Source organism: Globicephala melas, chromosome 5, assembly GCF_963455315.2.
Source record: "Globicephala melas chromosome 5, mGloMel1.2, whole genome shotgun sequence".
NCBI lineage: Eukaryota > Metazoa > Chordata > Mammalia > Artiodactyla > Delphinidae > Globicephala > Globicephala melas.
In genome coordinates, this window is record NC_083318.1 from 21,292,679 (window position 1) to 21,364,767 (window position 72,089).

The 72,089-nt window shown below is 38.6% G+C and overlaps 1 protein-coding gene, 1 non-coding gene and 1 pseudogene across 2 annotated transcripts in view; 2 read left to right on the forward strand and 1 right to left on the reverse strand.

The window, feature by feature from the left end:
• MAD2L1 (mitotic arrest deficient 2 like 1) overlaps positions 1-4,676 on the forward strand; it is a 4,882-nt gene extending 206 nt beyond the window's left edge. Inside the window, exons 1-5 of the mRNA XM_030863960.3 lie at positions 1-21; positions 804-950; positions 1,891-2,011; positions 3,002-3,105; positions 3,830-4,676. The exon at positions 1-21 is cut by the window's left edge and continues 206 nt beyond it. Of these exons, the coding sequence (XP_030719820.1) occupies positions 1-21; positions 804-950; positions 1,891-2,011; positions 3,002-3,105; positions 3,830-4,002 (566 nt within the window). The 3' untranslated portion in view covers positions 4,003-4,676. The remainder of the gene's footprint in view (positions 22-803; positions 951-1,890; positions 2,012-3,001; positions 3,106-3,829) is intronic.
• Positions 4,677-37,020: 32,344 nt separating this feature from the next.
• Positions 37,021-37,093, reverse strand: TRNAR-UCU (transfer RNA arginine (anticodon UCU)). The gene has a single exon. It is a non-coding gene; the product is annotated as a tRNA-Arg (tRNA).
• Positions 37,094-40,109: 3,016 nt separating this feature from the next.
• On the forward strand, positions 40,110-46,237 carry LOC115857166 (rho GTPase-activating protein 20-like; annotated as a pseudogene).
• Positions 46,238-72,089: the final 25,852 nt, after the last annotated feature.

Here is a 72,089-nt window from a genome sequence, read left to right on the forward strand (position 1 = left end):
AAATCGTCGCCGAGTTCTTCTGTAAGTCCTCGCGCAGGCCGTAGGGCGGGGAGAACGGAGCCCAGGCCGCCCGGCAGGCCCGCGGTTCGGCTTCCGAGGCGGGGGGAAGCCGGGTGGGCCGGAGCGGCCCCGAACCGAAGCCCTCTCAGCCCTGGCCTCCTGCCCGGCAGGAGGAATCTAGAAAGAGGCGGATGCAGGCGCCTCCTCCCGACGCGTTGCTAATGATGGCGGAGGACGCCTAGGTGCTGCTGAGGCCTGCTTCGCGGTACAGCCCCTTCGCCGGGAGTTTCTTTAAAGTGCAGAGCTCACCCCTCACCATCACCCCCGCGAGGTGAAACTGGTCGACGGTGATGGAAGCGCCGTCCTGGACCAGGCCAGTTGTACCTTCTGATAGAACCTGGCAGAACTTGTGATGATAGAAGGAGGAAAGAGAGAGGGGGAGAGGCTTGTCTGGGCTTTGGACTAGTCAGTCGGTTGCCTATTTTGACATCCTCTAACCACACAGTCTGAATTTGGACTTGTTTTACAATGAAATGAAATTTGCCACTGGGAGACTAATGCAGTTTGGCATTTTTCTTTTATTGCCACATAAATGCAGGTATCACTTTCTCTCTTACTTAGAAGCAAGATTTTAAGGATTTTTAATGCCACTTTGTACCTATTCTGCTTTCAGCAAAACACAGAAACACGTGTGTTTAGACTTTTACAGCTTTACACCATTAATGAAACCATAGCCACATCTAAATATGCTTTATTTCCCGAAGTTACAAAGTGACAATGACTTTAATATTTCTTGTTTTCAGCATTTGGCATCAACAGCATTTTATATCAGCGTGGCATATATCCATCCGAAACCTTTACTCGAGTGCAGAAATATGGACTCACCTTGCTTGTAACTACTGATCCTGAACTCATAAAATACCTAAATAATGTGGTGGAACAACTGAAAGGTAATTAATTGTAAAACTGAATTCAACCTGTGGGACTAAACTTAAAGAAGAAGAACTACTAAATAACAGAGCGCTCATTAGAATTTTCTTATTTTCACCTATTTCCATTTGTCTTTTTTTTTTTTAATCCTGCCTGAGTCAGTAGCCTTTTCTATCTGAACACTCATTTTTTCCTTTTCGCTCAAGAAGTTGCAGTATTGTTGGATCAATATTTGTTCTCCATCTATTGCTTTTCTTTCTTTTTCTAGAATTCCTATTAGTTTCTCTTTCATGTTTCTCTCCACTTAGGAATCCCATTTCTAATTTTTCTGTGTTGTGGGATATTTTGCCCTATCTACCCATTTGACCTTCCAAATTACTAGTCCTAAAAAATGCTACAGCTCTCATCTTTTTTTTTCCTTTTTAATTTTAAAATTCACGGATCATTTTTGTTGTTTTAAGGAACTTCATTTTTTAAATTACATCGTTGTATTTTCATTAACTTCAGGGCTAAATCACCCATCGTCATTCATAGGGCTGCACTTGGATTATTTGGTGTGGAACCTCTTAGAACTAAACTCAAATCCTCCCTGAGTCAAATTTTCCTATTTTATGCTTTCATTGTACCATATTTTGCACCTGCATAGCAGTTACAATTTTAATTTCATGTTAATTGGTGCAGTGATTAGGTTAATGTTATCTCCTACACTCTTGCCTTGGATTAGGATGGAAGTACCGAATGTTTACGATCCTGTCCTCAGCACCCAGTGCTATACCTGGTATAAATACTGAGAATTTGAAAACAGGAGCTAGGTTATTGATGGGGCAAGTTTTCTGTATAATTTGGAGGAGATCCAAAACAGCAGTGGTAGAAATTTGCTGAGGATAGGAAGTGGGACCCAAGAAAAGAGTTGCTTTGTAATGCAGTGAACCAAAAAAGATGCCTTGTTATGTGTTGCAGAATGGTTATGCAAGTGTTCAGTGCAGAAATTGGTGGTAGTCATCTCAAATATTGAAAGTGGTGAGGTCCTTGAAAGATGGCAGTTTGATATTGAGTGTGACAAGACTGCAAAAGATGACAGGTAAGTAGGAATTTAAATTATTTCCACTTTCATATGCTTGTTCTAAAACTTGTTTTCTTTACAAAATGAGTTCTAATTATATTGAACAAGTTTCATAGAAGGTATAGTTTTTTCTAGGATGTTTAATTTGATCTTCAGTCTTCTGTGGAAAAGAACTGTGCTTACTTTGGCATGTCACTGACTTGTATAGTATCGCCTTTAGTCTAAATTGGTGAATTTCAAATTGTAGTATTTATGGTGGTATATGCAAAACTCCATACAGTATACTAGGTGGCCCATTTTATGAATTGTTTAAAGGTACTTTTAAGCTTAAGGGATTATCCTAGACTCTCCCAGTTTAAGATGCAATTCTACTGTATTTCACTTAATGCCACAAGTTTCCTAAGACACTTCATAAACTCTGAAGTTTCCAGACTACCTGAATGGGAAATACCCATCATAATATGCTAATGACTAGCATTGTCCTAGGCATACTTACCCGTAAATTCAGAACCATTTCTCATAATGAAATGTAGTTTGCTTCTGAAGCCTTTGGTCTCTTTTAGGAAATGTTTAGCTTATAAAAATAATTTGACATACAATTTAATATCTTATTTGAGACAATAGGGAATTAGACACTTAGGCATTACTAAAAATGCCAAAATGATTATACCAATTAAATATTTTAGATACCACTGTTATTTTTTTTTTAAGAGGTACTGAAGTTTTCCTAACTTGAAGCACTTGGCAAATTTTCTGGTCATCTGATACAAAATGACCTGATCCTAAGACCAACCATAAAAAATGATTGGAAGGATAAATGAAATAATAAAAATACATACTATGCCTACTGTGGTATTATGGGTCCTAATGATGTACTCATTTTCTAAAAAACTCCTTTTTAATGTATTACTTATTTGATTTTGGAATCATTTAATTAGATAAATAATCTTACAGATGTTTTAAATAACTCGTTAAAACTTAAATTAATTGATTTGGTTTCTTTGGTAGTGCACCCAGAGAAAAGTCTCAGAAAGCTATCCAAGATGAAATCCGCTCAGTGATCAGACAGATCACAGCTACAGTGACATTTCTGCCACTGTTGGAAGTTTCCTGTAAGTATTATACAATGTCACATTGCCTTAAATTTGTTGGGGAAAAGACTAAGCTACTATTTTAAGAATTACCCCTTAATTAAATTTTTTCTTAATTATCAATATCATGTAATAAAAATGAGAAAGCATTATAAAGGAAAAGTAATGTTATATGCATTCTGGAAAATTTGGAAATGCTGAAAAGGAAAGGAATGAAAGTATTCCACAACACTCACTCTTGAATGTTTTGATGTAATTTCTTTCATTATCTTCATTTCTTACACACTTTTATGTATTGATATATATTTAAGACTATAGCTATAATTGTGTCTTGCTTTTCTATCTTCCTTATTCCTTCAAACATCAGATATGTCCTGAAAACCTACTATATGTCACACTCTGTCCTAGGCACTAGGATACATCAGTCACAGAACCAAGAAGTTAGCTTTACTGTAGGTTACATTCATGCTATCCCATGTGATTGATTATACACTTTCTACAAATATTTTTAACGGTTTTTTCTTTAAAGAAAAAAAAACTTGAATTTTTCATAAGATAAAGTGAAAGGAGTGCGATATTTTCTGTACTACAGTAAATTTCTATTGAAGAAAAGCAGTGAACTAGTTTTACAGACCAGGCTAAACTACATTTCTAACATTGTGTGGTTCAAAATGTGAGGGAGACAGGGCAGGTAGTTTTACTTTTGAAAAAATAATGTACCTTAATTATTTTATCCCCAATTTAGGTTCATTTGATCTCCTGATTTATACAGACAAAGATTTGGTTGTACCTGAAAAGTGGGAAGAGTCAGGACCACAGTTCATTACCAATTCTGAAGAAGTTCGTCTTCGTTCATTTACTACTACAATTCACAAAGTAAATAGCATGGTAGCCTACAAAATTCCTGTCAATGACTGAGGATGAGCTAAAGACAGTAATGTACTTGTATCCTCAAATGTGGTTTTCCTGAAACCAAATCAACTTTAGTTGATATATTTCATTGGTTAATTTTTAGATGGGGAAAACTTAACATTATACTTTACTGAATCTGTGCATAATTGTTCCATTCCTTGGTACCTGTTTCACTTTCCATAGGGCTGATGTAAGTTATTGCACACTGTTGCAAAGGGAACTAGCAGATTTCATTAGCATTGTAATGTCAGTTCCTTTGAAGGTAGTACTGTAGATGGAAAAACTTTTGCCATAAAGCTAAATGTCTTTCTAAATCAGACCTTTTGGTCAAGCAGCTTGACTCAGAATATACAGAAATATTTAAATATAAAATAGAGCAAAAGAAATATGACTATTCAGAATATTTGTTTAGATCCTGAAAGTAACTAATGGTAGTCCATAAGTAATAAAATATTGCTCTTATTAGGTCCTTTTGCCATTTATTCATTTGTATAGTTTCCATATTGAAAAATTTTCCAATTACTTGATTTTAATTTATATAACTTGAACCCATGAAGCTATGGATATTCCTACTGTTCAAATTGCTATGATACCAAACTTTTAAGAATGTCCTTTTATGTTTTATAAAATCAAGCTTTAAATGACAATGATGAAATAAAGTTAAATGTGTATGTTTTAAATTTGTCTTGCAATATTTTTATATTGGTGTGGTGTTAATACAGCTAAATAGTTATGATGCATTAAGTACAGCATATTATTTCTTGTGCCTACTATGGTTGTAGGGCCTAAGAATTCAAAGTTGAGTAAGTCTTGAGGTACTTTCAATCTAATGGACAAGCTTTTATTGTACCCCCTTCATCTCATAACAGTAGATTTAAAATAAACATTCTTTTTGTAAAATGATAAATGTCCTTTGTAATTAATGCAGTTTAGCAAATTTTGGATTGTAGAACCTTTCTATACTCTTAGCCTGTTGTTTGTCTAATTTTCCATATACAGTTGACCTTTGAACAGTGCAGGGACTGGATCATTGACCCTCCAAGCAGTTGAAAATCCCAGTATAACTTACAGCCAGCCCTCCATATCTGTGGTTACTCCATACCCCTGGATTCAGCCAGCTCCGGATCGTGTAGTACTGTACTATTTATTATAGTACTGAAGCTTGAGATCTTATGAAGGAGAGGAAAATATATGGCAAAGGACCATGAAGTAACCAAACAGGTTTACTTCATTATGTATTTGTCTTTATTATTTCACCTGGATAATCTTCTCTCTGATCCAATTGTGTGCTTGTTAAGAATCAAGGAAAATGTCTTACATCCTTTCATCTCTTAGAGCTGCTGGACAGATAGGTGCCAGTTTTTGATGATGGGTATCGTGAATGCTGTTGCAAAGGCCAATCCCTAAAGAGTTGTTGAAGCTGCCTAACTGAGGTTCACCCACAAGTCTTCCTGAATAAGAAAGTAGGTACTCAGAAATGGAAATAATGTTTATTTAGGGATGGTCAAGAGTCAACATTTGAATTCTTGAGCTGTTCATAATCTGTTTAACGTCTGAAATATGCATTGAGAAGGAAAGCAGAAATAGAGCTTGAGTAAAAATACGGAGAGAGTTGAAAATCATGGTCCTATTTTTAGGAAATATGTTTGAAAGTTTTTATAGAAAGCAATGACTGCTTCAGGAAACACTGAATGCCCCTTTGTTAAACAATGGGAATAATAAAATGTGGTTCTTGCTCCAAAAAAGCTCAACCAGCAGCAACATTATATATTGCTGATGATACATTTCTGTCATTTATGTTTCTGACAAATTAAGTGATCCTAATATTACTACTTTTGTGATTTATTGTGGTACTTACTTCTCTCTCCTTTAAGAGTTATGTCCAGAAATTAATGCTCTGGATTTGAATGTTACCTTCAATAACAGGAGCTTCTGCCATACAATCTATAGCCTGCAAGTTACTGTATAGTATCAGTTCTGCATCAACTAGGCTCTTCTTTTTTTGAAAACAGAAAAAAATTGGCTTTGAAAAAATTTAATGGAAGAATATTAGCTATGTAAAGAATCAAAGGAAAGGCTGAAAACCAGAGAACTAGGGTAGCCCCAGGGATTTTCAGTGACAAATTTGTGAACTCTGCGTATCTTTATGTAATATATGGACCACTGGTGTTACCCAGTGATCTATCCAAATGACTCAGATTGCTAGTTTAAAGAAAGTGACAATGAAAAGCTTTGTTTGCATTTTAACAAGCTGCGATGTAAGACTAAGAATTAGGGGAAACTGCATTTTTAAATACTTTGATCATTTCATCTCAGCCAACATCGTTAACATGGTTAAATTAGACTTCTTACACCATTTGCATGTTAACTGTTTACTCTTGTGAGGGTTCTGAGGAGCCAGTCTTGATCTTTCTCACCTCTTACAGATTATGTATCAATTCAGAAATACACATATTGGAGTTGAATGGGAGCCAGGCTATGAGCTTTACTGATAAAGCTAGATTGGAAAAGCTTTGGCCTAAGGTTCCAGCTGGACTTGTCCCACCCTCCTTCTACACCTTCAGCCTCACCCTGGGGGGAAGATATTTAAAGCAATAGACGAAAGAACCGTGACTGACTTCATACCATGTTAAATAGAAGCTAAGATTCCAAGAGAATCTGGTGGGCTTCTAGCCCTGCCTGGGCTCTGACTCCGTTTTGCTCACCATAGGTAGAGGAATGAAACCATGTTCCAGTTGAGCCCATCAAGGTTTGAAATAGAGCTCCAGAAGGGACTGAACCACACCTGGTCTTCAGGATCCTTCTCTCAGTACCATCAATCAGACAAATCAAGCCTCCATGGGAATTTTTACACAGAGGTATAACAATCTCATGTCTCCACTGGCTTTTGTTGTAGAGCAAACAACCATAACATAGCAACAATAAGCATTTTTTCCTCCTTCAAGTCTGCAGGTCAGCTGGGGTGTTGTCTTCATTCTCACCTAAGTCTACAGGTCATGTGTTATTCTACCACTAAAAGGGCAGTGACTAGCCAGAATTCTTGAAGCTTAGTTTCAGAACTTGCACACTGACACTCTTCCACATTCCACTGGCCAAGAACTTGCACACTGACACTTTTCCATATTCCACTGGCCAAGGCAAGTCTTATGGCTAAGCCAGACTTCAGTGGGGAAGGGAAGTATACTCCTCCCAAGGAGATGGGGGAGAGGTGTGAAAATACGGTGAAAGGATCTAATAGACCAGGGGTTGGCAAACGTTTTCTGTAAAGGGTCAGATACTAGTTTAGGCTTTGCACCCATATGGTCTCTTGCACCTACTCAAGTGATTCCGTCACAACTTGAAAGGAGCCTTAGACAACAGGTAAACGAATGAGCATGGCTGTGTTCCAATAACAAAAAACAGACGGTGGGCTATATTTGGCACACAGGTTGTAGTTGGCTGACCCTGTAATAGATCTGTTTGCTGTTTTGTTCACAAATATTCAAACCCCTCCCTGGCTCAGAGCAATTGATTTTGTGATATTCAGGGCTCACATTTAAAGCAACGTCATTTGTTTTCTCCATCCATGGTATCTCAAATGGGATGGCTCTTTATCCCATATTCTGCAAAACACAACTGGCTATTTAAGGTACTCCTCAGGACACCCCACAGTGAATTTTGATCTGAAAACTGGGAAGGGAGGTTCTTTGGCGCACGATGCGTACGAAGAGATTCAAAATAGCATAAAGGCTACACGCCTCCATTTTTAATCACTATATAAACATGCATGCTGAATAAATGTTACTATTAGAATGCATTCAAGTTTCTTAGGTTCATTAACCTCCTATATATTTTAGCATATGAACTCCAAAATCATAAGCATAATAAAGTAGGTATCCACATAGACATTTAATTTTTCTTTACCTTCTGTTTCCATTTAATTGCTTAGTCTGTAAAATTTATCTTAATTTTATTTTCTGTGAAAGATCAGAATAGCTATGATGTTACATTGTAATGCCTGTATTTTCCACCAGATGTCACTAATGTTGTAATACTTAAAGTGAATTTCTTCTGACTCTAAATTAGACTAATATTCTGCTTTTCTTATTGGAAGTTAACATTGGGATTTCTGTCTACAAAAATATGAAGGAATCAGAGGGAAAAACACAGCATCTGTCTTTTGCTAGGCACTTTACATGAACTATTTCATTTAATTCTCAGGCTTTAGTGCACAAGCGGAATCGTGGGGTCAATGGGCATGCAAATGGCACTATGTTTTTAAAGTTTAGATGGCCTCTTTTGACCTCAGCCAAGGAAGCTCATTTGACTCCACAACAAGCACATCAAAAGCAATTCTTCACCCTCTTCTTAATGGTTCTTACCTTCTACATCCTTTTAGCAATTGAGTGTCCAGAACAAATTACTTTTCCTTTACTGGGCTTTGAGTTTCATTGGTGAGTTTGTATTTACACTTTCCTCAGATGACTCTGACCAATGAATGGAAGGAACCAAAACAGAGAGGACTTTATCCTATGCTGTATCTATACTGTTTATAGAATAAATCAAGTGAATTTTCAAGCATCTGTGAAACAGGTTTCCAACTAATCAGAAGACTTGTTCATTTAACTACCTCGGTTACTCCTTGGGGAATTAATTTTTGGCTTAACTTGTAAATAACATTTTCTCATTCTTTTTTTACTCAGTGTATGAAATTATATTTCAAGTTATTTTATTCAATGTGACCATGATAAAGGTTTGTGTTGGAACAACTATGGAATAGAACCTGTCTGCTAAACTTCACATTTTACTAGTTATATTTTCTAAAAACAGATCTTTAGCAATCTTTCCATTCTTGAATATGGCTTTGAAAGTCAGCAGTATTAACCTATGCTTATTTAAAAAAAAAAAAATCTAGCTGGGAAAGCTACTTAATCTCCATTAGAGTTGACAATCCTGTTCCAATCTGGCAAAAACATTGTAGCCCTAGCAACAAAACTATTAGAAAAGGCCTAGAGAGAAAAATGTCAGAGTTGACGCTCTGATTTCACAAGTCAGTTTATGTTACCACTTCACCTATTTTTGTCTTCCTACCATTTGATCTATTTTTATACTAGAGAAACATAATACAGTTTCATTTATTTGTGTAAAGTCCATTTTCATCAACATTTATCTGCATCATTTTGCTATGTAAGCTTGTTTGCACGAAGGAGCTTACACCAGATCAAAATCTCCATTGTCTTGGAATTTTATGTGTGGAAAAGGCTTCCGAGTATAAGCAGGCCAACCATACTCCATTTCCATGCAAGGGAAAGATCTCAAACGTCTTTAAAAACTATATAGATACGGACATATTGAGTGGATGCCTAGACATGGATATGATTTCTATCTAAATGGCAGTCTCACTGTCTAAGTGCAGAAGTTAGTGGTTTTAAAGATTGAGTCAGTGATACCCAAAATATTTCATGTCTAAAATACAGTTCTTGTATCACTGTACTCAATCCTAATAGTCAATACAGCTCTTTAGAAACCAGTTCAAAGGTTCCAGATCTAAGAAAGGAAATTTATAGGCAATGATCATCTACCATGTGCCAAGTACCAGTTAGGTGCTTTACACCTGTTCAGCCCGGTTCCTTCTAGGTGCATAGAGGCTGGGGCTGGTGGGGAAGTGGGAGACTTGGGCTACAGCCTGTGGTCTTGGAAACTGGTGATGGGACATGGGGAGAGCCATGAAGCAAAGAAAATGATGAAGTCTGAGTCCCAAATGACAAGTCCTCTGGAGTAAGGAATAGCTCCAAAACCTCAATTCAGGCTGTGAGGGAAGAACAGTGTGGGAAGACAAGGACTGGATCCAAAATGAACGTTTTATAACTGCTGACGCCCAGTGAGTCCCAGAGGATAACCGTGAAGGAGCACTGCGTAGGGAGAAAGAATCCTTCATAGAGTACCTTAGGCTCAACTTGTGGGCAGGGAGGGGATTCGTCATCAAATTAGTACATTACATGCATTATCTCAATCCTCAAAACCCAATGAGAGTTACTATCCCCATTTTACACCTGTAAAAAGTGAGATTCGGGAAGGTTAAGTAATTTGCCCAGCTTCAAACATCCAGAATACATTCCCAGGCCTGACTCCAAAGCCTGTATTCTTACTGTATCTCATTGCCTCTCAGAGACTAGGGAACAAGGAAGGGTCCCCTGTTCCAGGATGCAGACTCAGCCAAGGAGACTACAATACCACCTGCATCTCACTCCAGCTGGAGAAGTGAAAACTCACAGCCACGATGTTTGAGCGTCAAGGTACATTAACTTTTTAAAAAACTCTTTTTCATAATAAGCTGTCACTAAATGTTTATTAACACAGAGCCTTCTGCTGTGTAACAGGAGCATTCATTTTCTTCCATCGACATTTTCTTCTCTCATTGCTTTCACTTGTTTTTGTAACTAAATGCTGTGTTGGAATTTGGGCTTCTGCTTTATGGGCTTTAACCAGTTTGAGAAATAGACACAGAAAACAGATTGAAATGTATGTATTATCATATGTATTACGGGGTTTCCTAGTAAAGCTGAGTAGGAGCAAGAGGCTTGCACCTAAAGCAGAAATAGGTTTGCTACTACTCCCCCATAAATGAACTGTGGAACAGTCAGACAACTTCGGTCTTCCTCACTCAAGCCCAACTCCAGCATGGGAGTAAGAAGTGCCGCTCCCTGAACGCCAAAGCCAGAGTTAGAAAGCACTGTACCTGAGCTCCAGCAAGCCTTGGAAAGAGTTCTTTGTTGCTTGGGATGGTGTGAGAGAGAAGGTGGAGAGAGGGGCCCCCAATAGTTCTCCAGTACCACTATCCATCATCAGGATCAGAGCAGAAACCTGAAGAGTGGAGTAACATGCATCCCTCCCAGTATTTGCCAGGTTTTTTTTTTAATATAAATTTATTTATTTTATTTATTTATTTTTGGCTGCGTTGGGTCTTGGTTGCTGTGCACGGGCTTTCTCTAGTTGTGGCGAGCAGAGGCTACTCTTCGTTGTGGTGCGTGGGCTTCTCATTGCAGTGGCTTCTCTTGTTGTGAAGCACAGGCTCTAGGCACGCAGGCTTCAGTAGTTGTGGCACGCGGGCTCAGTAGTTGTGGCTCACAGGCTCTAGAGCACAGGCTCAGTAGTTGTGGTGCATGGGCTTAGTTGCTCCACGGCATGTGGGATCTTCCCGGACCAGGGCTTGAACCCATGTCCCCTGCACTGGCAGGCGGATTCTTAACCACTGCGCCACCAGCGAAGCCTATTTGCCAGGTTTTTAATCTTTTAGCATATTATGATGCCAGTTGATTTTAGGTAGCAGGGTGATGGTAACAGGCATTTTTTAAAAATTTTAGTAATTATGTATTTTAATCTGTATTCAGAAAAATATATAACATATTTTAACATATCATGAGCTAAAGATTTTTAAAGTACACACCTTATTTTTTTTAATGTATCAGTATTGGGATGGGTGATGTGCAAATAAAAATCACGAAGGCAGCACATATATGAAGGAAGGCTGGGAAGTGATGTCATAAGCCATTGTACTTAAGTCAGAAGTAAGCCGGGGTGGGTTGCATGCTCAGAGTGCTGCTGTGCTCTTACCATCCTACACTCCACTTCTTTATACACAACGTTCCCCTCTGGAACTGCTGATGGGCATTTCACTTTTTGCCCACAAAAGACTCTAACAACATGAGTCAGACAGGATTCCACGCAGCACCCTAAGCTCAAAATTCACTCCCTATTCTATTCTTATCACTAATTATGTCCTGTCACAATGTCCAAAATAGATCATCAGACTTTATGAAACGAATACAAAGACTGGATCAACAACATAAAAATGTCCCAAATTTGAACAATAGGAAACTCTTATTTTTCAGCTTCCTCAGAACGAAATCCCCTTGTAAATAAAAGCCCATAGAAATTAAAGTCCAAATGCCTTCATTCCCTATTTTATACAATTGGCTCAGTCTCAGCTGGAGGGTCTTAGTTGTCTGGATTCCTGTATCTGCAGCTGTGTCCTAGGCTGTCTTTCATAGGAATATAGCTTCTTCAGCCTCTTTAAATTTAAATCTCTAGTTAGCTCTACTCTCCAAGGGGAGGGTAGCCACAAAAGAAACTGCAGCTCCACTACAGAAGTTATCACAAACAAAATTATGATCCCCAAATTAAGTGAATGGTATCATGTGGCTTGACATTGCTATTCTCAGCCAAAGAGCATGGCAGATAACTTAGTGGTACCTGCACTGGAGACAGTGAGGACCTGAGAACACCTGGTTTCAGTCCCATGGCAGGTCAGCCAGCTGCACCAGTGTCGAGTCCACAGCCTGGGAATCTGTGTTTAATGGACCAGTAACTGCCCAACAGTTGTGCTTCTACGTGTATAATATATTTGTGTATTTCTTTGTGTTTTTTCTTGTTTTCTTTTGTTTGGGTGATGCTTGTGGGGATCTCCCCATATATATTGCCTACTTTCTCTCAGAGAGTGACATTTGAGACATTATTACCTACTTAGAAAATTTAGACATTCTGGTTTCTTCATTTCCTCCTGTCTATTGTCTCATGCAAGATTGTGGTCTAGAGAAAACCTCTACTCCCAAATTCTTCCAAGTGTGTTCTCTGTAGAGGAGAAGTATACTCTTCTCTGTGAAAACATGAGGGATGGGGTAGAGACCATCACCCTACTTCTTAGCACTGTTTTAATAATATACACTGTTTTATTTATTATGATAATAGTGATTGTCATCACTCTTCCATAAATTTTTTCCTTCCTACCTAGGCAGGTTGAGTTGGACCCAGCTAGGCAGTAGGTGACTAGAGTCAAAATTAAATTAAAAAAAAACAATTAAAACACCAGGATCACAGTAAAGGCCAGTGAGTCAGGATTACTCTTGTACGTGGTCGGTGGGAATGTAAACTGGTTCAGCCACTGTGGAAAACAGTATGGAAATTCCTCAGAAAATTAAGAATAGAACTTCTAAATGATTCAGCAATTCTACTTGTGGGTATTTATCTGAAGAAAACAAAAACACTAGTTCGAAAAGATATATTCACCCCTATATTCACTGCAGCATTATTACAACAGCCAAGATATGGAAACAACCTAAATGTACAAGGATGGGTGAATGGATAAAGAAGATTTAATGTATATATATATATACACACAACAGAATACTATGTAGCCATAAGAGAAGGAAATCTTGCCATTTGCTACAACGTGGATGGACCTTGAGGGTATTATGCTAAGTGAAATAAGTCAGATGAAGAAAGACAAATACCATATAATTTCCCTTTTATGTTGAAAATAAAAAACAAAACAAACAAACAAAAGAAAAACAAACTCACAGATTGAGAGAACAGATTGGTAGGTTACCAGAAGGGAAGGGATTGGAAGAAGGGTGAAGTGAGTGAAGGGGATCAACTGTATGGTGATGGATGGTAACTAGACTTACAGTGCTGGTTACGTTGTAGTGTATACAAATAGCAATTTATAATGCTGTATACCTGAAATGTGTATAAATGTTATACACCAATTTTACCTCAATTAAAAAAAAAAAGAGGGCTTCCCTGGTGGTGCAGTGGTTGAGAGTCCGCCTGCCAATGCAGGGGACATGGCTTCGTGCCCCGGTCCGGGAAGATCCCACATGCTGCGGAGCAGCTGGGCCTGTGAGCCATGGCCGCTGAGCCTGCACGTCCGGAGCCCGTGCTCCGCAACGGGAGAGGCCACAGCAGTGAGAGGCCCGCGTACCGCAAAAAAAAAAAAGAAAAAAAGTAACAGAAGGATACCGAAGTTTAGCAAAACTTTAAGGAGATTCCAGATGTCACAGATTAAAGTACTTAAAAGTTAGTATTCCAAAAGTTGGGCCACTGAAAACATAGAACACAAGCACAAAAAATACCTAAACCTAAACTTCAGGACAGAAACTTTTCTGTTCTTACGCCTTCCTGTCTCAGTAGGATCTGACCATTAGTGTAAGGAGAGAGACTGCAGCTGTGGAGGAAAATGGTGCCAAGAACTGCAGCTGCAGAAATTTTTTTGGTTTTTTTTTTCACTTTTTAGTTTTGACATGTAAAATTAATACATACACAAGTTAAAAAAACATCAAACAGTACAGAGTGGTACTAAATGAAAAGTAAGTTCTCTACCTTACCTCATTCTCCCACTCCCCATTTCTAATCCAGCTCCCTTGGAGTATAGTTGCTTTACAACATTGTGTTAGTTTCTGCTGTACAGCAAAGTGAATCAGCCATACATATACATATATCCCCTCTTTTCTGGATTTCCTTCCCATTTAGGTCACCACAGAGCATTGAGTAGAGTTCCCTGTGCTATACAGTAGGTTCTCATTAATTATCTATTTTATACATAGTATCAATAGTGTATATGTGTCTATCCCAATCTCCCAATTCATCCCACCCCCCCCACCAGCTGCCTTTTTTTTTTTTTTTTTTTTTTGCGGTACATGGGCCTCTCACTGTTGTGGCCTCTCCTGTTTCAGAGCACAGGCTCCGGACGCGCAGGCTCAGAGGCCATGGCTCACGGGCCCAGCCGCTCCGCGGCATGCGGGATCTTCCCAGACCGGGGCACGAACCCGTTTCCCCTGCATCGGCAGGCGGACTCTCAACCACGGCGCCACCAGGGAAGCCCCCCACCTCCCTATTTTTAAACATTTTTTATTCTGCTGCTGGTTATTACCATACCTCTGAAACTTATGTTAATTCCTCCATTTCTCCTTCATCAACTTTAGATAGTATCTATTAAAAGTTGATAAATTTAGTTCATATTTCTTTATCCACTACTAAGTTTTTCCAGTTAAAGTATTTTGGTTCTTCTGGTGTTTATCCATAATTTTAAAGAATATGCTTAAACCCCATATTTTGTTACATAAATTTTAGATAGTAATCGTGATTCCTTACTAGATAAGGTAAGAAAAATCTGTGTCTGACATTACCTTCCACATCTCTCTGCTGCCTTAACAGACTTCTGTTTTTTTTTTACATTATCAATGTTAATATTAGATTCTCTTTTATCGTTAATATTGTCTTCCAAATTTTGTTTATATGTTGATTCTACAAACTGAAATAGCATTTACATTATTCCAATTATTAAATTACTCCTTACTGAAAGACTGAATAGCTCTACCTATTGAGGATAAAAAGGTAATCTATATCATCAAAATGGAAAAATGAATGTTCCAAGTGTCAAGCTCAAATGGGATTCCTTAAACCCAATCTTCAAGAATTTCTATTAAATTATTCATTTAGCCAATGATACCTTTAATTTCCAAGAAATCTTTTTTCTTTGATTATTCTTGTTACCCAGCCACCTATTCTTTGGCTTCTTGACTCTGAAGATGTTAGGGTTTGGTGAATTTTTTTAATCATTTTTTTTTTCAGTTCTCTTAATTAGCTGTTTTCTTCAGGAGTCAACTGTTACATTTGTTCCACTTGGACCTTCTCATTTTTGCTGTTGGTTTCTTCTAAATTTTCTGGTTTTGTTCTGTTTTGGTTTTTGTCCATACACATGCATGATTAAAAAGATTGATCAATACTGGTAGCATGATTTTCAACTGTGCTATTATAGACCTGTCCCTTGAATGAAAAGATGAATGGTAGGGTCTATGTACATATAAGCTAGTACAGTCAGCCCTATGCATCCATAAGTTCCACATCCACAGATTCAACCAACTTAAGATCTAAAATATTCCAAAAATATTCCAGAAAGTTCCAAAATGCAATACTTAAATTGGCTGTGCGCTGGCAACTATGTACCTAGCATTTACATTGTATTAGGTATTATAAGTAATCTATAGATGATGTAAAGCATACAGAAGGATGTGCATAGGTTATATGCAAATACTGTGCCATTTTATATAACGGACTCGAACATCTGTGGATTGTGGTATCCACAGGGCATCCTGGAACTGATCGCCCACAGATACTGAGGGATGACTGTATTCTTTAAGGGTACGTTTAGATATTTTGTTAACCATGTATTTTTTTTTGAAATTTGAAATAAATTTTTAATGTATTTTTTTGAAATTTGACTTTTAAAAAAATAAATGAAAGTATCATTTATTTTATTTACTTGGTTTTTTGTGTGCCAGAATTCACTCACTCACTCTCTATTAGGAATACGCCTTGGACCGAGGGCCTAAAGGTTAAACATAATTTCCAGGTATGGCCAGCAGAGGGTAGCAGAGGGTAGTGGAACCAGTGCTCACTGCCCAGGCCTGGGCATCCCTCTCTTTTACATTTTTGTGGAGGTAAAAATCAATTAGCAGGCAGTAGAAGGTCCAGAGTGCCAAAATCAGGAGAGAAATTACTCACAGGGACAGTGACCTAGAATGGGGATTAGGCTGAGGAGGCAGTGGAAAGGTTTAGCCACAATTCACAGCCTGGTATCTGTCACAGAGATGTGGACAGCTAGACATCAGGAGGTGAATCATCAATTAGAGCACTTTCACAGTTCTGACTGCTACTCCCAGCCAGTCTAAAACCCAAGGTCTGGCTCCTTAAAGTAACAGGAGTTGACTCTCCACCTTGGGAACTGATACAAACTTCCTGTCTGAGCGTTGGTCCGTGCTGCCAACACTGGCTAAGGACTCCACAGCCAGCCATTTTGAGGAGGAGAGAGTGGGGTATGGGCACCAAATGCAAATGCTGACAGTTAATGTAAACACTCAGATACATTCCAATTAAATAATTTGGGAGTCAACCTAAACATGATGTGGCTTAAATATCTTTTCTTCCCTCCTCCAGAGGGGAAACGTTGTTTAGTTGTGGAAACACTATATGACTTTGAAATTAGACAAATGTGACTCTATGAATTGTTATGTATATGGCTCTCAGTTACTTAACTCTACTGAGCCTCAGTTTCTCCATCTGTAAAACTATAAATAATGGTTCTTACCTCACAAATCTGCTGCAAAGAAATGAGATGATGTACATAAACTGCGTGGCAAGGAGCTTGGCAACTTGTAGTCAGTCAACATTGGTACCTGTTCTGTCTCCCTGTCTTTATCTTGGAAGAAGATCCATGATACTACTTGCTATCTTTGAATACAAAGTCTCGCTGTCTCCTAAGAGCATACTAACATTAATTGAGGGATTACTGTGTTAGGTACCATAGTAAGTTTTCTGAAGTGCTACCTCACTTAATTTTCATAACCAGCCTATAAGGAATGTACTTTTATCATCATCTCCATTTTACAAATGAGGACATTGTAAACTGGTTTTCCTAGTCTTCTCATGTAGGGAGTAAAGAACAAGGAGGGATTCAAAACAGGTAATTGGATTCCAGAGCTCATGCTCTTGACAATACACAATCTGTTTTCCAATACAGACATTTGATCAAAGATTTAAAAATCTAAGGGAAAAAATAGAATTAAGAAAATAGTCTTGTCTTTGCAGTACGTTTAAATGTTGGTTCTATTGGCATAGGATCACCTCTTCTGTTTGACATTTAGGGCAAAAGTTCAGTGTTCAATGAAATAAATGAAAACACTTCGTTGCAGACTTAGAGAACGGACATGTGGACACAGCGGGGGAAGGGGAGGGTGGGATGAATTGGGAGATTAGGATTGACATATACACTACCATGTGTAAAATAGAGAGCTAGTGGGAACCTGCTGTACAGCACAGGGAGCTCAGCTCGGTGCTCTGTGATGACCTAGATGGGTGGGATGGGGGGGTGGGAGGGAGGTCCAGGAGGGAGGAGATACGTGTATACATATAGCTGATTCACTTCACTGTATAGCAGAAACTAACACAACATTGTAAATTAATTATACTCCAATAAAAAAATACATGAATTTTTTTTTAAAAAGAAAAGACACCTTGTCACTGTTATTCCATTTAGAGTTCTTTCATAAAATTAAAAGAACTAACAACAGTATTTGGAAGACATTCAGCTTTAGCTATTACATTTAAAGATAATTATTACATGACTAAGGAAAGCTTCCTTGATCTTTCTGAGAAAAGGTTTTCTCTCTTTTGCTTCACTACAAGGGGAAGATGGTACAAAAACACTTCTTTCTCAATGGATGCCTAAAAAACAATCACAATCCTGGTTACATGTAAGAATCATGCAAAACGCTTTGTATAAATACAGGTTTTCTGGGTCTGGTGACTCAAAACCTCTGGGAGAGTACAGCCTAAAAAGCTCCTCAAAGCAATTCTGATGCATATCAGCACTGATTACCAGTGACTAGATTCTAGAAGGGGAGAAGTCTTCCTGGCCTCTAACCTCTCCCAAAGGGATAGGCAGAGAATGGAGATAATTTGGGAATTGGGGAAGGTGCAGAGATACGTCTGCCTACATTTCTTGCCTTCCATAGATTCTGCCAAATGCTTGATGAGAGGCCAAAAAGTGTCGCCCAATGAGCCTCCATGGTTCTAAATACAGTCAGCCATGTCCAGACTAGCACTGTCCCTTTAAAAGTGGTGAGCAGTCTCTGGAGGCCACTGTCTATATGCCGCATCTGTGCTAGTTTGGTTTTAAGAGGAGAGGCCTTAACAAGGTCACAGAGGACTAAAAAGACCTGTGCTTCTGGCTTCCACCCACCGTTTCAGACTTACTTCACCTTCCTGAACCTTCTGTTAGTGTCTCCAATCTAGCAAACTCTTTCATGTCTCTGAAATTTCATATACTCAAATTCTGTCCCTTCAGCATGAAATATGAAACATCCTCTCTCGGACTTCCCTGGTGGCACAGTGGTTAAGAATACACATGCCAATGCTAGGGGACATGGGTTCGATCTCTGGTCCAGGAAGTTCCCACATGCCGCGGCGTGACTAAGCCCGTGTGCCACAACTACTGAGCCTGTGCTCTAGAGCCCACGAGCCACAACTACTGAGCCCACGTGCCTAGAGCCCATGCTCCACAACAAGAGAAGCCACCACAATGAGAAGCCCGCGTACCACAACGAAGAGTAGCCCCTGCTTGCTGCAGCTGGAGAAAGCCCAGGCACAGCAACGAGGACCCAACGCAGCAAGCAAGCAAGAAATAAATAAATGTATTTATTTATTTAAAAAAAGAAACATCCTCTCCCAACACATATTCTTTTCTCTTCTCCTCTTCTTCTCTTTCCCTTTCTCTCTCTCTCCCCGTCTTTCCCCCTCCTTCCCTCCATACCTCTTTCCCTCTCTCCCTTCCTCCCCTCCCCCCCCCCCCAGTTAATTCCAAATTATCTTTTAAAGCTCATTTCAAAGGAGCTTTTCAAAGAAGCCTTCCTTGCCTGCCCTCTCCACAATCAAAAGTCAGGTGTCCGGTCCCTCTTGTAATTGCTCATCTCACTCTAATTTTTCTTTGTAGTACCTACCAGAGTCTGGCATTAAGAGTTATTGGTGAGACCCTGTTTAATTTCTGTCTCCCCAATTTAAATCTAGGATTTGTGAGAGAGCTGGGCCGAAGTCCCTTTTGCTCCCTGCTGCCCAGACCTAACCAAGTGCCTTTCTTTCAGTACAGGTTCAAACACTCTGTTCAATGAATGAAGTAAAAGAAAGAGAGACTCTTTTAGATTATTCCTTTCTTCCTTCATCCACAGCAGAAAATTATTTCATAAAATGTTTTGAATTCCTCCAAGGTGCCAATGCCTGTGAGAATTAAATGATAAATCAAAACTAGACTCATTCCTTGAGATTCTTAGAGTCTAGTGGGGAATAAAAGATATGTATTCAGATAACTATTACAAGAGCCTTACAAGAGAAACCACAAACTTCATTATATGATCAAATTTCAGTCCTCCACTGTTGTCAAAGGAAAGAGACCGTCCCTATGAGAAGAGGTTAGGGGGCCTCACTGATCAGAGGCTGGGAGTCAGCTGGATTTGAAACCTTTAGTTGCACTGTGGCTGCTTGGTTTCCCAGTACCTAAACTGTCTGTGCACCAGCCTCCTCAACTGTACAGTGGTCAGTTTTCAAGTGGAAAGAGAAAGGTGTCTTTACATAAAATGTTTGTAGCAGATTACTGTAGGTTCCCTAACACTGAAGAAGATATACAGATGGCAAATAAGCACATGAAAAGATGTTCAGCATCATTAACTATTAGGGAAATGCAAATTAAATCCACAGTGAGATGGCACTACACAGCTATCAGAATGCCTAAGATAAAAAAATGACACCACCAAGTGCTTGTGTGGACTTGGAGAAACAATCATTCATACAGTGCTGGTGAGAATGTGAAATGGTACAGCCACTCTGGAAAACAATCTGACAGTTTCTTAAAAAACAAAAGATACAACTATCATACCACCAGACATTTGCACTCCTGGGCATTTAGCCTAGAGAAATGGATACTTATGTTGACACAAAAATGTGTACACAAATGTTTGTTGCAGCTTTATCTGTAACAGCCCAACACTGAAGACAACCTGGGCCTTCCTTAACAGTCGGTTAAGCAAACTGTGACACATCATGGACTACTACCAAGAGTTACAAAGAAATGAACTATGAATACCTGCAACAATCCGGATGCATCTCCCATTATGCTGAGTGGAAAAGAGCGAATCCCGAAGTGTTACATACTGTATGATCCCGTTGATATAACATTCGTGAAAATGGCAGAATTAAAGAAATGGAGAAAGATTAATGGTTGCCAGGGATTAAAGAGGTGGTAGAAGCGGGAGGGAAGTCTGTGTGGCTGTAAACTGGTAACATAAAGCCTCCCTGAGGTGATGGAAATGTGCCGTATCTTGACTGTTTCGATGTTAATATACTAGTTATGGTATTGTACTATAGTTTAGAGAGATATTACCATTGGGGGAACCTGGGTAAAAGGCTATAGACTCTCTCTGTATTATTTCTTACAGCTCCATGGGAATCTACAGTTATTTCAAAATAAAAAATTAATTAAAAGAACGAAAAGATGGAGGCAAAGTCAGGGAAACAAGTATGGCCGTTTGTCAGTTACGGCACGGCCTCAGAATTGACATCATGATGGCCAGTGATCGGACTACTACAGAATCCTCAGCCTTCGTGGATTTGTTCACGTACTCCGCCAAGTGCTGCAGACATCCTCAAGTTTCAGTGCCAAGAACTGGAGGAAAAAGGATGTTTATGTCAATCAAAGAGCACTTGGAGCTTTCTGGTGGTCATTCAAGGCTTCACCGCATCACGTAGCCTTTTAATATACTATTTTTGACCATCCAAACAGACTGGTGGTCACAGGAGGTGTTTTGTTTTATTTCCTCAAAGACATGTGAACTAATTTTTAACTTCAGCATTGGTTTCCTGAAAAGCTGCTGGTGTTCATAAGATTCAGTGCAGCTGAACACAGGTGAGCAGCTTTACATTCTCGGGGTAGAGGGGGTGTGGGGGGAACACTTTTGGCTCCACAGGGGAGAATTTTCTGTAGAACTATGAAAACTTCTGCTCTATCTATGAGTCTTTATGTTCTGTTCAGTTTAGTTGTTTTACCTATTATGACCAGAGTTCTGTTAGAGCTTAGTCACAGCTCAACCAAATAACAGCTAAGCACTGCTTTGTATTTAGAAACTTTTTGATGTTTCCAGTATTATTTGCCGATCTTTGAGAATTTTCCCCAAACTCTGAATATGGATTTAGATAAGATTGGGGTCAATTTTCCAGAATCCTCCATTATCTAAATTTTTATGTTAACATGACACCAAATTGTAGTTACGTCTTTGCGAATCTCCATATCATTGTATTTTATCTATATTAGGCCACAAATTGTCCTATTTTGGGTGGCTGTTGGTTTTTACCATCTTGTAATGCTCTCTACCTTTGGCCTCTTGGTTCTCCTCTTCCTAACGGTTCGTGACCAGCTTTGCCGCTTTCCCCTTTTCCCCACCTCTAAGAGTCCACATGCGCCAGGGCTTTGTTCCTGAAACTGTTCTCTGTCCATACCAACTCCCTAAGTAGCCTAATTTCTTTCAATAACTTTCAATAACTTACTGACTCCTGAATTTGAGCTGTGAAGCCCTATTTGGGAGATGGAGCCTAATTTTCAGAGTTGTATGAACCTTGATATTTAACATAAACTCCATCATATACCTGACCAGAGACTAGCTGTTCTGTGGTGTTTGATGTTTTGCAGGAGAAGCCCTTCCGTTGAGGTGGCCACCCACAGTGAAAACACTACATCAACTGAGGGAGCCAATCATACCCTGCTGATCCAGAGCCCCGTAGAACTCAAAAGAGGCTGGAGAAGGCAGAAGTGGCACCTCTTCTTATTCAGTGATTTGATACCTATGTCTAATACCAAGTGCATATATATACATTACATGCTCTCCCACTTATCATACAGTTCCACGTTTGCTAACCCTTACTGTAAGAAAATATGACAGGCAGTGTCTGTCTTGCCTGGGGCTTACAAGACAGGTGATAAAAATAAGAGGGGGGAAATTACAGATTTTGATTAGTGCTTCTGATACAAAGTAGCTAGGGTACCATGTAGAAGATGGGACCGTATTACAGAGGGGTTGTCCAGGAGGACCTCTCAAGGTGGCAGCCTCTAAGCTGGACCTGTGGGCTGAGAAGCAGCCACCATTTCTAGCCACGGTGGCTGGGCCTTCTAGGCTGAGGGAGCAGCAGGCATAAGTGGGTGCAGCTTAGCCCCCTGGAGGGAGGAGTTCAGGGAAAGCCAGTGTGACTGGAGCCTAAAGTGGGGGGCACGATAATTGGATATGATACTGGAGTCAGGGGTCCAGCCACACAGGGTCTCCACAGGCCTTAGTAAGGGGCTGAAATACTATGCTGAAGGGTGTTTAACTAGGACAGTAACCATATCTGGTTTATATTTTTAGCAAAATTTTCTGACTCTTGGTAGATGATGGATTTTTGAGTAAGCAAGAGTGGAAGCAGGGTGACTAGTTAGGGGAGGCAACAGTCCCAATGAATAGTAACAAGGGCTCTATTTGGGGGTTGGCAGTGAAAATGAAAGATTCAGCCAGACAGATTTGGAATATATGTTGGAGACAGAATCAACTGGGTGCACTTTCCTCTCAACCCTGAATACAAATGCAACCAATACCATAGACTTGGTGGCTTAAACAACAGAAATGTATTTCCTTATAGTTCTGGAGGCTGGAAATCCGAGATCAGGTACCAGTATGGTGAGGTTCTAGTGAGAGCTCTCTTCCTGGCTTGCAGATGGCTGTCTTCTCACTGTATGTTCACGTGGCATTTCCTAACTGTGTGAATGTGGGGAGAGAGAAAGAAATCTCTCTCCCTCCTCAAACAAGCCCACCAATCCTACTGGATTAGAATATTACCCTTATGACCTCATAAGCCTTAATTACATCCTAAAAGCTCTATCTCCAAATACAGTCGTATTGGCAGTGAGGGCTTCGGTGTATGAAGGTGTCAGCAGGGAGAGGGGGAGACACAGTTCTTCCACTGCAATGACTAGCAGTACTGAGTGCTGACACCTTGTATGAGTTTTCACCACAATTTTTAGAAAACCACCTACAAGATCATTCCCATAATAACATTTAGGTATATTCAAGATCATTATTAACAGGAAAAATTTGTTTTTTCTTTTTCCAGCCTCCTGTGACATCTCTTCTGTGTCATGCCTCATCCTTGACGGAGGATTGTGTTATGCCCTGAATCAGTCTGTGCAAATTCATCATCTGAGCTTAGCACCGAGTTTTTCCACTTAGCCATAAAAAGGGGCGGGGGGACTGAAGTCCCCTTTTACCTCAGTTCATCTTCAGACTTCAGTTGAAAACTCCTCTTTAGGTTGATGCTATAGAAATCAACACAAATGGAATAAATAGTTGACTAACTGCTACCTATGTATTTGGTCAGAATAAGTAAAGTTTAGCTTGTATGTAATAATAAGCGTAAATGTTTATTTCTTGCCAAAGAAATTATACTCCTCCAGTTGTGTGGGATGTTAACATTCAGTGAAAATTATTGAGATTTTGGTCATTTTCTTTTGTACTACATACATTAGAAACTTCTGTTCTCAAGAATTAAACTCAGATGAAACCTTCATTATCATTTTTGATATTCATTAGAATGCTTATTAGTAAGTTATTTTTCAAGTAAAATTATTACTTTTTTTTAGAACAGGATCTGCTTTATAAATATTAAGATATTAATACTAGTAGAGGCCCATGAAGAATTTACAAATGGGAAGGGACTGTACCTAGTCCACTGTCTTTAGACATCACTATCCTCATATTCAGTTATTGAAGAATACAGAAACAGTGAAAAATGAATTTTATTTAGATAAAAGATGACGATTACTATTAACTTATCCGTGAGATGACACTTATAGAATATACCACAACCCCTCCTCCTAAGCATCTAAGGCAACACCCCTGTGTTAGAATAGGAGAAATCTCCCTAGAATCCTATAAATTTCACAAACCATGGGGGCTTACCTCCTAGTATAAGGCTGAGGTAAAGGAAAGGAGAGGGGGATCCATAGTAAGGGATACACAATGGAAATGAAAACTGCAGCCCTCCTCTCCCTTCTCCTCAAGTCAGTTTACATTAGGTTCATTCTTTCTAACTAACTTCCACTGAGAAAATCTCACTCAGTTGTGACTGAGTGTGAAGAAACACAATGAGACCCTAGGAGAATCCACTGTAGTATAAAGCTTTGTTGTGATACAGCTTGAACATTTCCAAGCTAGCATCTAGCTTTGTTGGTGTAATATCATGAGATTTATCATCTCACTCCACAAATAAAAGAATAATCCCTTCAGAAAGCCTGGTGACTCTGGGGGAAGAGATGAAGCTCAGGATAGGAAAGAGGAGGAGGGTTCTTCAGGGAGCCACAGGTCAACACCCATGGAGGCCAAGTGGTTACGAGCACAGGCTCATGAGCTAGGTTGTCTGAGTTCAAACCCTGTTTCTGTTGCTTTTGGCAACAGAAAACTCTGTGAGTTTCCTCATCTGTAAAATGGGGCTAATAAAGACTACCTGATGTAGTTTACAGTTAAATGAAATAATGTTTATAAAATATTTAGAACAGTGCTTGGCATATGGTAAGTGCTCAGTGTTACTGGAGAGTCAAAACTATGCTCTGGACTTTTGGATAACTCCTTGGTTTGGTTTCAAGGGAGTGGATAATCTTGGCTCTGTATTTCACTAAGAAGAGAATTATTCAAATGACTTTTTCCAGGTCAGTGTATTTGGAAGTTTCCGCACAGTACCTTGGGTGTCAATAAACATAGATCTCTACATCAGAAAAAAAAAAAAATCTATAAAATCCAGCAGATATGTGTCTATCTTTCTCATTGGCCATATAGTTTTAGCTTGATAATGCCTTTAGAATTACTATGTAGAAAAATAATTTTATCTGATAATTGTGTTTCAAAGAAATCTTCAAATACACAGACATAGGGGAAAATGTTGAAATTAACTGACTACATAATTGCAAAGAAATAAAGCCATACTATAAAAACACAACTCAGAAGTCTCCCAAGGGGGACCTTGAAGATGGCGGAAGAGTAAGACGCGGAGATCACCTTCCTCCCCACAGATACACCAGAAATACATCTACACGTGGAACAACTCCTACAGAACACCTACTGAACGCTTGCAGAAGACCTCAGACCTCCCAAAAGGCAAGAAACTCCCCACGTACCTGGGTAGGGCAAAAGAAAAAACAGAGACAAAAGAATAGGGACGGCACCTGCACCAGTGGGAGGGAGCTGTGAAGGAGGAAAAGTTTCCACACACTAGGAAGCCCCTTCGCGGGCGGAGACTGCAGGGGGCGGAGGGGGGAGCTTCGGGGACGCGGAGGAGTGCACAGCAACGGGTGCGGAGGGCAAAGTGGGGAGATTCCCGCACAGAGGATCGGTGCCGACCGGCACTCACCAGCCCGAGAGGCTTGTCTGCTCACCCGCCGGGGCGGGCGGGGCTGCGAGCTGAGGCCGGAGCGCAGGGAGAGGACTGGGGCTGGCGGCTTGAACATAGCCTGTAGGGGTTAGTGCACCACGGCTAGCTGGGAGGGAGTCCGGGGAAAAGTCTGCACCTGCCGAAGAGGCAAGAGACTTTTTCTTCCCTCTTTGTTTCCTGGTGCGTGAGGAGAGGGGTTTAAGAGCGCTGCTTAAAGGAGCTCCACAGACAGGCGCGAGCCGTGGCTAAAAGCGCGAACCCCAGAGACGGGCGCGAGCCGTGGCTGAAAGCGCGGACCCCAGAGACGGGCGGGAGACGATAAGGCTGCTGCTGCCGCCACCAAGGGGCCTGTGTGCGAGCACAGGTCACTCTCCACACCCCTCTTCCGCGGAGCCTGTGCAGCCCGCCACTGCCAGGTTCCCGGGATCCAGGGACAACTTCCCCGGGAGAACGCACAGCGGGCCTCAGGCTGGTGCAAAGTCACGCCGGCCTTTGCCGCCGCAGGCCCGCCGCGCACGCCGTGCCCCTCCCGCCCCGCCGGCCTGAGTGCGCCAGAGCCCCCGAATCAGCGGCTCTTTTAACCCCGCCCTGTCTGAGCAAAAAACAGACGCCCTCCAGCGACCTACACGCAGAGGCAGGGCCAAATCCAAAGCTGAGCCCCTGGAAGCTGTGAGAACAAAGAAGAGAAAGGGAAATCTCTCCCAGCAGCCTCAGAAGCAGCGGATTAAAGCTCCACAATCAACTTGATATACCCTGCATCTGTGGAATACCTGAATAGACAACCAATCATCCCAAATTAAGGAGGTGGACTTTGGGAGCAAGATCTATGATTTTTTCCCCTATTCCTCTTTTTGTGAATGTGTATGTGTATGCTTCTGTGTGAGATCTTGTCTGTATAGTCTTGCTTCCACCATTTGTCCTAGGATTCTATCCGTCCATGGTTTTTTTAAAAAATTTTTTTTCTTAATAATCAATTTTAATAACATTATTATACTTTACCTTCGTTCTTTCTTTCTTTCTTTCCTTCCTTCCTTCCTTCCCTCCTTTAGACAACGAATCATCCCAAATTGAAGAGGTGGTGTCTGACAGCAAGATTTATGATTTTTCCCCCTTTACCTCTTTTAGTGAGGGTGTATGTGTATGCTTCTGTGTAAGATTTTGTGTGTATAGCTTTGCTTCCAACATTTGTCCTAAGGTTCTATCCGTCCCTTTTTTTTTTCCTAAATAAGAATTTTTTAATTCAATAATTTTATTATACTTTATTTTATTTTTACTGTATCTTCTTTCTTTTTTCCTTCTTTCCCTCCTTCCTTCCTTCCTCCCTCCTTTCTTTCCTTCTTTCCTTCTTTGCTTCTTTCTTTCTTCCTTCCTTCCTTCCCTCCTTTCCTTCTTTCTTTCCTCATACTTCTACTAATTCCCTCTACTTTTTCTCCCTTTTATTCTGAGCCGTGTGGATGAAAGGCTCTTGGTGCTCCAGCCAGGAGTCAGGGCTCTGCCTCTGAGGTAGGAGTGGCAACTTCAGGACACTGGTCAACAAGAGACCTCCCAGCTCCACATAATATCAAACGGTGAAAATCTCCCAGAGACCTCCATCTTAACACCAGCACCCAGCTTCACTCAACGACCAGCAAGCCACAGTGCTGGACAACCTATGCCAAACAACTAGCAAGACAGGAACACAACCCCACCCATTAGCAGAGAGGCTGCCTAAAATCATAATAAGGCCACAGACACCCCAAACACACCACCAGACGTGAACCTGCCCACTAGAGAGACAAGATCCAGCCTCATCCACCACAACACAGGCACTAGTCCCCTCCACCAGGAAACCTACACAACCCACTGAACCAACCTTAGCCACTGGGGACAGACATCAAAAACAGCAGGAACTACGAACCTGCAGCCTGCAAAAAGGAGACCCCAAACACAGTAAGATAAGCAAAATGAGAGGACAGAAAAACACACAGCAGATAAAGGAGCAAGATAAAAATGCACCAGACCTAACAAATGAAGAGGAAATAGGCAGCTTACCTGAAAAAGAATTCAGAATAATGATAGTAAGGATGATCCGAAATCTTGGAGATAGAATGGACAATAGAATGGACAAAATGCAAGAATCAGTTAACAAGGACCTAGAAGAACTAAAGATGAAACAAGCAACGATGAACAACACAATAAATGAAATTAAAAGTACTCTAGATGGGATCAATAGCAGAATAACTGAGGCAGAAGAACGGATAAGTGACCTAGAAGATAAAATAGTGGAAATAACTACTGCAGAGCAGAATAAAGAAAAAAGAATGAAAAGAACTGAGGACAGTCTCAGAGACCTCTGGGACAAAATTAAACGCACCAACATTCGAATTATAGGGGTTCCAGAAGAAGAAGAGAAAAAGAAAGGGACTGAGAAGATATTTGAGGAGATTATAGTTGAAAACTTCCCTAATATGGGAAAGGAAATAGTTAATCAAGTCCAGGAAGCACAGAGAGTCCCATACAGGATAAATACAAGGAGAAATATGCCAAGACACATATTAATCAAACTGTCAAAAATTAAATACAAAGAAAGCATATTAAAAGCAGCAAGGGAAAAACAACAAATAACACACAAGGGAATCCCCATAAGGTTAACAGCTGATCTCTCAGCAGAAACCCTACAAGCCAGAAGGGACTGGCAGGACATACTGAAAGTGATGAAGGAGAAAAACCTGCAGCCAAGACTACTCTACCCAGCAAGGATCTCATTCAGATTTGATGGAGAAATTAAAACCTTTACAGACAAGCAAAAGCTGAGAGAGTTCAGCACCACCAAACCAGCTTTACAACAAATGCTAAAGGAACTTCTCTAGGCAAGAAACACAAGAGAAGGAAAAGACCTATAATAACAAACCCAAAACAATTAAGAAAATGGGAATAGGAACATACATATCGATAATTACCTTAAATGTAAATGGATTACCTGCTTGCACCAAAAAACACAGATTAGCTGAAAGGATACAAAAACAAGACCCATATATATGCTGTCTACAAGAGACCCACTTCAGACCTAGAGACACATACAGACTGAAAGTGAGGGGATGGAAAAAGATATTCCATGCAAATGGAAACCAAAAGAAAGCTGGAGTAGCAATTCTCATATCAGACAAAATAGACTTTAAAATAAGGACTATTAAAAGAGACAAAGAAGGACACTACATAATGATCAAGGGATCGATCCAAGAAGAAGATATAACAATTGTAAATATTTATGCACCCAACATAGGAGCAACTCAATACATAAGGCAAATACTAACAGCCATAAAAGGGGAAATCGACAGTAACACATTCATAGTAGGGGACTTTAACACCCCACTTTCACCCATGGACAGATCATCCAAAATGAAAATAAATAAGGAAACACAAGCTTTAAATGATACATTAAACAAGATGGACTTAATTGATATTTATAGGACACTCCATCCAAAAACAACAGAATACACATTTTTCTCAAGTGCTCATGGAACATTCTCCAGGATAGATCATATCTTGGGTCACAAATCAAGCCTTGGTAAATTTAGGAAAATTGAAATTGTATCAAGTATCTTTTCCAACCAAAACGCCATGAGACTAGATATCAATTACAGGAAAAGATCTGTAAAAAATACAAACACATGGAGGCTAAACAATACACTACTTAATAATGAAGTGATCACTGAAGAAATCAAAGAGGAAATCAAAAAATACCTAGAAACAAATGACAATGGAGACACAACGACCCAAAACTTGTGCGATGCAGCAAAAGCAGTTATAAGGGGGAAGTTTATAGCAATACAAGCCCACCTTAAGAAGCAGGAAACATCTCGAATAAACAACCTAACCTTGCACCTCAAGCAATTAGAGAAAGAAGAACAAAAAAACCCCAAAGCTAGCAGAAGGAAAGAAATCATAAAAATCAGATCAGAAATAAATGAAAAAGAAATGAAGGAAAGAATAGCAAAGATCAATAAAACTAAAAGCTGGTTCTTGGAGAAGATAAACAAAATAGATAAACCACTAGCCAGACTCATCAAGAAAAAAGGGGAGAAGACTCAAATCAATAGAATTAGAAATGAAAAAGGAGAAGTAACAACTGACACTGCAGAAATAAAAAAGATCATGAGAGATTACTACAAGCAACTCTATGCCAATAAAATGGACAATCTGGAAGAAATGGACAAATTCTTAGAAATGCACAACCTGCCAAGACTGAATCAGGAAGAAATAGAAAATATGAACAGACCAATCACAAGCACTGAAATTGAAACTATGATTAAAAATCTTCCAACAAACAAAAGCCCAGGACCAGATGGCTTCACAGGCGAATTCTATCAAACATTTAGAGAAGAGCTAACACCTATCCTTCTCAAACTCTTCCAAAATATAGCAGAGGGAGGAACACTCCCAAACTCCTTCTACGAGGCCACCATCACCTTGATACCAAAACCAGACAAGGATGTCACAAAGAAAGAAAACTACAGGCCAATATCACTGATGAACATAGATGCAAAAATCCTCAACAAAATACTAGCAAACAGAATCCAACAGCACATTAAAAGGATCTTACACCATGATCAAGTGGGGTTTATTCCAGGAATGCAAGGATTCTTCAATATAAGCAAATCTATCAATGTGATAAACCATATTAACAAATTGAAGAAGAAAAACCACATGATCATCTCAATAGATGCAGAGAAAGCTTTTGACAAAATTCAACACCCATTTATGATAAAAACCCTGCAGAAAGTAGGCATAGAGGGAACTTTCCTCAACATAATAAAGGCCATATATGACAAGCCCATAGCAAACATCATCCTCAATGGTGAAAAACTGAAAGCATTTCCACTAAGATCAGGAACAAGACAAGGTTGCCCACTCTCACCACTCTAATTCAAGATAGTTTTGGAAGTTTTAGCCACAGCAATCAGAGAAGAAAAGGAAATAAAAGGAATCCAAATCGGAAAAGAAGAAGTAAAGCTGTCACTGTTTGCAGATGACATGATCCTATACATAGAGAATCCTAAAGATGCTAACAGAAAACTACTAGAGCTAATCAATGAATTTGGTAAAGTGGCAGGATACAAAATTAATGCACAGAAATCTCTGGCATTCCTATATACTAATGATGAAAAATCTGAAACTGAAATCAAGAAAACACTCCCATTTACCATTGCAACAAAAAGAATAAAATATCTAGGAATAAACCTACCTAAGGAGACAAAAGACCTGTATGCAGAAAATTATAAGACACTGATGAAAGAAATTAAAGATGATACAAATAGATGGAGAGATATACCATGCTCTTGGATTGGAAGAATCAACATTGTGAAAATGACTCTACTACCCAAAGCAATCTACAGATTCAATGCAATCCCTATCAAACTACAACTGGCATTTTTCACAGAACTAGAACAAAAAATTTTGCAATTTGTATGGAAACACAAAAGACCCCGAATAGCCAAAGCAATCTTGAGAACGAAAAAAGGAACTGGAGGAATCAGGCTCCCTGACTTCAGACTATACTACAAAGCTACAGTTATCAAGACGGTATGGTACTGGCACAAAAACAGAAAGATAGATCAATGGAACAGGATAGAAAGCCCAGAGATAAACCCATGCACATATGGACACCTTATCTTTGATAAAGGTGGCAGGAATGTACAGTGGAGAAAGGACAGCCTCTTCAATAAGTGGTGCTGGGAAAACTGGACAGGTACATGTAAAACTATGAGATTAGATCACTTCCTAACACCATACACAAAAATAAGCTCAAAATGGATTAAAGACCTAAATATAAGGCCAGAAACTATCAAACTCTTAGAGGAAAACATAGGCAGAACACTCTATGACATAAATCACAGCAAGATCCTTTCTGACCCACCTCCTAGAGTAATGGAAATAAAAACAAAAATAAACAAATGGGACCTAATGAAACTTCAAAGCTTTTGCACAGCAAAGGAAACCATAAACAAGACCAAAAGACAACCCTCAGAATGGGAGAAAATATTTGCAAATGAAGTAACCGACAAAGGATTAATCTCCAAAATTTACAAGCAGCTCATGCAGCTCAATAACAAAAAAACAAACAACCCAATCCAAAAATGGGCAGAAGACCTAAATAGACATTTCTCCAAAGAAGATATACAGACTGCCAACAAACACATGAAAGAATGCTCAACATCATTAATCATTAGAGAAATGCAAATCAAAACTACAATGAGATATCATCTCACACCAGTCAGAATGGCCATCATCAAAAAGTCTAGAAACAATAAATGCTGGAGAGGGTGTGGAGAAAAGGGAACACTCTTGCACTGCTGGTGGGAATGTGAATTGGTTCAGCCACTATGGAGAACAGTATGGAGGTTCCTTAAAAAGTTTAGCCTGAGGTGACCTAGCACTGGAGCCCACAGGCTCTCTGGTGGCACTAATGGCAGACACCTGGAGGGCTCACACCAAGGAGTACCTCCCAGCACTTCTGTTGACAGTGTCCTTCCCCGGTGAGCCACAGCCACCCCCCGCCTCTTCAGGAGTCCCTCCAACACTAGGAGACCAGATCTGTGAATAAGAAGGCTCTTGGATAAGTTTTCAGGATGGCTGAGCAGGTCTGCTGCCTCTCCAGTGAATGAAGGGCCAGAGTCCGGGACTTCGCACAAAACTTTGATGGGATTTGGAAGATTTCCTTGTGGAGGTGACAAGCACTCGAGTTGTCTTTATAGCCCCAGTAATAAGATGATGGCATCATCCATGTTCCCTCTACCAATGACTCTTCCATGGCAACGTAGCTGAGACTGAGGCTAAAGGGCCAAAAAGGATCACCTCCCAAATAAACTACCTGAACCCAAGTATTTATCTTAGGCTCTGCTTTTTGGGAAATCTAAACTTAGTTAGCTGATACCAGGAGTGACCTCAGAGTGAACACCCTCAGGATAGATTCTGGAACTGACTCACTGATCAGATGGCAACAAGGACTCTGCTGTTGATGATAAGTTGAGCAGTGATAACCCCTGATATGCTGTGCAGTCACAACGACTAAACTCTTCACCTGTGGAAGACTGGAAGTACAAGTGGAAGGAATACACCAGATTATGTAGTAGCTCTAGCACAGGGATTCTCAGCCATTTAAAAAAATATTGTCCCCCTAGGGAGAAAAATTAAATTAATTTAAAGTATTCTGGGTGGGAGGTGGGCAAAAGAGGTGAAGGTGATCAAAAGGTACAACCTTCCAGTTATAAATAAGTCTGGGAAATGTAATGTACAGTATGGTAACTATAGTTAAACATACTGTTTTGCATATTTGAAAGTTGCTAAGAGTATGTCTTAAAAATTCTCATCACAAGAAACAAAAATTGTAACTGTATATGGTGATGGATGTTAACTGAACTTATGGTGGCAATCATTTCATAATATATACATGTATTAAATCATTATGTTGTACACCTAAAAAAAAAAAAAAAAAAAAAAAAGCTACAAATAGAACTACCATATGACCCAGCAATCCCACTACTGGGCATATACCCTGAGAAAACCGAAATTCAAAAAGAGTCATGTACCAAAATGTTCATTGCAGCTCTATTTACAATAGCCCAGAGATGGAAACAACCTAAGTGCCCATCATCGGATGAATGGATAAAGAAGATGTGGCACATATATACAATGGAATATTACTCAGCCATAAAAAGAAACGAAATTGAGCTATTTGTAATGAGGTGGATAGACCTAGAGTCTGTCATACAGAGTGAAGTAAGTCAGAAAGAGAAAGACAAATACCGTATGCTAACACATATATATGGAATTTAAGAAAAAAAAAATGTCATGAAGAACCTAGGGGTAAGGCAGGAATAAAGACGCAGACCTCCTAGAGAACGGACTTGAGGTTATGGGGAGGGGGAAGGGTGAGCTGTGACAGGGCGAGAGAGAGTCATGGACATATACACACTAACAAACGTAGTAAGGTAGATAGCTAGTTGGACGCAGCCGCATGGCACAGGGATATTGGCTTGGTGCTTTGTGACAGCTGGAGGGGTCGGATAGGGAGGGTGGGAGGGAGGGAGACGCAAGAGGGAAGAGATATGGGAACATATGTATACGTATAACTGATTCACTTTGTTATAAAGCAGAAACTAACACACCATTGTAAAGCAATTATACCCCAATAAAGATGTTAAAAAAAATTAAAAAAAAAAAAAAAAAAAAAACACAACTCAGGAAGAGAGAACAGAGTCCAGCTCCTTTTTAAACTATCCCTCCTCCATTATGGAAAAAGCGCTAAGGTGCTGATGACCAGCCCATTTGCCTTCTCAGAATTCTCAGTCTATCTCTTTCTTGCTTGAGCTGTTTTATATATATATATATATACATATATATATATATATATAAAATTTTTTTTTGGGGGGCTGCGTTGGGTCTTCGTTGCCGCGCCTGGGATTTCTCTAGTTGCAGCGCTACTCTTTGCTGTGGTGCACAGGCTTATCATTGTGGTGGCTTCTCTTGTTGCAGAGCACGGGGCCTAGGCACACGGGCTTCAGTAGTTGTGGCACGCAGCTCAGTAGTTGTGGCACACAGGCTCAGTAGTTGTGGCACACGGGCTTAGTTGCTACGTGGCATGTGGGATCTTCCCAGACCAGGGCTCGAACCTGTGTCCCTTGCATTGGCAGGCGGATTTTTAACCACTGCACCACCAGGGAAGTCCCAAGCTGTTATATTTTGTGTGCCAACAAATCCTTTCTGTTTTACTGAAATGCTTTCTACTAACTTCATGTTATATAAAGGAATGGAAAACTATAATTAGGGGTTTGTGTTCTACATGTGCTTTACTTTGTCATTACCTGAATACAAGCTTTGCCTTTAGAATATGGATAATAATTTAACAATAATTACTTACTCACCTGTTTAAATTTTTTTAATTTATAGCAATTTTTCTTGCTTCTTTTTTGCAGTCTGTAACTATAACAGTAACAAATTCAGACACAGTGAATGATGTTATCAACATGTCACTTTCAAAGCTAGGAATAACTGTAAGTTACCTGCAAGTTATTTTTAGTTAAAAACCAACTTTGATTTTTGAGATTCGTGTGTTTGTGTGTGTGTGTATGATGTACCTACCATCATAAGACAGCTAATTATTACAGATATGTAAATCATATTTGGTGCCCCTAAGTTCAGAAGTTGAAGGCAGCAAAGCTATGTTATTAGCCTATACATGAGTGTTGTATTTCCATTTTAAATTCTGTGTGAATTGTAAGTCATAGCATAATGAACTCGGGCTATAATTTTAGAGTGCTATGAAAACATGCACTTTACTGTATACATTATATACCTAGACAATAAGATTCTAAATATTTCCTCCTCTATTGGACCTTGCTTTCTGTATCTTCTTTCCTGATTCCTCCCATCCCATCCCCATTTACCCTGATTGCCATCTGAGGACTCAATCTCAGCATGAGAAATCCTAAATGTATCTTTTGTTGTAAATTTGACATAAAGACCACCTGGCTAGAAGCTACATCCCCTTGTTGCAGGTCCTGAGAATGAGATAGCTAATGCTTCTTGTGAACTGGTAAAGAAGACAAGTTCTGAATAAAACCATGGATCTGGGGGCATTTGTGTACACATCACTTTCATCTTGTTTTGCTTTCAAGTGTCTGTTCTCCTTTATGTTTTGATAGGACTGTTATGGCTTGTTGAAAATTTTTTGGTGAAAGACATGGCTATGTTTGGGGATGAGGGTGCATAAGGGAAAAGAGAGGGCAAGGGGCATTCAGATGGACAGAACTGAAGAAAGCACTTGTAAAGCATGGCTCCCTATATAAAATTATATATAAATATATAAAATTTATATATATAAGTAGATATATATGTGAATATATTTATAAATGTGAAAATGTCTTGATATTGTGATATGACATAATGACAATATTTGTATTTAAGTTTTGTCTGACTCAATGGTATAATAAAGCCCCTTAAAGACTCAGGTCAGCCAGAATTTGGTATAAGAAATCAATGATTTCTGTAAAAATTGAATTTAATAATACATTTTAAATAAAACTGAATTTATATGCACTGAGTAAAGCACCCCTCTGCGTTGACTTCTAACGTATTTGATATATATGTCCTGAATAAGAATTAAATCTTAGAAGAGAGTGGTTTTAGGGATAAGGTTGGTGAGATTAATGTTAGAGCTCATTTTATTTCATTTTGTAATTTTCCTTTGCTTAAAGTGATCAATCTCACCAGACAAGAAAAAATTTCTATTTTAATGAAATTGGGGTTATATGCCTATACACGTATTCCTGATTTAAGGGATTCCAACATAGTTTTTCCAATCTTTACCGTAAAAGAAAAGATTTTGGGCTTCCCTGGTGGCGCAGTGGTTGAGAGTCCGCCTGCCGATGCAGGGGACACGAGTTCGTGCCCCGGTCTGGGAAGATCCCACATGCCGTGGAGTGGCTGGGCCCGTGAGCCATGGCCGCTGAGCCTGCGCGTCGGGAGCCTGTGCTCCGCAACGGGAGAGGCCACAACAGTGAGAGGCCCGCGTACCGCAAGAAAAAAAAAAAAAAAAAAGATTTTTATTAGCTCTCACTTCTTATTTGCAATACAATTTTGAGCAGATTTAGCCGTGTGTGTGTGTGTCTGTGAGTGAGACTGCTTCCATACCAGGACCCTGCCTCCTTTCACAGCAAGGCCATGATTTTTAATCAGGAGTCAAGGGCAAGCATACATAGTACCTATCACCAACAACTCTATTTCAAACATTTCCTCTCCTCTTTAATTCAGCAGTCTTTATAATTTAGACTTGTTTCAAATGGGATATCCAGTATTCCTAGGCAGTGATTCTGCTGGGAGTTAATTGTCTTCTGCATCTGACTTAATCTCTAGGTTAGAGCCCTTGTCCCTTCTTTCCCTTGAGTGGCGCTTGTCTACATCAAAGCAAGTGGGCTGAATTTACTCTGCCATCTACTCAAGGCCTCTTGGGTATTTGTCTCCTTTTGCTCATGGTTGCTGAGCTAATGATGCCTTTCTTTTTTTTTTTAATATTTATTTATTGATTTGCCTGCACTGGGTCTTAGTTACGGCACATGGGATCTTCGGTGCAGCATGAGGGATCTTTAGTTGCAGCACGTGGGATCTTTTCAGTTGCGGCATGTGGGAATCTTACTTGCAGCATGCAGGCTATTAGTTGCAGCATGTGGGATCCAGTTCCCTGTCCAGGGATCGAACCTGGGCCCCCTGCATTAGAAGCACAGAGTGCTAACCACTGGACCACCAGGGAAGTCCCTAATGATGCCTTTCAAGTTTTAATTTGCTCAGAAATAGTCATGGCAGAGTATGTGACTCTCTGGACAACATGCTTGCCTGAGCAGGGACATTTGAAGGCAAAAGCCAACAGTCTCCAAGGAGTCTGCTGAAGAATTTTAGCAGCAGAGACAGCAGAAAGCAGGACTCCTCCAGCGTGAAGGAGCATTACCATGATTTTTTTATGCCATGGGCCGCCCACAAAGTGAGGGGCTGATTGCATGTGGTTCCATAGATTCCCACCCTTTATCAAAAAGGACAAGAATCTCAGACGGTCCATTGGAGGCTGCGAGAGGGACAGGGGTTACTGAAATCAGCACTATTAACTCAAAAAATTGTAGCCACCCCTATGGACCAAATAGCATTTATACTAGCCCAAATTCTTTTTTTTGGAAGTACAGAAATGCTAAGGAAATGTGTTTTCAAGTACCTACTGGGAAGATTTGCTGTGACACATAGTTCCTTTTGTCTCCAAGGGCTCTGAGAAAGATTACCAGCTGTGGGTCAGTTCTGGCAAGAAAGAGGCCTCATACCTACTCACTGGTTAAGTGTCAGGGAAAACCTAAGATGGGGATGATTGGGTTCAAAATTGTGACCCTAAAGTCTCAAAGTAATGGTTGATCAGTCTTAAGCTTAAATACCCTTAAAAGTGAAAATACCATGCAATATTTATTCATGGATTTATTAAATAATTCCAAGCACTTACTCTATCCCAAGCACTGATAACATCTTTTCATTCAGCAATTTGCGGTCTAGTTGGGGAGAGAAATGTGAATTTTTCTTCATTGCTTTCTTCACTTGACAAACAGAGTTATCTTGAAGATATTTATTTACTTACTCTTTACTTACTTAGGTATGAAAGCAACACAAAACTGGAATTTCTTTTTCTCATACATTATTTTTCATATTCCAGTCTTGAAGTCCTCTGTTCCATCCTAACTACTAAATAGTCTCCATTTTGTGAGAATCTTCTAAAATCCAGCCATGCCTCTGAACCCAAGTACATTTATTTAATACCTGCTCTGTGCCCACAACTTTCCTCAGCATCATAAAGAAAATGAGACAATCACACTCAGACTCTTCAAGTCTTCACTGACTAAACCACCTGTACTTTGCTATTTCTCAAGCTGAGTTTACCAGCATTGCTCTTGAGGTTTTTGATAAACAGATTACACCTTTCCTAAAATAGTTACTGTAGCAAGTTAGCTAGAAATAATAATACATACTCTTGGATTAGCAAATATGTTCAGTGTAGTCAGTGAAAAAAGAGGGATTAAAACAAGGGAAAGGGGCTTCCCTAGTGGCGCAGTGGTTGAGGGTCCGCCTGCCGGTGCAGGGGACATGGGTTCGTGCCCCGGTCTGGGAAGATCCCACATGCCGTGGAGTGGCTGGGCCCGTGAGCCATGGCCGCTGAGCCTGCGTGTCCGGAGCCTGGTGCTCCGCAACGGGAGAGGCCACAACAGTGAGAGGCCCGTGTACTGGGGGAAAAAAAAAACTGGGCCTTTTGGCGGAGCTCCAGCACTCGTGAGGACAACCAGTGCCCAGTTCCACCACCCACAAAGCCAAATCAGCTCTTCGGAGCTTCTCTCGAGGACGTGTGAGATAATGACCACCCGCCCACCCCAATTCTGCTAGGTCTCATCTTGGTCTTCTGTAGCCCTCCTGAGGAGGGGAGCTCTGAGAGCGCAAGTGTTCTCATCCAACTCTATCCTCAAGCGGAGAAGTCATTAGACAGCCCCTGGCTTTGACTGAGTTTTGTTAGTATTACTTCAAAGAATAAGATCTGATTTAGGTACTGCAGAGTCATGAGGCAAATACAACAGGAAAAGATACTCTTGTCCATTCCACTGGTTTCAGCAAAGACCCACCTGCACCTGCTCAGATCAGTGAAAATGGGCTCTGTGGAATCTGAGAGTCCACCTCATCCTCAGATTCTCTCATCTCCTTCCTTGAACTCCACACTCAGTCTCAAGTCTCCTTCAGCTGAGTTTACTCAATCTTATGACTCAAAATATCTCACATAGATTTCATTTGTAATTCAAGTGCTTAAGCATAAAGACTCATCCCCTGGCAAGTATGAGTCATTTAATCCTGACAGACTGCGTCAGATGCAAGTCAGAGTTTGACCTGTGTTCTATCAAATTAGCATACTGAATTGTCAGCGCTCTCCAAGCACTATACCACATGCAGGGAATCTTATGCTATATGTGAAGAAATTTATCACACTTTTGATAGTTACATGCTAGCTACTACCCCAGTCCTTGCACTTTTCACAGCAAATTTAGGGGGTAACTATGATTATCATCTTCCCCACTTCATAAGTGAAAAACAAAAAAGCCTCAGTAAAGTATGTGCTGTGCCCGAAGTCATATAGCAGATGAGTAGCGTAACAGATTCCAGATTCCTTGGATTACCTGACTCCAATATCTGTTACCTCTCTACTCTGTAAGCAGAGGACATGAAGACACAACAAAAGGAAATGAAAGACAGATGAGAAGGGAGTATGATCAGAGAAGGAGGAGAGGGGTTTTGAGGCTGTCTTAAAAGAGGGGAGGAAATACAGGGAGTAGAAATGGGGTATACGGTCACTGAAAGGAGAATAAACAAATGGGAAATTAGTATGGCAAAAAGATTTCTACACTTAGTAAAGAGCATCTATACTAGGGAATAATGAGAAAGGAACAGTGAAGGAGGAGAGGGGGATTCTACAAAGGCCTCAAAGCAGAGAAGTTTGATTTAACAGTGTAAATTTACTAAAAAGGAAAATCTGATTAAACAAGTGTTTAAAATGTTTCAGTGTATGAATGTAAAATGGATTGTTGGGTAGAAAATATATTTGGAAACACTGAAGAAAAATTTCAAATGGACTTCAGTCCTTCCAGCTCTAGCACTGTACCCTCATACACCCCAGCTCTGTCAAAAAGGGGGCAAGCTTGTGCTCAGGGCTTGCAGATAGGAAATGCCACATAGTTTTCTTTTCTTCCCTAGAGCATATGCTTTCCTTTATCAATCAAAAAGGGCCTCTCACAGAAGGCATCTTCAGAAAATCAGCCAGTATAAAATCATGCAAAGCCCTAAAGGAGAAACTAAACTCGGGACAAAGTGAACTTGGATGATGAATCCGTTCTTATGGTAGCATCCATCTTAAAGGTAGGGAACGTTCTAGCATTATCCACACACAGAGTAACTCTGAAGCTATATGACTGGTCCTTCATCATGACTGCCCAAGAACCGTAATAGGCATAATATAAAAACACTTGACAAAGTCAAAACTGAAGGAAGCTACTTTGGGTGTTAAAAGCCCCACAATGTTAGATATACTTTCCTTTTTCATCACACAACACCCTCCCCATCTTCATTCCTGAACACTCCATGCAAAAGAATAAAAATAATCAATTTCAAAACACACACTTACACATACAGAGTGTTTACCAAAACAAGCTTCCTGCTTTTGATGACTTCCTCGCCACCTTCCTAATGAAGGCAAAGTTCATATTAAAGAAAATTCATATTAAGCTTTTGGAAATAGTTACACAAGTTTACCACAGTAAGTAAACATTTGCCTTACAATGAATCAAAAAATGCTCAGTGAGGACACCTGATCCCTTCATCATCCTTCCTTCCCCTGTCTCTTAATGCCTTTTACTTTAAAATTAGTGTAGGGATGACTCCACGCTTTGTTCCTCCTTTTTCCTCCTTTTACCACCTTTGGCATCCTTTGTTGATATTGGTAGTTTAACCCACCACCCGTGGTTATAGTTACATGGTAACCAGCTCCTACCACATGCCTCTTTATAAATCTGACTTTTAAAGTGGGTGCAGCAGTCAAAATCAGTTTGGAATTCTGAAAATTCAATAGATTTATACAAAAATAGATTGAGTTTGAAATGATACAGCTAAATCACAAGTGTCTAGTTACATTTCTACCAGGGGAATAACAGAACAGAAAAATTTAATCAATCCATGTTGGTACTTGTTAGCAGCTCTGAACAAAAATATGTTAATGTAGTAATGACTGTAAACAGTTTATTAAAATTATCTTAGAAACTCAGTAACATTTGGTCTTTCCTTGTCCCCTGTTAATGTTTGATTGTAATCTGACTATATGATAAATAGCAACAGTTCAGAAATGACTTAGAGTTGGCCCCTACTACACTAGCACCATAATAACGCACACTAGGTATGCAAATAGCAAGATGAGTATTGCCCTCCGTAGGGTGCACACACGGAACTGACGTGATTTTCTAGCAAAAGTTAGTAGGCTCTTGCCTATTTCCATGTTATAAGCACAGACTAGCAAGAGGGTAGCTACTCACGGCTACAGTTCTTAGACATTCACAACGTTTCCTCTTCCTAAAGTTGACTGATCTTGGTGGGGAATCAAACTTTGCAACCTTGGCTTTGTATAATACCATGTGTCACACTAACCAGAGAGTTGGTCTAAATCAGAAATGAATATATCATCAGTACCACATTGAGTTTGCCATTAAACTATCTATAAACAGAGATCCAACAGCAGATACCCCTGGCATATTCTGCACATGTCATGTTCTGGCTTAACCACACTCAGCCTCACCAATGGACTCTACAGAACGGGGTCCAGGAAAGAGAGGAGACACACACTCCAAATGCATGTAATTTGGTACCCATGAGGCAAAGGCCCTGCTGCACCCTCCCAGACTCCCAGAACCAGCCAAAGCTGGAGTGCTTCCTCTCTCCACGTATATTGGGGCCACTCCTTAGGAAACAGTGAAAAACCTAATGATCGTGAGTGGGTATTGTATACCAATAACACAGTAAAGGTACGAGAGGACAAAGACTTTGTCTATTGTCTCCACTGCTCTGTTCCCAGGACTCAAAAGAGTGCCTGGCACAAACAGCAGCTCAATAAAAGTAACACTTGCTGGATTATAATCATGACAGTTGCCTAGAAGCATCTCCTGAGCAAGCTACTATTAAGAGAAGTCGGGCTACATATTAAGACCAGTGGAAGCAAGGTGTGCTTTTGAAACTAGCAAGGCAATGCACTAATTTCCCCTCAGTCTTACACAGAAGATTATGACTTCATAAATTTTAATAGGCCCAATTCTATGATATTAAGACTTGTTCATCAGCCCTCTAAAGTTATGAATTTTCCAGGCCTCCACTTAGGAAGCTTACATTTGCATATCTCTAGCCCTGATACTCAGAAGTTGCAATATATCCAAATTTTCAATTTCCTTTTTTGGGAGGACGTGTTCCATTCAAGGAGTTGTAAGGGGTAACATGTAGTTCCCACTGGGGATTTTGATATATTTCTAACACCTACTGCTTAAAAGTCTGCAGAACTGAACTTTTATATAGTTAAAAAAAGGAAGACTGAAGCTATTATTAGTTTTTTTTCCCAAGGAGCATACATACATACCTCAAGTCAGAAAGCCCAGTTCTCTCTTAATATGTGTGCAAGAGCATGTTGGAGGTGTGTTTTTTGGTTATTTTTTTGTTTCAGAACTTTTTTTGCTGAATTAAGAGCAAACATTGTGTCTAAAGTACAAGCAAAATGGGTATGTCCACTTCTTTTCAAGAAACTAATAGGATTTAGGATTTAGGAGGAGTCACCAGACCTTGTCAGTTTGTACTAGCGTGCTAACATGAGTAGGTTCCAGGTGATGGAAGGGGCTTTAGCGTCATTCTCACTACAGCCCAGAGTCTACTTTTATGCTTCTAATTTTACGCTTCTAATTTTAGTTAGAGAAAATCCAAGCAATGCTTCTGGATGTGCAAGTCAGTGGATAACCAGAGCCAAGCTCTGTGTGGATCACAGTTTGTGTAGTTGAGAAGGAAGTGGGGACTGGACTGAATTTTCCAACTAAATGTTTTCTCTGTAATTTCTCCAATGTATTTATCATAAAAATAATATATATTTTTTATCTGTGTAAGGATTTTCTTCAAAATATCCACGGAGGTGTATTTTCAGCCAGTCTCTATGATAAATGGCTTGGTGTTATTGATCAAGGGAATGAGGAGGAGAAAATAACTGCAACCCAGAGGTAATGATGCAATACTCTTAGGAAAATATTAGCTTATAATTTACAGCTTTGTCCACTAAAATAATGACCAATGTCAGAGGGTTTCACTTGATCATACCCAGGAAGCCAGTTTAAAAATAGATGCATGCCTTACTGTTGATATTGAATTCGTGTTTTTCTCCTCATCTTATTAATATGGAATCCTTGACCATTTTACACCTTCTGAATACATGGAATTGCTGGAGATGAAATCCATTGGTCTAAAAAGAGATGCTAAAGGATCGATCTGCCAGTGGTATGATCTTAACTTTGTCAAACACATAACTAACCAGAGAAGTTCTTACCTGGTTCAGGAATTAAGTTCAATGAAACATTTTTGTATGCATTCATTCCTGGAACTCTGAGAGTGGACTGTGTACATGGTATACAAAGAAGTACTCCGTTCTCTTTGTCTTTCCACTTCCTAAGCAAAATGACTTGCTTCATTTAGAAGTACATTTTTCTGTCTTTAGTCTTTTAGACCAGCTGCCAAAAGCAATGTAGTTCTCTTGTGATACCTTTTTGGAGTGTTACGCAACATTCCTCATCCAATCAGATGACAGTTTACACTTTATCAGTGTGTACAGCCCCAAGCATTCTTTGCCCGTCTAATTCTGGCAGCTCAGAATTAGAAAACAACTTCACAAAAAAGGTAATGAGATCTCTCATGTTTATGCCTTGTGGGGCAGAGTCCCCACATTGAACCTGAAGTTTGCGGTATTAACTCTGATGGACCAGTTTTTTAAAGTGCGCGTTTTAATTGCATTCCCCTGAAGTGGCAGAGTCCTACTCTGGTGGGGTATGGGAAGGTGGGTTGTTAAGCTGGAAATTAAGAGCAGCTGAGTCACTTCTCCTTTCTCATCCAGGAGACTAAAGAATAGAGAGATGAGAGTAGGATGATATGATAGAAAAGAACCTTGGGCTTTGGAGTCTGAGAGCCAAGGTTCAACTCTCAGCCTAATCACTAAGGGATGTGTAAACTTGGGCAAGGTTCCCAAGCCACGGTTTCATCACTGCACAGTGATGACAACACCTAGCTGCTCTGGTCACTGCTGGCACATCCTAGGTGGCTTGGGCAATATGAGCACCCATGGCTCCACACATACTGGCCTCGCTCTGCCAGTTGTGGCTCATTCAGAAAATTACTTGGCCACTATTTTGCCTCCACTGCAGGATGAAGAAACTAGTAAAAGATTTCAGAACATCCTAATAGAGCCACAACATGCCTAATAAGAACACAGCTCTTCCCCAAGCTTACCCAGAGCAAGCATGAGGCAAGGCAACACAGTCAGAAAAACACATCACATGTTTTCTCTCCAGCTGCTTCCTTCCACAGAAATCACTGCTTCCCACATTTCAGATATTTCTTAAGTGAATTTCACAAGTTTTTGTGTATTGGATACTTTATAAATTTTAATAAGATGTTATAATAAATTATATCTCAATAAAACTGGAAAAGTTCTTAAATAAAAATAAATAAATAAAATTTAATAAGAGAATATACATCTTTGCCCCAAATATCCTATGTGGGTTACTTGAAAATTATCCTAGTTTTAAAGATGTAACCATCATTACAAAAATGTTAGCTACTTAAATTAGGCCACAAATTATAATTTTAGCCCACTGATTAAAAGAATTTTAAAATCTGTGCCCAAAGTACTCTTGAAAGTATCAGTTATTTCGTAGAGAAAACTAGTGTGTGTGTGTGTGTATGTGTGTGTGTGTATATATATATATATATATACTTATTTATTTATTTTAATCAAGTCTGAATTTTTCTCAGAATTATTCTGCATTTTTGTTAGAGCCAAGATTCACATATGAAATGTGATTTATAACTATGCCATAAAATAACACCCTGTTTTTTGCCCTTTTGTGTTACAGATTTCTTTTGTACACTTTCTCACTGAAAACTGCCTCAAGATATTTGGAGAAGATATCACTTCCCTCTTTGAAGAGAGCTCAATGAGTTGTAATAACAGTGATATCACTGGTAACAGTGAGAAGGCTGCAGGTACTGTGAATACTTAATTGGCTTTGATGACAAAGACAGCAAGGCTACCAGGGGGTCATGGGAGGTCCTTAGACTGTGCTGTCCTGGAGCCCAAAGCACATCCCAAGGGCAATGATTTCCATCTGCTCCAGGTCAGCGGAGGTTTCACACTGTTGTGAAACCAAAGAAAGGATAAGACAGGTCTGACTTCAAGAAGTTGCTAGTACGGCATTAGGAGACATCACGGTATAATACAGCATTTGAGAATTTTTTCAAACAAAACTTTAAATGGGATTCATATATATCAGATGTGCTCTGGCTGAAACTAGAGTGAGGGGCCCAGAGCACTGCCTGGTTTATTCCCTTCTCTCTCCTTTTTCTGGTCAGTGGTCCCTGAGGCACCACACGTTCCCAGTGCCTTTGAAACAGGTTGAAAAGAACCAGCATCATTGAGAAAACGAGGACTTGACTTAATGTCAAACAGCCTTTCCAGACTATAACCTCATGTGCCTCTATTTACCAACTGCATTAAGTTCGGCCAGTTATTCTAGCTCAGTTTCAGTTTCTTGATCTCTAAAATGTGAGTAAAAATAATGTCTAAATCTAAGGATTGTTGTAAAGATTAAATAAGATAATGGATGTAAAATAAATTTGTAAAAAAGCAATTAATAGGGCTAGTAGAAGTTCCCAAGAGATTAGAGCGAGTACTGTTTGAGCCTATCTAATCAAGCTAACTGGTAGCAGTCCATTTTATAAGGCAGCATTTAGATTCAGAACCTGAGGACATGTATCGTGAGTCCCTTCATATTTTTAACATTTCTTGGTTTTATGACATTTACCTCATTGCTTTGAGGAAATCTTTAGGAAAATCCATTTAATGAGGAATTTAGATGAGCCTAATATCTGAGAATATGCTTATACTAAGACAACTTTGTTTTTTTTTTCATCGGTGACAACAAAACAACCTCTTGAATCCAAGCCAGTGAGAGTGATAGTGATTTACAAAAAGGCACAACGGCAGGATGATGCCAAGGCCCCATCTAGCACGGGTCCACCCAGCTACCTGTCTACAATTTTCTAAGTCACTGAAGATTAGAATCTCCACAGTCACACCTGACCCTTCTTTTTTCTTTATTTCCTATAATATCTCACTTGAGAACTCTTTTTACCCAACATTTGCATGATTTTGTTGAGTCTGGATTCAATCCTCAGATCTTACCGAGAAATAAATTAATTTCCTGGCAGAAGAATGAACATGAGGCACCTTAAACCAAGAAAACCACTTTAGATCACTGAATGAAAAATAAGACCTTCCAAGGTTCCAGCTCATCCCATTTGACTTTTTCTTTTTCTTGATTCCATATATGCCTGTTTGAGAAAATCTACCCACAATGTATCTCTTCTATCTTCTATTTCTACCATATTATACTATATTTTTTGTATTGTATTGTACATTTTTATATTGATACAATAAAAATGGTTCGACAACCATTTTATTTGCTTATGATTCATATTAACACTTTGGGGGAGGCTCATCTGGCAGTTTGGGTGTCCACTAAGATCACTTACGCACCGGCAGTCAGTTGGCAGCTCACCTGGAGCTAACTTACGTGTCTGCTGGTTGCTGTTGGCTCTGGGTTGATCCCCATGTCTTCAACAAGCTGGCCAGTCTTCTTCATATGGTGGAAGAAGGGCTCCCAATAGCACGAGAGGATTTTCAAGAGGCAACGTAGGAGAGTACTCCACAAAAGACTACAAAGACAATGAGTTATTCATTATTTACTGAGGGCTATTACTGTAATCTACCACACATGAAAATCATGACTCAGGACAGCATTACTACCACACACATCATTTTATTCATCAGCTTTTAACCGTCCATTCTTTATACCAGCACTTCCCAAGGGGTATCAGGAAGTGGGGTAGAAAATATCTTTGAAATAATAATTGATTTTTTCCTCAGATATTTCTTGCCTTTACCCTTCTCCCTGTCTTAAGCTGTCTCAGGAGACAGATCATTTCCTCAGGGAACAGAAGTTACAGAAGAATTTGAGGAAAAGAGAGCTCTTTGTTGCTTATCAGTTTTGAAAATTTAGTTTCCTAGGAAACAAAAACAATTCATGGCACAGTAAAAATTTAGGTGGAAACCTCATGCGAAAAGCCCAAAACCATCAGGTGTACGGAACACGTGCCGCATTTCCTGAGTAGAAACCAAGAGGAATCAGGAAGCCCTCACAGAACTAAATGACATATCTAAGAAAAATGGGGCATTGTACATTCACACGAAATTTCTAGTACCTCAACACAGAACAGATCAGGGAAGTTATTCCCATCAATCTGCGAATGGTATGGAAGGAACAAAGAGAGCCACTGGATTTGAATGACATGTCTCAGCAACAGTTGTACAGACCAATTCCCTGGGACCAGATAGCAATTAGGACATCTCAGCAGATGCCCAGCATACACAGATGACACAGAGGATCAGTTAAGTGTCATCCCCCCACTCCATAACCACCTAACTCCTTGGCACTAGAAGACTCCAAAACATGGCCACACTCATGGAGAAAATGGAGAGATCCTGAATTTCTGCCAATCTGGGAACAAAGGATTAAACTAGAAACCAAATGAATTATTTAAAAATATAGAACAGTACATATCTTACATATATCCATTTGTAGACGGAAATTGGTACCAATACATATAGAATACTTGACCCATGCATTTTTTTTTTCTAGAAAGGCTTCCATGGTCAAATAGGTTTGGGAAATGCTGTATTTTCATTTTGGAAATCAAAATGCCCATTAACATGTTAATGTCTTAGAGAAGACCCACAGTAAAGAAAACCAGTATTTTCCACATTTATTTCACCTGGGAGATCCTTTTGAAGGAACCCTGTTAATGAATGATCCTAGGAACATATATTAATAAACACTGCTCTAAATTTATCTTCTTAGGTCATAGAAGATCCTCCACAATGCAACCTGCTCCAGTAATCAGTTTTCTCTTCACTACTTCCCAGTGCAGATCCTTTTCTTTAGATAGGTCAGACACTTCACTGTTTCCTGAACAAGATACACTCATGTTTCTAAGTAATTATCAACTCCCCTTGGTCTCTATATATCCAAAAACTAGATAGCCACTTGGGTTCTACTTGGGTTCTCCCAGAAATTTCACAAAGCCATCCTTGACCATTCCAGCTCAAATTAATTGTTCTTTTATAATGCACGAGCATTTGACCCCATTAGACATTGGTTCATATGCTGCTTTGCACCATGAGGAATTAAGCTGGTATGTTTATGCATTGCTCAACAAATCCAAATTCCTGTGGTAAATGATTATATCTTGTGTTAGTTTTATATCACTTTTAATGCCTGGCTAAATGTCTACTAAAATATATGAATGAATTTATGAACTTTTCTAAGAGTATAGAAATTTTACATAGATTGGTAACGCTTGCAAATTTTAAAACTGAGAAGGTAGAATACAAATGGAATTTCAGTGGGTGGCAATGACATCAGCTTGACTAAAGTTTTTTAGATATGACTTCACAGCCTTTACTATTCACAAGTTTTGGGATATACTATTTTTATTTATCTTGCAAAAAATGGGATATTGGTATGATATATTTGGGGATAATTGCATGCTTTTGTGAATTTTCTTTTAAATAGCAACAATTTCATAATAAAAAGGGGTAAAAAACCGTTGGGCAGTGCATCTGTGAGTTTTTGAGCCAAGAAAGATGTACAAAAGTCCCTCAAATTTGAAAAAGAGAAATAATAGGAGGTAAAGAAAAGCTGAAAACAACGAATTTGTCAATTGTAACTCACAGAGGAAATTCTTGCCATGTGGAAATGGTCAATAATGTTAGTTTTTCCCTCAGGATACTCAAGCATAATGTATCATTGAGAAAGTCAATTTATTAATTTTTAGAAAATATCCTAGGAACTGATAAACTATAAAAGGATCCAATTGTCTAATGCAGAATGAACAAAAGGCAATTGGACTCTCTGATTTTGGTCTTTACCATTGCTGGTAAGATTTGTGTAATCATCAATCAACCTGCACTTAGCATGTAATTAAGGTTAAACATTTTCAAAAGTAAAGCAAAACGGGACTTCCCTGGTGGTCCAGCGGGTAAGGCTCCGTCCCAGTGCAGTGGGCCCAGGTTCAATCCCTGATGGGGGAACTAGATCCCGCATGCATGCCACAACTAAGAGTCCACATGCCTCAACTAAGAAGTCCACATGCTGCAACTAAGAAGTCCGCATGCTGCAACAAAGAGCCTGTGTGCCACAACTAAGACCTGGTGCAGCCAAAATAAAGAAATAAACAATAAATTAATTAATTTTTTAAAAAAAGTAAAGCAAAGATGCTGAGGATGAAAATCTTATTTTATTCCAGAAAGAAAGCTATTCATAGGCTACCTTTATGAGAAAACTAAATCTCTTCATGGTGATTAATTACTATGATATATTGAATGGAATATATGTATATACACACACACACATATATATATATATATTCAATTCTTTATTCCACAAAAGCAACATGTAAGAATTTGGGGGGATGGAGTATATATTTGTATAAAAAAAATCCTTTTTCAAAAAGCATTGGGCGATACCTTTCATATTTCTCTATAATTCTTTCCATGCTAGTCAAATGAGCTAGTAAGTACTCTAAAGATCTGTAGTGAATGCTGACTCTATTTTCCATTTTTATGCTTTACATGTCCACAGCATAACTGGTGCTAGGAAGAAACTGATTTCTTTTTGGCCTTGGGTCTAAATGCCAGTATCCATTTGGTCGGCTACGTCTTTCCAGGGAATGAAATCATTCCTTCGTCATGCAAAAGAAACTACTAGAAAACAAAATTGTCGAAGGAGAGTTATAGTTCCCTAAAATGGAAAAAGAGAAACTACTTTGTGAGAGTGGGAGTTTTTCCAAAATGTAGAGGTATAAAACTAGTTGGAAATGTAAAATAAAACAAAACAATACTGACTTCAGGATAATGGATACTTCTGTAGATGGAAGGAAGGGAATGGGATAGAGGAAAACTGAAAAAGAAACTTCAAGCATATGTATATTATTTTATTAAAGATTTTTAAATGCTAACATTCTGCCATAATGCTTCAATTTTTTTAAGAAATAAAATGTTAACAGGTAATTTTATTACATAAATACCCACAACATACTCATGCATACACACACATATATACACATGTTTTTATATATAAACATATAAAACATTATTCAATGAATAAATAAGACTACAGAAATTTTTATCATTCAGCACCTTATTCTTTTCCTTAACATATGTTTTTGTGATTTCTGTAAACTGATACATGTAGGCCAAATTCACTCAGTCTAGTTGCTGTATAGTAGTATTCCATTATATGAATAATTCATTAATCAAGTATATATATATGTTTACCTTGATCAAACTTTCTAGAGGCTTGCCTAGTTACTAGCTTTCAAAAGATCCAATTTTTAAAAGTATCTCATTAGTGTTTTTCCTAGGTTATTAATTTGTATGTTGTTTTTATAATTTCATTGCTTCAACTTTCTTACTGTTCTTTTGATTTCTTCATCTAGCTTCTTGGATTACATGCTAGCTCATTTATTTGTAATAAATATATTTAAGACTATTCATAACTTGTAGGTACTGCTTTAGCTACATCTCATAAATTTTCTTAATTTTTATTAGTATTTTAGTTTTTCAATCATCATTCAGTTAATAAATTTTATAATTTTCTTTGTGAATTATTCTTTAATCCGTTCATTGTTGAGGCTTTTTATTCTTCCAGGTTTTCCAACCTGTAGGATTTTCATTACTATTTGTAATACTTAATTTCTAATTTAGTTGCAGAGTGACCAGATAATATGTGAATAATTGTGATTCTTTATGACTGAAAGTATATAGTAAATTTTAAACATTTAAAATGTTGAATGCATGTTTTAGAAGAATGCATATTCTCTGTTGGGTTCTCTTTTGGGTACAGAGATATATATATTTAAAATCATGCTATATGTGTTACTCAAATCCTCTCTGTATATTCTCCAATAAGTAGTTTCTAAGAGATGTGCTAAATTCTGCCATTATTATAATAACTTTGTCAATTTTATTTTGCAGTTCTAAGTTTTTGTAGTTTTTTGTGTTTTGGGTGTTTTACAGTTTAAGTCTGTATTTAGTATACACAAATCTGTAATTTTTATACTCTTTTCAAATATTCTTTATACATGTTAATGCTTTTGCAAATTCTAGTTTGAGTGATATTGTTATACCAGCTCTTTTTTGCTCCATATATGCCTGGCACATCTCTTTTTCTTTTTTTCTTTTCAAATTTTGTTTTAGGGTGGGTGTGCACGGGTGTGGCAGTGAATGTGTGTGTTTGTGTCAGTGTCTACTATAAAGAGCATATAACTGATTTTTTTATATCCAAGCTAATAATTTGATTTTTAATTTAATCAGAATCATGTAATCCATTTACATTTATTGTCACTATAATGTATTTGGAGTTACACTGACCATTTTATTTCATGGTTTGGTTTCATCAGCGATTTCTCATGGCTTCATTTCTCCTCCTTTCCTAACTTTTCTTGGATTGGTAAAGTGTACATTAGGCTTTTCCCTATTGATTTTTACGTATACATATTAAAATTTCTCAGCCATTACTTCTTTGAATATGCTGCTAAAACATTCCTCTTTATCTTTTGCTAGAATCCCATTAAAATTCCATTAAACAAGGATTCTTGAGGAACACTGTATCTCAACAACTTTTTCAATTTTTTTCTTTATGCTGCATCCTGGGCACAATTCTTAGTTCTCTCTTCCAGTTTATTAAGTCTTTAACTTTATTCATTCCAGAGTTTATACTTTCAGTTTTATGACTTTTTTAATGCTGATATATTTTCTAGGGTTACTAATTGGATCTTTTTCCTGTTCATATGATTTTATATATTTTTTTTAAATTTTATTTATTTATTTATTTATTTTTGGCTGCATTGGGTCTTTGTTGCTGTGTGCAGGCTTTCCCTGGTCGCGGCGAGCAGGGGCTGTTCTTCGTTGTGGTGCGTGGGCTTCTCATTGCAGTGGCTTCTCTTGTTGTAGAGCACAGGCTCTAGGTGCGCAGGCTTCAGTAGTTGTGGCACATGGACTCAGTAGTTGTGGCTCACGGGCTCTAGAGCACAGGCTCAGTAGTTGTGGGGCATGGGCTTAATTGCTCTGTGGCATGTGGGATCTTCCTGGACCAGGGCTCGAACCCGTGTCCCCTGCATTGGCAGGCGGATTCTTAACCACTGTGCCACCAGGGAAGCCCTGATTTTATATTTTTTTAATAGAGATTATTCCTTCCTTTTCCTCTTTGATACTGGTACCAAGAAATAGGATGCTTCTGGGGGTGGGATGAATTGGGAGATTGGGATTAACATACATACACTACTGATACTATGTATAAAAGAGAAAACTAATGAGAATCCACTGTATAGCACAGAGAACTCTACTCAGTGCTCTGTGGTGACCTAAATGGGAAGGAAATCCAAAAAAGCGGGGATATATGTGTACGTATAGCTGATTTACTTTGCTGTATAGTAGAAACTAACAACATCGTAAAGCAACTATACTCCAATAAAAATTAAAAAAAAAAAAAAAGAAGTAGGATGCTTCTGTAACTAATACCTAAAAATGTGGAAGGAGCTTTGCAACTGGGTAGTGAGTAGAGACTGGAGGAGTTTTTGAGATGCATGCTAGGAAAAGCCTGGATTGCTGTGAAGGCAATATTGGTAGAACTACAGACATTAGAGGTGATTCTAGTAAGGGTTCAAAAAGTAAAGAAGAGACCTTGAGAGACAGTCTGTATCTTCTTAGAGAATACATAAATAACCATGAATAGAATGTTAGTAGAAATATGGATATTAAAGGTCATTCTGGTGAGGTCTCAGATGGAAATGAAGAACATGTTATAGAAAACTGTAAGAAAAAATAACCATGTTATAAAGGGCAAAGAACTTGGCTGATCTGGTGTTCTGGTGTTTTGTGGAAGACAGAACTTGCAAGCAGTAAGATTGAGTATTTAGTTCAGTGGCAGTGATTTCCACTACTAGGTCTTCTGGCTCACTGATCCATGCCTCTGTATCATTTAGTCTACTGTTGATTCCTTCTAGTATATTTTTCATTTCAGCTATTGTATTCTTCACCTCTGTTTGGTTGTTCTTTATATTTTCTCTTTGTTAAAAACGTCTAACTTCTCGCTCTGTGCATCCATTCATACTGTGGAAAACAGTATGGCGGTTTCTCAAAAAACTAAAAATAGAACTACCGTATGACCCAGTAATTTCACTCCTGGGTATATATCTGAAAAAAAACAAAAACACTAACTTGAAAAGTACATGCACCTCAATGTTCATAGCAGCATTAATTACAATTGCCAAGACATGGAAGCAACCTATGTGTCCATCGACAGATGAATGGAATGTACATACATACAATGGAATACTACTCAGCCATAAAAAAGAATGAAATTTTGCCATTTGCAGCAACATGGATGGACCTGGGGGGCATTGTACTAAGTGAAGTAAGTCAGACAAAGAAATACTGCATGATATCACTTACACGTGGAATCTAAAAAATACAACAGACTAGTGAATAAAACAAAAAAGCAGCAGACTCACAGACATCGAGAACAAACTAGTGGTTACAAGTGGGGGGGGGAGGGGCGTGATAGGGATAGGGAATTAATAGGTACAAGCTATTAGGTATAAAATAAGCTACAAGAATATATTGTACAACATGGGAAATATAGCAAATATTTTATAATAACTATAAATGGAATATAACCGTTACAAATTGTGAATCACTATTATTATACACCTGTAACTTATATAATATTATATAGCAACTATACTTCAATTAAAAAATGAAATTTAAAAAAAAATGGGTCTTTAGCTGAGGAGATTGCTGAGCAAAACTGTTAAAGGAGCAGCGTGGTTTCTCCTGACTGCTTATAGTAAAATGAAAGAAGAGGGAGATGAACTGAAGAAGGAATTGTTAAGCAAAAACGAACCAGAACTTGAAGACTTAGAATATTCTCAGTCTACCCGTTTTACAAAATATGAGAAGGCTTGTTCTGAAGAAAACACTGAGGGTATGGCTAAACAACCATTTGAAAGGAAGATTAGCAGGGATTAGAATCACAAATTTATTCGGCTAACTCAGCAAAAACCAGGAATAGAGATGGGATTTTACTAGCAGAAACACTGCCAGTTAAGGAGACTGAGACAGGATGAAATGAAAGAAGGCTGTCAAACTTCTTAGATTCTACAAGGTGGGGCCATAGAGCTATTTGGTTGCAAATGTATACTATTCTTTAAGAAAAGGGAAGACTGACTCCAAAGGCCATTCAGAGATCATCAGGGCTGCCTCTACAGCTTCAAAGAGTGGCAGCATCACCTTGGTTTCAACAGGCCATACAGCCTCCAACTGAAGCCTTGGAGATGAGACCCCTACCTGGCAGAGCCAAAGGACTGCCACCCCAGTGGGTCCAGAAGCTGGGACAAGGAGCCAAAGAGGATTATTCCCAAGCCTTAAAACCTAATGGAATTTGCCTTGCTAGGTTTTGGATTTGCTTGGGACCTGTCACTCCATCCTTCTTTCTTCTTTCTTTTTTTTGGAGTGGGAATGTCTATGCCTTCCCACCACTGTATTTCAAAAGCACATAAATTGTCTGGTATCACAGTTTCACAGCTGGAGAGGAATTTTTGTTTCAGGATGAACTGTACCTTGAGTCTCATCCATATCTGATTTAGATGATATTTAGATTAGACTTTGTACTTAAGACTTAGAGTTGATGCTAGAATGAGATAATAAGGCTTTGGGGGCTGTTGGGACAAAATGAATGTATTTTGCACATGATAAAGACATGAATTTGGAGCAGCTAGAGGCATATTGCTTTGAACTGAACTGTGTCCCCTCTCCAATTTTATATGTTGAAACACTAATCCCCCATGTGACTGTATTGGAGATAGAGCCTTTAAGAAGATGATTAAGGTTAAATGAAGTCAGAAGGGTGGTAATCTGATATATTGGAACTGGTGTCCCTATAAAGGAGGAAGAGACATCAGATTCTCTCTCTCTCTCTCTGACATGTGAGGACAAAGTGAGAAGGTAGCCCTCTGCAAGCTAGGGAGAGAGCCCTCACCTGCCAGGACCTTGATCTTGGACTTCCCAGCCTCCAGAACTGTGAGAAAATAAATTTCTGTTGTTTAAGCCATCCAGTCTATGGTATTACATTATGGCAGCCTGAGCAGACTAAGACAGGATTTTAAACAGACTTAAAAGTCATTTTGAGGCTGCTTTTTTCATTTTTATCTGGAATGAATTCATCTTCTACTGGTTATTTTTTTACTGTCTTCATATCTCTCATATATTTTATTTTAGTTTGATGGCTCACCTTGAATAAAATTTTTTAAAGCTCTTTCTCTGCCCTTGCCATTCTCATTTAATGTTCTTCAGCTGCCCACTATCTAGCCTCCTGAAGCTACAAGCCTAAAGAAAGATTTTTTTATATCAGTAGCACAGAGCTTCATCAGCATGAATATTGGGAATATCAGAGTCAGTCCCATTGCTTCAAGGCTAAGTCTACTTCCTGTCTTATAAATGGTTCCCTAGGCAGTTTTTCGGTGTTTTTTTGCCTACTTTATTTATAACAACTTAGGATTTTCTGGTCTCTAGTTAGTAGATCAGAGCTATATACTAGGTAGTCACAGCTCCTGGACTGCACACTTGCATCATTATATGATTGTATTAATCATGTCTTATTTTTTGTATTCTGACGCTTTGACATCTGAGATTTTGCTAGCTTGAAAGAACTGCCCTTCCCAGTGTTAGCCAATTCTTAGAGATAATAAACAACTCTCCCTTGTGTGTACCTTTCAAATGTAAACCAAACAATCCAGAACCCATATCCCCAACCACCTCCTTTTTTGGTCTCTTACACTCCAGGCCAATATCCCCTTGTCCCAATCACTCCAATGGTTACGTACTAGACAATGAAGGCCTGTGCCCCCAGAGACTGCTGAAATTATTCAAACTAGCCAATCCTAAACCTGCTTACGCTGCCTCACCTTCCCATGGAAACCACAGTAAAGGCTCTTCCCCATGACTGCCCCCACGCCTCCAGCCTCCTGACCAACTGTGGTGCTTCCCCGTGTGGCCCCCCCACAGGGTGTACTGTGCCTCCTGTTTCTAGGGATCTGTGAGAGTTCTCGCTTCATAAAACACTCATTTCCAAGTTTGCGAGTCTTACCATACTTGATTAAAATAAATCCCAAGTATCATCAAAACTATGATGTACTACTTGAATGACAGAAAAATTAAGTAACTAGTGGTAGTGGAAAACATGTGTCTCTGTACTTGGTTAACTCTAGTCCACTGAACACCATAATTGTAAAGTTTTGGAGGTTTGGTAATGTGTGCTTTTATAACATTGTGAACCCAGTAGTTCAAATCAATATTGGATTATTACTTTAAAAATGTAATTGCATTAATAATACATAGATTAAATATGAGGCCTAGAGGAGAAAATAGCACAAAGTACTTTTCTAATTGAAAAAAAAAATTTGCTCTCCCATTACCTCCTGAATCAAATAAAGCTTCCTTATTTTACACTTAATTTTAAACACTCAAAATGTGTTGGGGAAAGTTCTAATGCTGAATGTTCAAAGATGATCCAGAACTTCAGGTGCCCTGCCTACAATAATGCTTCTCAATCTATCCAAATTTATTTCAACTACTCATTACACAGGCTCTTCATTTCACACTGGTCAGTCTCCCACTATCAATTTCAGTCATTCCTGCTCCAGCACTTGTCCTCACGCCGTCACCACTCCTAGATGGTTCCCTTCTTGTCCTCTTCCCTAGTCCAAATTCAACATATCCAGTGTTGGCTTCTCAGTGAAGGCTGTCTTGATTTGTTCAGTCACACTGTCATTTACTCTTCCGATTTTCTATAGCCCTATAATCGTTTTCACATAATTTTTGTGAAATGTAGTCTTTAAGGCAAGCACTTTTTTTTTAATTTAAAAATTTCTGAAATTGAAATACTTCTCTATGTATATAGGTGTTTTTGTTTTTTTTTCCCCAGTGATTCTCTATCCCCAACCAAATATGTTTAAATGAATAACACATATAATCCATGGGTTCTAGAAATTGAGAAAACAGGAAATACTGACTTCTTAGTGGTTCTCAGGTGGTCCTCCACAGCACCTCCTGGAGCCACCAGAAGCAGGGCTGAAGCAGTGGGAAATTGAGGCAAACCAATGGAGCCCTGCTCTGGTCTTTCCTACAACCTTGAACGAGCACCTCAACTTATTTTTTTTTTTTTTTGGTAATATTTGCTTTATTATTTTACTTATGCATCTGAACACAAAGTTTTGTGAACCTGAAAATATTTATGGAAATGCTTAGTATTTTTAGCTTTGTCTCTCTCATGAGAGTCCAGGCTTCTGCACCCAAAGGGCCTGGCACAGTTATGGCTAGATAATTGGGTCAGCTTGTTCCTGACTGGTTCGTGTGCAACACGCAGACTGCATCCACAGTGATCATTTCTCTTCATCTTTTCAAACAACTCTATGCCAGTCTCCTAAATGTTAGTTCCTTTCTGTGTTCTATCATTTTCTTAAAAAATGGTGCCTTGGGCCTCCCAGAATGAACATGAATTATAGCTCTATTATGTCTTTATAGATAGAAAGCTTATCTTTCTTGCCAAAGCACACAAATGGATTTTAAAGAGATCTGTTAATGGCTATAATTTAAGATCAGGGGGTATTATCCTTGAGATAAGATTAGAATTTGGCAGGAAAAAAACACAACTTTTATTTAGAAACTTGGCATCTTGAACATAGAATTTTAGTGCGGCAGAATTTCAAGTTAGACACTTGCTTGGGATGCAAGAAGTAAAAGTTGGAAAACTAGGAGTAGATGAAATTTTAAAAGACTAGGTAGTGAGTGAATTTACACCTTCAACTGTTGTCTACTTTTCCCCCTTTATTTTGTTGTACTGAAATTTGTTTATTTATTTGTTTATTTCAGGCAAAGAGAGAGAGAAAGCGTACACAGGCATTTTATTGTAAGAAACTAGCTTACACATTCATGAGGGCTGGAAAGTCTGAAATCTGTAGGGCAAGCTGACAGCCTAGAAATTCATGTAAGAGTTAATGTCACAGTCTTGAGTCCGAATTCTGAAAAATGGTCAGGCAAGTGGGAAACTCAGGCAGGGTTTCTACATTGGAGTCTTGAGTCTGAATTCCTTCTTCTTTGGAAACTAGACTAATTGACCAAACTACTGTTCACCATAGCCTAGTCAAGTTGACATACAAATTTAACCATCACAGTGTCTTGTTACCTGTTGGGCTCTGTTTTCTGAAATCTTTTCCTCAGTCTGCTCTACTCTGTTCCACCTGACTCTACAAAGTAAAATGCAACTTAATTTTAGCCTTTTAAGGGTCTCCAATTTGCTACAGACCTGAAATCCCTGAACTAATCTGGATTTCAGAGAGCTTCTGGATGATACAGCTACACAGACCAAATCCCCAGGAGCACTGTGTGTCAGAGGCTTTCCTGGCTGGTAGGTTTGGTGGAAGAGAAAATGGAGAGAGAAATGGATTATGTGAGGCAGGCTGACCCCCAAATTTTAATACAGACTTGTCACTGAATCAGTATTATTATGGATGGTATATCATTTATGTCATTATTGCTATAAGTAAATTTTCATGAAGACTTTGAAGCAGTCCATTGGCGAGGTACATACGTCAAGAATGTGGGTAAGGGTGGATCTGAACTGCTCTTTCATCCTTTGTTTGGAATCTCAGTGGTCATCTCCATGGATTTGTTTAGAGCAGAACTGAGCTCCCAAAATGACATAATTCAAGCTCCCAAAATGACATCTGTCCAAATGAACACAAGCGGCTGCATAAAATGAGCACTAAAAAATGAGGTTAACCATTGTAGTAACGCTTTATGAGCTCTCGCATGCTGCTTAAGTTTTTCTTCCAGTGCCATGGTAACAATAAAACTTACTTGTAGAGTTCATGTCTGTTTAAAAAGCAGCACGTATGCATTTCCACATTTGATTCTCCTTCCAGATAACACTATGGACAAAATGCTGCTGTTCTATAGATATGTAACTGGAGATTCAGAATTCAGATTTCACTTGCTGAAGGACAAATAGTAAATACTGGTGTCAGAACTAGATCACAGCTTTTTCCACTACATCATCTAGTCTGTTAAACATTCATAATTCCTGTCCTGGGAAATAAAAATCATTATGCTTCTAAAGTAAGTTATGGACAAGCAGCACTGAGCTACTTGTTTTAGAGGTAGGAGTTCTGACAAATTAAAACACAAACAAACAAAAAAACCTGTGGCACTACTTTGAAAGTCTCTTATTGTGAATTGCCAGAGAAAAAATAAAATTTCCATGAATCTCACTGATTTAAAATGTAACATTAAAAAAAAATGGAAGAAAGGAATGATGTTTTTCAGTTAGGATAATAAAGGAAGCAATTTTCTTTTGTGCCTGGTAATTACATTGAAAACACAACTGCAAGTCAAATTTAGCTGGACCTTTGACGAAGTAGAGCATGTAAGAGACTCATTGATGGATTCTGAGGATCAGCTTGATCTTTCCTCCTTTCACAGATATCAAAAGAGTTCTTGTTACTTGAGAAGGAAAAGCTGGATTCAACAATGGCTGAAATGAAAGGCACCAGGAGCAGAGTAGCTGCCTCTTCAATATTTCCTAATTGGGTGTCCTGTCTCCAACTAGATACTCTTCTAATTGATTCTTCAAAATCTTAATTCCAATAATTAAGCCAGTCAGACACTAGAAAGATGTTAACAGAGTCCACAGCAATACAACTCAAAGCCATTGTAAATGACAAAAGTGGAAAAGTGATAAAGGAATTGGAAGAGAAAAAGTTTTTTTTCTTAGCCCTCCAAAGTTAATCTGCAATGCCTCAAATTTATCTTTCACAGGACAAATAATATGTATTTGAAATCCCAGAACTTGTTTCTCTTTATCTGTATAAATCCATCCTGTGTTTTACATACAAAATCTAATTATTCCATCTTCGTTTTACATTCTGTCATTGTTAGCACCCTGATGTAGAGCACTGTGCCACTCAGGGAATCTGCTGATTGCTGAATTCAGCAGTAAACTCCCACTTCTGGATAGTCTATAAAATGTAAGGCCAGACACTATCAAATTCTTAGAGGAAAACACAGGCAGAACACTCTATGACATAAATCACAGCAAGATCCTTTTTGACCACCTCCTAGAGAAATGGAAATAAAAACAAAAATAAACAAATGGGACCTAATGAAACTTCAAAGCTTTTGCACAGCAAAGGAAACCATAAACAAGACCAAAAGACAACCCTCAGAATGGGAGAAAATATTTGCAAATGAAGCAACTGACAAAGGATTAATCTCCAAAATTTACAAGCAGCTCATGTAACTCAATCACAAAAAAACAAATAACCCAATCCAAAAATGGGCAGAAGACTTAAACAGACATCTCTCCAAAGAAGATATACAGATTGCCAACAAACACATGAAAGAATGCTCAACATCACTAATCATTAGAGAAATGCAAATCAAAACTACAATGAGATATCACCTCACACCAGTCAGAATGGCCATCATCAAAAAATCTACAAACAATAAATGCTGGAGAGGGTGTGGAGCAAAGGGAACCCTCTTGCACTGTTGGTGGGAATGTAAATTGATACAGCCACTATGGAGAACAGTATGGAGGTTCCTTAAAAAACTAAAAATAGAACTACCATACAACCCAGCAATCCCACTACTGGGCATATACCCTGAGAAAACCATAACTCAAAAAGAGTCATGTACCAAAATGTTCATTGCAGCTCTATTTACAATAGCCAGGACATGGAAGCAACCTACATGTCCATCAACAGATGAATGGATAAAGAAGATGTGGCACATATATACGATGGAATATTACTCAGCCATAAAAAGAAACGAAATTCAGTTATTTGTAGTGAGGTGGATGGACCTAGAGTCTGTCATACAGAGTGAAGTAAGTCAGAAAAAGAAGAACAAATACCGTATGCTAACACATATATATGGAATTTGAAAAAAAAAAAGGTCATAAAGAACCTAGGGGCAAGACGGCAATAAAGACACAGACCTACTAGAGAATGGATTTGAGGATACGGGGGAGGGGGAAGGGTAAGCTGTGACAAAGTGAGAGAGTGGCATGGACATATGTACACTACCAAACGTAAAATAGATAGCTGGTGGGAAGCAGTCGCATAGCACAGGGAGATAAGCTCCGTGCTTTGTGACCACCTAGAGAGGAGGGATAGGAAGGGTGGGAGGGAGGGAGACACAAGAGGGAAGACATATGGGGACATACGTATGTGTATAACTGATTCACTTTGTTATAAAGCAGAAACTAACACACCATTGTAAAGCAATTATATTCCAATAAAGATGTTTAAAACAAACAAACAAAAAAAACCCCATTAAAAATAAATAAATAAAAGGTTCATTTAGTTCAGTTTAAGATGGTGGTTCACTATTTTTTATATTATAAAAAAAATACGAAATTTTTCCAAAAAATATGTCTCTTGAGAAATTACCTAGTGAAATTAATCTATGTAGGAATATAACATGGATAATTCGAACAAAAATCCCTAAAATTTTCCCCAAAGTATATTAAGGGTCTTGAATTATGTGAAAAATGTTCTTAACTTTCTTGAAACCAATCAAACCCATGAAGCATAATAAAATAAGTTCTGGAGTGTTTTTTTTTTTAGCACAATCATGACAAAGGTAGGTGATAAAGCCCCAAATGCATTTAATTTGCATAACATGATCAATTAAGTGTCCCCTGTTTCTAAAAGAAGATCATGTGTTCTATAAAAAGTAACTTAAAACAGATCTTAGAGCAGTACAGAAACTTAAAATTTGGCCCATGTATTTAATTATGTTTTAAACTGCAATTGTTACTTATTCTGTTGACAGGCAAATTCTCAAATTCTCACCTTTTTCCACATATATTAAATACCAACCATACAAAGGTGAGAGTCAGGAAGGAAAGTAGCATTCATGTTGCCTTGTTTTATTTGCTTCAGAGCTTTAGTCACTGCCTGAAATGACCTTGAGTTGTTCGTGGTTGATTTTCCCTTACTAGAATTAACTTCCATGAAAGCAGACTCTTCTCTGCCATGTGCTCTTTCAGGTCCTGAAGCACCAAAGGAGCGTGCTTGGCACATAGTAGGTGTTCACGGTTTTTTCAATAAATTCCAGGCACAAGACTAGACACACTGTGAATATTACATCATATATTCTCAGAGTGATCTTGAAATGCAAATATTATTATCCCTCTTTTACAGTAAGAAATCAAGCTTTAAACGAATTAAGTAACTTGTCAAAAATCAAGCGATTAAAGAGAGGGGATTTGAACTTAGGGCTGATGCACATTCTGTTTGTGGGCCATGTTATAAGGCATGTTTCCCAAAGTGGACCATACTGGAAACAAGATGATTACGGGTACTTTAAAAAGTGACATTAAGTAACATAGCATTAGATCATAAGAAAGTTATTCCTTTAAAAACTTCCTTCTGATTAACTTTATTACATCAAAGATAAAGTCTCATATTAGTGCCAGTGTGCATTTAATGCTTCTCTAATAATTGCTACTCTCTCTCTCCTTATTTCAGTTAAGGATAGGTAAGAAAATAAAGCCAAAGTTTTGTTTCCAGTGTATCGTTTTTATCTATATAATTATCATATAGATGATTATATTTATAAACTATATAAATATGATCTATTTATAAAGGAACTATGTGACAAGTGCAAAATGGAAACCAGAATCACTTGCCTTATTCTGGTTTTCCATTTGCAATAGTTATATAGTTCCATCATAACTAAATTTTAGGTACAAGTTTTGAATTTATTTAAAGAAAATATTAATTAGCTAACAGTACAGATGACATATTTGGGCAAAACTGTGGAGGTGCTACACAACGTCTAGTTTCGCAACCCTACTGTGAAGCCATTTATAGGCCCTGGAATAGAAACAAGCAATAGAAGGCACTGCTGTGATAGGGAAACTCAGACGTGGAAAGTAATTATCCCCAAACTACTGTAAAAGTGGCGTACTTGAGGTACAAAAGTTAAAGACTACTAACTGTCAGCCTGACTGGGGAAAAATGCCACTGTGATACAAATGCTGAGACTACAGTTAAGTTATAGTTCCTGGCTAATTGTGCCTAAAATATAGTGGGGGAGATATTCCATCATCAGAATACAAGTTAGGAAACAAAAAGTGCCCAAAGGAAAAAAAAAAAAATACATGTGATGTGAGGATTCATAGTTCTACAAAGTATTAATTACACCCGTTATCATTAAATTTGTTAACTGTGAGGCATCCTTTTCTATAATTGCAAGAAAAGCCTCGATGGGTTTGGCAAAGAAGACCTGCTCAACTGCCAGCCATTTAAAAACAATCAAATTCATAAACCCAGTAAAGCTTACACATCTTTAATATGGCACAAAGTTAGTGCTTCACTAAGGTCGGGTACTGCCTGAGAAACTGTCATCACTTAGTATACTTTAGGGTAAACTCTTAACAGTGAAGGGACTGGTTTTCCTCTTAAATTCTTTATGCTGACATCTGTTTATAGGGAGTACCAGAATAAATTCACATGGTCCAAAAGCTTGGGCTTTCTGTGAGGCCACTTCAGTAAACTGGAGTATAGTGCTTATCTTAAGTTATTTTGAATAAGTGAAATAAAGGCAAGAGAATGTGAGATATCTGGCACATAGTAAGCCCTCAGTTACCATTAGCAACTATTAGCCTGCGTCATAAAGCACAATTTTCTCTCCTCTGGGCTTTTCCAGAGACCTCCAGTAACATGATCCTTTTAACCTTTCTTGGACTGGTACCTACTCTAGTGCTTCAGGCCAGCTCGCCCTAGGCACGAACCTCACTCTGTGACTCAAGTCCATTTCCCTCTGCTAGTACCACCAAATAGAAAGGCTGCCTTAACACTCAAACAGGGACTTTCTGATTTCTCCAAACTGTGAGCTGTGACTTTTCATCATATCCGTTGTAGTCTGGAACATCCCTCTTTTTTGTCATTTTCTTCTTCAGCTAGATCTACTGGCTAAGGGTAACATTTAATACAATGCTTCCAATCTTTTTATAGCCACTAAGTGTAGCTCTCTGGAAACTTTTGCCTCTGACAAACACTATGTCAGACATTTTCCCAAACAGAATATAAAGAAAATGCTGAACTCAGCCTGTTCTATTTCTGCATACCTTTTCCTTTATAGCCAAGTGCTAGGATAAAGAGGAGGCAGAAGTTCAGTGAGATTAAAAAAAAGGTATCCCCTTAGACTCATTCACCTGTGTATAAAACAAAATGTTTTAATTCTTTGGAACTTCTATTTGGAAGAAGGATCATTCCCGAATTTTATGTTTTCACCCATGTATACTGATTGTGAAGTAAGCCCCTACTGCTCTGTTCTGTACCCTCCCAGGATGACCACAGCTGACTAATTCAACAGTCAATTGGATTCCTGAGAGCCAAATGGAGCTAAGACACCACAGAACTCTTACTTCTGACATCCCTGGAGTTACCCTGGGTTTTACTCTTCCTAAGGCTTGATTGTTCAAATCTCCTTGCTTTCTCAACATATCTGAATATCCTCATTGTAAATTTCCTTTCAACTTAAGCAAGCAGAAATGGATATCTGGTGCATATAACCTAAAGAATCCTAGTTTATGATTTAAATTTAAAAAGTTAAAGATATTAAGCTTGTCAGTATACAGGATGAGAAAGATAGTACATTTTTCTTTCACTATAAAACTTGTTGCTACTTGTTTCAACAGGCAGAGTTAACTAGCTATAAAAATACCAGTAAAGAGAAACACTCTGATTCAGTGAACTTCTCAAAGTAACAGGGTATACTTTTAAATGCACATAGCATTTCAGATTTCTTCATTTTACTCTCATCAAAATTATCTTCTTATTAAAATGACCTAAATCTTTTAAATTAAAATGATAGGAGTTTCTTGTGATATTCAAGCAGTTAGTAGTATATGTTAACCATAAAATTTAAAGTAGTGATATGATGTACTTCTGCAAATAGGTATCATTTCTTATAGCAACAGATTTTAAGCAATTTGACGTACTAAGAAGTCACAGTAACTATCTTGCTTCTTTTCATAACGTATATGCTATGAAATTTGGCCCCACTATACTTTCTCGGTTTCTTCTTTGACTACTACACATACCCTTCCAACATAGTTTCTTATCTCTGAATCTTTAATGTTGTTGATGCTATCTAAAATTCTATCTCCATGAAAGAAATTAAAGATGATACAAACAGATGGAGAGATATACCATGTTCTTGGATTGGAAGAATCAACATTGTGAAAATGACTATACTACCCAAAGCAATCTACAGATTCAATGCAATACCTATCAAACTAACACTGGCATTTTTCACAGAACTAGAACAAAAAATTTGACGGTTTGTATGGAAACACAAAAGACCCTGAATAGCCAAAGCAGTCTTGAGAAAGAAAAACGGACCTGGAGGAATCAGGCTCCCTGACTTCAGACTATACTACAAAGCTACAGTAATCAAGACAGCATGGTACTGGCACAAAAACAGAAATATAGATCAATGGAACAGGATAGAAAGCCCAGAGATAAACCCACCCACATGTGGTCACCCTATTTTTGATAAAGGAGGCAAGAATATACAATGGAGAAAAAACAGCCCCTTCAATAAGTGGTGCTGGGAAAACTGGACAGCTACATGTAAAAGAATGAAATTAGAACACTCCCTAACACCATACACAAAAATAAACTCCAAATGGATTAAAGACCTAAATGTAAGGCCAGATAGTATAAAACTCTTAGAAGAAAACATAGGCAGAACACTCTATGACATAAATCACAGCAAGATCCTTTCTGACCCACCTCCTAGAGAAATGGAAATAAAAACAAAAATAAACAAATGGAACCTAATGAAACTTAAAAGCTTTTGCACAACAAAGGAAACCATAAACAGACCAAAAGACAATCCTTAGAATGGGAGAAAATATTTGCAAATGAAGCAACTGACAAGGATTAATCTCCAAAATTTACAAGCAGCTCATGCAGCTCAATCTTAAAAAAACAAACAACCCAATCCAAAAATGGGCAGAAGACCTACACAGACATTTCTCCAAAGAAGATATACAGATTGATAACAAACACATGAAAGAATGAACATCACTAATCATTAGAGAAATGCAAATCAAAACTACAATGAGGTATCACCTCACACCAGTCAGAATGGCCATGATCAAAAAATCTACAAACAATAAATGCTGGAGAGGGTGTGTAGAAAAGGGAACCCTCTTGCACTGTTGGTGGGAATGTAAATTGACACAGCCACTATGGAGAACAGTATGGAGGTTCCTTAAAAAACTAAAAATAGAACTACCATATGACCCAGCAATCCCACTACTGGGCATATACCCTGAGAAAACCATAAGTCAAAAAGAGTCATGTACCAAAATGTTCATTGCCGCTCTATTTACAATAGCCAGGACGTGGAAGCAACTTAAGACAGATGAATGGATAAAGAAGATGTGGCACATATATACAACAGAATATTACTCAGCCATAAAAAGAAATGAAATTGAGTTATTTATAGTGAGGTGGATGGACCTAGAGACTGTCATACAGAGTGAAGTAAGTCAGAAAGAGAAAAACAAATACTGTATGCTAACACATATATATGGCTCTAAAAAAAAAAAAAAAAAGAAAGAAAGAAAATGGTCAGAAGAACCTAGGGTCAAGACATAAAGATGCAGACCTACTAGAGAATAGACCTGAGGATACGGGGAGGGGGAAGGGTAAGCTGGGACAAAGTGAGACAGTGGCACAGACATATATACACTACCAAACGTAAAATAGATAGTTAGTTGGAAGCAGCTGCATAGTAGAGGGAGATCAGCTCGGTGCTTTGTGACCACCTAGAGGGGTGAGATAGGGAGGGTGGGAGGGAGAGAGATGCAAGAGGGAAGAGATATGGGGACATATGTATATGTATAACTGATTCACTTTGTTATAAAGCAGAAACTGACAGACCATTTATACTCTAATAAGATGTTAAAAAAAAAAGAACAACAAGAAAAAACAAATAAAAATAAAAACCAAGCTCATAGATACAGAAAACAGATTGGTGCTTGGCAAAGAGTGGGGTGAGGGGGGGTGTGTGTGAGAAATGGGTGAAGTCTGTGAAAAGGTAAAAAAATAAAGAATGAAAGGAAGGAAGGAAGTAAATAAGAAAACATCTGGGAGCTTGATGTTGTTAAGCCTCTAAGTTAACCAAACTCTAGATTTTTTTCATGTGAGCTAATCAATGTCCCTACATTTAAGCCACTTTGGCTGGAGTTTTTGTTATGTGCAGCTGAAAGCACTGTAACTAACAACCTACCAATAAAAATGTCAATTGAAATAGAAATATATCAGTAAGTATTTGCCAAAGTTTTACTCTAGTTTGTGCACAATACAAAATGGTTTTGTCCCTCAAACTTAGTTTAATTCAATGTGTCTCAAAAAGAAACTTGAATTAGTATCGTGGCAGTGGGGAAGGGAAAGAAGTTGTTAAAATACATATTCCTTGGCTTTACCATAGACCTACTAAACCAAACCTTGGGTGTGGTGGGGAAAACAAAAATAGGTATTTTAAGTAAGCACTTAAGTGTTCCTAATGTATTCTAAAGACTAAATATCACTGACTTATTTAAGACTGGTCCTGTCAATCAGTGAATAATATAAGGCAGGATATATGATAAAGTGCTGAAGTGTGAAATGTGGAACACGAGCTCTCAGGTTCCACAGACATTCAGAAGTAGCTTGGCAAGTTGGAAGGCAAGATCAATTGAGGGTAAAATACAGCTGCGGCCACTGACGAGCTGAGTGTTTCAGTTAGTTCATCTTTAGACAGGTCTAACAGGGTTTACGTCTCCTGTGTGGTTGTATGTTCTGAGATAACATCTGAGAAGCATGTGGGAGGTGGCCATGAAACCAGTGCAAAAAAAAAAAATTGTGTCCAACTAAGCTGACATATAATTCTGACAGACTTCTTTTGTCAACAGTAATTGTACTCAGTGGCATGTCCGCTTAGACATAAGTTCCAAGTTTTTTAGTTAACTTTAGAACCCTGTGGGGTAGGGGGGAGGGAGGTCCAGGAGGGAGGGGATACAGGTATGCATAGAACTGATTCACTCACTGTACAGCAGAAACTCACACACCATTGTAAAGCAATTATACGCCAACAAAAATAAAACAAAACCCTGTAATAATATTACGTTGGATTAATTTATAAATAATCTTTGAATACTTGGGTAATTTCTCTATAAAACAGAGTACCTGAAATATTGGTCACCAGTATTTGCTTAATATGTACATATTTACATTTTTTATTATTTACATATTATTTCATATTTACATATGCAAATATGTAAATTTACTTTTTTTTTACTGACCATGTTTATTTTTGTCACTTTATGAAGGTGTAAAAATGGTGCCTGTAGTTACAGGTAGTTGTTTTATGTATGCTCATGAAATTTGTTGGTATGCTAACAAGACTGTATGAAACAGTTATTACTTATCTTTCAATTTTCTATGTGAAAATTAAATTGAATATTTTGGTTAAAAATGAGGGTTGAATCTATCCTGGAAACAATGATTAAAAGATTAAATGTGTAGACAAAGTAATGGGATGTATTTTTATTTATCAATGGGAAAAGAGAGTAGTTTTTTCTTAAAGCAAATATTCTGTATAGCTAGTTAACAAAGACAGTAAAAAAAAAACCTTCTAGAAGGTTTCAAGAAAATTAACTTTGTCTTAGTTTATAACTGCAAATAATGAATCTGAAGAGAAGCAATGAAAGCCATTAAAATGTCAGCAAAGTAGGCTCAGCTTTTATGAGTTTATAAAAAGAAAAACCTCATGAATTCCTTACTGCTAAAATATTACATTAACACAATACTAGAATGTCATTTTCTCTCTATTAAAATGACAAATTGGTGTACAAGTATTCAGTCTGCTCTTAAGAAGAGGTAGTTGTTTGTTACCGCCTGTATATTCTGCCCAGATAGATGAGATTCTTTTTCTTACTAGATTAGGCAGAATATAGATAGGTGTTGTTTTTATTCATTCAGCCACTCTATGTCTTTTGATTGGAGAATTTAGTCCATTTACAATTAAAATAATTATTGATATACCTATCATTGATATACCTATCATTGATATACCTAATGTATTAACTGCCATTTTGTTAATTTTTTTTTCTGGCTGTTTTGTTGTTCCTCTCTGTTTCTTTCTTCTCTCTTGCTTTCTTCCCTTGTTGCTTGATGACTTTCTGTATATTATGCTTAGATTCCTTTCTCATTACCTTTTGTGTATCTATTATAGGTTTCTGCCTTATGGTTACTATGAGGCTCACATATAACACTCTCTATATATAACAGTTTATTTTAAATTGATAGCAAATTTGAACACATTCTACAAGTCTGCATTTTTCCACTCCCCCCATTTCATATTTTTAAAATTTTGTATATCCCTAAGTAACTAATTACTGAAGTTATAGTTATTTTTACTACTTTTCTCTTTTAACCTTCATACTAGGTTCATAAGTGATTAATCCACTTCTTGTACTATATATTACCTTTACCAATGAGATTTTTACTTTCCTATGTTTTATAGTTACTAATTAGTGCCCTTTCTTTTCACCTTAAAGAAGACCCTTTAACACTTCTTGTACAGCCAGTTTAGTGTTGATGAACTTCCTTAGCTTTTGCTGGTCTAGAAAACTTTTGATTTCTTCTTCAAATCTGAATGATAATCTTGCTGGTAAAGTATTCTTGGTTGGAAGTTTTTTCCTTTAAGCATTTTGTATATATCATGCCACTTCCTTCTAATGTGCAAGGTTTCAGCCGAGAAGTCTACTGTTAGTCTTATGGGGGTTCCCTTATACATAACAAGTTGTTTTTCTCCTGCTGCTTTTAAGGCTTACTTTAGCTTTTGGCATTTTAATTATAATGTGTCTTGGTGTGGGTCTTTTTGGATTCCTCTTGTTTGGAACTCTCTGGGCTTCTTGCATCTGGATATCTGTTTCCTTACCCAGGTTAGGGAGGTTTTCAGCCATTAATTCTTCAAATAAGTTTTCTGCTCCTCTCCCTGCCTCCTGTCCTTCTAGGACCCCTATAATATGAATATTATTTTGCTTGATGTTGTCCCACAGGTCCCTTAAGCCATCTTTATTTATTTATTTATTGCTGTTCTGTTTGGGTAAGTTCCACTGCCCTGTCTCGCAGATCACTAATTTTTTTTCTTCTGCTTCATCTAAGTCCACTGTTGAACCCCTCTAATATTATTTTTTTAGTTCAGTTCTTGTATTCTTCAGTTCTGTGACTTCTATTTATCTTCCCATTTCATCAAGTTGTTTTTTTTTTTTTTTTCCCCCTGGAGATTTATCTTGCTCTTTTGTTTGGAACATATTCTTCTATTTCCTCATTTTGCTTGACTCTTCTTGTTTGTTTCTATGTGTTAGGTAAAACAGCTCTCTCTCCCAGTCTTGAAGAGGTGGCCCCATGTAGGCAATGAGCTTTATTGTTAAATCCTGCCCTAGTTCTTGGCTGTCTCTTCAAGTGTCTCTCTGTTTCAGAACTATGGGCTCAGAAATGCAATCCGCCCAGCCACCAGAGCCTGGTACTCAAGGGGCATCCTCTGTGTGGGCTGTGTGTGCCCACTGGCGTTGGGGGTCTGTAGGGGAGGCAGGATATTCACCCACCACGTCCAATGAAGTGACAGGAACACACACGGAGGGGTGGGGCACTCGCCCAGCACCTCCAGCAGGGTTATGGCAGCAACACAAGGGGATGGGGCACTCACCTTCTGCCTCTGGCAGGATGCTACGGCAGCATGATGGGGGTGTGGGTACCGGCAAGTTAAAGTGAGAGTACAAAAATGGCATCCACTAGCACTTCCGTCCCTGGAGAGGCTCCCAACAAGCTTTTGTCCCTCTAGCAGATGTTTTAAGCTTAGCAAATGAATATCCTTCACAGATGGCCTAGGCTCTTTTCAAATTGCTGTTTGTGGACTGAGTCCCAGGGTAAGTGAATCTGTGCATCAGCCCTTTAAGAGCAGAATCACCATTCCCTACAGCCCTATGTTTCCTCAGGATGTAGGCCCCGCTGGTTTTCAAAGCCAGATGTTTTTGAGGGTTTGGCAGTGAAAACATAAGGTGGTTTTCTTACGCTTTCTTTCTATTTTATTGGTGAAACAAGGTCAACAGATGAGAGAAAAGTGGATAGGATTCTGGATGTTTGAAGAGAGAGAAGATCTTTTAGGCAATGTTTTAGGGAATGTGAGGGAAGATTGACAAAGGAAATGTTACTGGACTGCTAAGCTTAACTGAGTGTTCCTTTGAGATTTGCTGTCATAAATTTAATGTTGCTGTCTTGTAGCTATAAACTGTGCATCGTGAATGCAGTTATGATTGTGTATTTTTTTTCAGCCTCACTGAGCTAGTCTGTTGTAGGTGTGCAATATGTAAAGTGGCAGGTTTAAAAAAGGTTAAATTTGTGCCAGGAAACTAGGACTTAGGGACAGAGGAGTAAGATTGTCAAGGCTAAGAGAGAGAGATGAAGCATAATACTGGATCATCATTAGGGCAGGTGAGTAGGAAATGAGCTATCTTTTGTGGTATTTGAACTTTATGTCAGAAACTTTACAAATCTGGGCGAAAGCTTTTTGACAGTAAGGATCAAAACCAAATGCTCAGGCCAGGAAACCTAGGACAGTCTTACCAGCAAGGAGCAGGAAGGTAGAA